Source organism: Nelumbo nucifera, chromosome 3 (assembly GCF_055504915.1).
Source record: "Nelumbo nucifera cultivar China Antique chromosome 3, China Antique-T2T, whole genome shotgun sequence".
Taxonomy (NCBI): domain Eukaryota; kingdom Viridiplantae; phylum Streptophyta; class Magnoliopsida; order Proteales; family Nelumbonaceae; genus Nelumbo; species Nelumbo nucifera.
Genome location: NC_142651.1, coordinates 21,669,193 through 21,734,605, shown reverse-complemented (window position 1 = coordinate 21,734,605; position 65,413 = coordinate 21,669,193). Strand labels below are relative to the sequence as shown.

Genomic DNA, 65,413 nt, shown 5'->3' with positions numbered 1-65,413 from the left:
GAAGTTCGTGTAAAAGCTTAACACCTGGGCGAGGAGACAGGTAATACACGCGCCTACGCCCGGGAAGGGGACCCGCTTGCTTCTTAAGCATTAAAATGGAAGAGAAGATCTCCAAGTCTAAAGGCAAGCCCTGTTCGCAAAATAGGGAGATTGTCCTCACCAAGTTACGAATGGAGTTCGGGTGAAGCTGGCCAATAGTAACGCCGAAGTGGTTCATAACCTCGACAAGGAGGGGGAGGAAAGGCAGGCGCAATCCCGCAGCAAGCAGCTCCCGAAATATCACGATCTCATCAGGACCATGTTCCCAAGGGAAACTGCCCAAAGGCATGAAGTTGGCATACCCCCCAGGCAAGTTGAACTGGGTAATAAGGGATTGAAGCCCCTTAGGCGTCATGGTCGAGGGCCCAAACTTGTCTAACGTCCGACCTCGACGAGAGGTGGATGCCAAACTACCTAAGGCAACTCGGCCTACAAGCTCAAACTCTTCCTTGAGCTCTACCTCCAGTTCGCTAGGACCGTCGGGGGATGCAACTTGGTTCGTAGAACCTACATCTGACCCCCTTGAAGAACTGTTTGAGCTATCCGAGCTAGACATCGGGAGGAGGTGTATTCTAGGAAAGTACTCACTTGGAAAAAGGCTTGGACGGACTATGGGAACTTGAACACGAGCTAAAAGCTTGAATGCGAACTAAAGGCTTTGACGCGAGCTGAAACTTGGACGTGAGCTCAAGAAGCAAAACGCAGAAGTGACAAAGCGACTAGGGTCCCCCACTATTTATACCCACAGTAACCAAGAATCAACGGCTCAGATCAAAGCCAATCCGATGGCTCGCAGTCGTGCTGACCGCACGTCTCCTGAGATCGAGACGTGACTGGCCACACGTCTCTCGAAACTGAAAGCGCACGTCCCATCACATTAAAGGCGGCAGCGGCACGTTTTCAAACTTGAAAAGACGCCTGTTGTCGCGTCTCCCAGTGGCGCGCTTTTTGAAGTTTGAGAGAATACTAACTTGAGCTTCGGAGCAATCTCACCGGGTTCCTCCCCGGAGACTCCCCACTTTCTTCTCCGTTTCAGGCCCCTTGTTGCTCCAGTCAACGAGAAGAAAGTGGGGAGTCTCTGGGGAGGAAACCGGTGAGATTGCTCCGAAGCTCAAGTTAGTATTCTCTCAAAGGCAAGATAAAACCAGATGGCGCAAAGTTCACATACCTTGATCTTGGGGGGTAGAGAGCCTTTTATAACCACCTCGCGCACTTACTCCTAAGCTTCTATCAAGTTGGGTATGATTACTTCCGTGCTTCTGCCAGTTCGGGTGTCATCACCTCTGCTGGGGCAGAACCGCCACTGCTCCTTTTGTCGGAGCCGTCTCTGTAACTGGAAATGGCGGTGGCAGGTGGCCGTTGAAGTGCGGCTGTCAAGCGTCAGATCCCAAGTCAATCAGGTGCGCCGCCCCTGGATACGGACTCCTTCGGTGTCAGGTACGGTGTGGTTTGTCTAGTTCGGCGTCCTGGAGGCGAAGTGCTGGAGTGGTGTGTGAGGTGAAGTCTTGAGTTCGGATAGAGGTGTGGCCCGAACTGCCATGGGGCAGGCCAGTTCGGGTTGTTACCCTTTGTGTTCGCAAGACTCGAGGCCTAAGGGAGAGCTCGGGCTCCTTTCGGGGAGTTCGGCTCTTTACAGGGAGTTCGGACCGCTGGTTTCTCCTTTCGGAGCTCGCGCCTTGGCGAGCTGTTGTGCCGAGCTGTTGCATTTGCCACGTGTTGGGTGGTTACGAGGTCGGGCCAAATCTTCCTTCATCATATAGTATAGTATAATAAAATTCAGTTTCATAATATGTATTATATGTTATAATATTCAATATTTTATCTATGTTAATGAAATTCGGTTTTAACTGAAATACTCGAAAACTGAATTGAAATTTTCAGTTTTCTTGTATTTCAGTTTATTCGGTTTGATTTTTAATCGAATAAACCGAATGCTCACCCCTAATGCATGTTAAGAGGTCTATGGAGGTGGATAGAGTCTAAAATTTACAAAACCCTCCTTGAACCCTTCCTATTGCCATCCCTAGACACAAAGATTTTTTTTTTTTTTTTTAATCTAAAGATTTTACATGGGGCCTCATCTAGAAAGCCTATAAACAAAGTTTGGCCAAAAGAATCTAATTACATGTACGTGGCCCTTAACGCAAGCCTCTTCCATTACGTTAGCCACACATTTTTTTTTTTTGTCTATTGCATATTACACATTATAGGTGATTGAAGGAAAGTGGAAGTGAGGTTAGCTGACCTTACTAGGAACAACCTGCAGTTACATGGATTTGATTATGCACCTTCATATTTAGGTTGCATTTGGCGTTTCTTATTTTATTTTAAGGACTTGACTCCTTTTTGCAGTTAAAAATTCAATATGTTTATAGACTATGGATCTCCTATCCACAGGAATTCTACCCACGACTATCCACAAAGCACTATATGCATGCATTAAGAATATGTAAGAGAATGAAATGCTCCCCATGTGCATAGAAAATTCGGATTCATTTTCGTAAGGGCATTTTAACAGTAAAAAGGAAATAAGTCATTGAAATAAGAAATGCCAAATGTTATAGGGATGCCAACGGTTCATTCAACTACTTGGTCGTCACCTCCATATTGGTTACACGGGAAAATCTATGATGCCAGAAAGATATTATACCGGAAAAACTTTGACCAATCAAACCCTGTTTACATATTCATTTTTTTAATATAAATTATTTTGCATAAAATCTATCGGAAAGTTAGTGGAGAATCCCTACAAATACAAATATGTACTTGTGTGTAAGCAAATTTAAAAAGAGAGATTATTGATAGTTTGCTTCATTTATAAGTTTAATATTGATGACCCAGCCTTGCTTAAGTTTTTTGGGAAGTAAATAAACAAATAAATAAAAGTGGGACTGGAGCTCAGGTTCGGGTTGAGTTAAGGTACTTTGGGTTGATTTCGGGTTGGGTTGTCAAATGCTAGACCTTAACCATAAATGTTCGGATTAGGGTTGACCCATGGATCAATTCGGATCATCCTAAAAAATATTTGAAATTTAAACAAATAAAGAAAAGTTACATGAAAAATGTCAAAATTAAAAGAATTAACCTTAAAATTCCAAATATAATATAAAAAACTTAAATATTTAACAATCTAAAGAATAAACAATTAAAAATAAAAACTAAATAGAAAAAATTAAAGATTTGAAACTTCTAACAAAGCATAAATATTTCAAATTAGATTTGACAGTCGAATCAGCGGTTTGACCCATAACCCAATCCAACCCAACCCAACCCATTTTTTTCGGGTTGGGTTGGGTCGAATCATTTTCACGTTAAGTAGCTAAATATGATACCTTAACCCTGTTTTTTTGAGTTGAATTGGATCGGAGTTGCGGGTTGAATCAACTTTTTTCCAGGTCTACGTGAGTATGAGGGCATTCCGATAATCGAACTCGGGACCTCTCGCACCCAAAGCGAGAATCATACCACTAGACCAAATGCCCACTGTTGCAAAGATATTACAATTTTTGATTAACAATGTCTCAGTTTGGAAGGGGATAAATACAAATACATACGGTGTAAATAAATGCAAAACTTTACATATTTATATTTGTATTCCTTCCAAACTGAGACTAATGTTTTATTATCCGGAGTGCAATCAATCAATTATCCACAATTCAACATGATGTGATAATGTGGTTCAGACATGGAAGAAAATGTTTGAAAAATCAAATTAATCATGTAAGAAAGGAGCTGGGATATCCTACCCATTTTCATGCACAACCTATTAGAGTGAGACACATCAACGGCATACAGATTGAAAGATTTGTATGTGCAAACAATTTAACCAGCATGAAATTACTTCCGTTTCCATTTTTTGCCAAAATTTAAAATACATTGAAACAAAAAAGAGGGAGCCATTGCTAAGCTATGGGTGATGCTTATGAAATGTGAGTGCCTAGAAAGCCATCATCGACAACATTGGCTGGTTGTAGCCTTTATCATGCATGGCTTGTTGAAGAAACAAAACTTTTGGGAGAAAGCTTCAAATTGGGAGGAAGCCATATGGAAAAAAAAAATGGAAGATGGGTTAGAAACAAAACCATGCACAATGACATCATTGTTTTGTACATATGGAGCCCACATAGGACCCACATTTTATGCATATGGAATGCGTGTTCATTCATGATAGGTTCTCTGTACTCGAATACTAGTAGTATGTTTACTCATGATAGGTTATCTGTATTGTTGCGCATGATCTTGTCTCCAGCCAATCTTGATTCGCACAACAGCTCTCCACAAATAATCGTATTTTAGTCACTCAAAGAATTAGGACCCATCATTCCGCTTACCCCACCGAGGTGGTTTATTGAGATGCAAAACAGCTTAAACATGAGCTGAATGTTATCTGTATGGAATTGGAAGGTCATAGAATGAGCCCTTGGATTGTGTTAAAGGCTGATCCACTCAATGTCAAGTTGGTTGTAAGTTATCACATGTATTATAGAGATTAGATTGAGCTATAAACCTGGCTCCCCTCTCTTTATGCGCCAATGGGCTTTATGAGTTCAGCTTCAGTCATTGCAAAGCCTGTTTGAACAATCTTTATTGTCTTGCATTGAGAATATTTCTATTTTATTTTATGCGAGATATTCTTAATGTAAGGTTGGAAAAGGCTGTTAGAACGATGTGAGTACAGGTTTGTCCTGATGGAAGCCGATCTTGGGCTTTAATGTGCCAATGGGTTTTATGTACACCTTGTCACTAATCCACCAATTAGGTTTAGCATATAATACCTTTTCGTTCCTACTAAAGACATCAATAACACCAAGGCCCCATTTGCTTTTTGGTAAGTTAATTACCCATGTAAATGCCCTGGATAAGTTTTTCCTAGGAAACAAATACCCGGGTAAGTGCATTTACCCATATTTTTTTATTTCTCATGTATATAAGGCAATGGCCATTTTAGCCATAAAATTCTATCATTAAAAGGGGCATTTTTGTCCCATTCAAGTGTTGGCAACTTTTCCCCTACATGGAAAAGTTATTTACCTACCTAGGAGATGGGTATCACTTACTCAGGTAAGTGGTACCCAGGAAAATAAACTTTCCCTGGTTCCCACAAAAATCTGAAAAAAGAATATGAGATTCTTGGGTCTATGAGAACCAAAATCCCATTGACCAACTTTCACCCTCTCAAAAAACGCCCCCTAGAAGAAAAGGTCAGATTAAGGTTATGGTTGAAAAATATAAGCCCGACCTTGGGTTAGGATTGTAAGCCTTAGACAATATGTTATGCCTTCACAATTGCAAATATAAATATTATAGAAAAAATATCAAAATGGTATGATGTTAACTTCCTACTAGCGGAGTAACCCATGCTGAGCATGGGGTTGTTTATTTATTTATTTTTTGTTCTGTACATTGTAGTTACATGGTGTGAATTTGGTTGAAGTTAATTATTAAATTTGTATATTTTTATCCAAATTCAAATGGGATTTTGATTTTTTCTAGGTTTTGGGTTTGTGTTTGTTTGTGGAGAGAACACAGTGAAGAGAGATTAATAGAAAGAAGGCATACGTACGTGTATAAAGATTGGGAAGGAAGAGAGAAAGGAATGGCTTTTGGAGTTGTAGAAAGTGGTTCTCTATTTCCTTCACTGATCTGCCTTGCTGCCTGACCCTCCATCTTCGATTTCCTCCAACCAAGGGAAAGGATGAGTGAAGAACGATGCAAAGCCTTTCTGTCGACGCATGGGAAAGGAAAAGAGGATAACATGTCGACAAGGTATTTCAGTAAAAATAGATGCAAACTAATTTGTAAATGGGTAAAATAGGTATTTTAAAAATCTGATACATTGGTTTAATATTTTCTGTCTTTCCCATTGACGGAAGAGATGTTTTTGTTGAATTCTTTAAAAATCTAAGAAAGGTTTTTGCTAAGATAAAACTTCAAGGGAGGTTTTTATGATTATCAGAAACTTCAGGGGAAGTTTTTGTATTTTACCTTAATATTTAATATGTAAAAAGACACCTGTAAAAGTGATGCACATCTGTTATAGACTAGTCACTTGTTAACCATCACCTCTGCTGAGCGTCCTCCTGATTTGGAATTCCAAAAAGGTCTATGAAACCGGTGCCGGCAATTCCTTCTAAAACAGAACCAAAACCAGACAAATGATGAGCTAACAGAACAGAGTTCTATGCTCAATCGTCATAGGAGATCTAGCAGTTGCAGAACCTTGGTGCCGGCAGAACGGAGATTCTTGATGATCAAGAGAAACACAATGGCGAAATTAAGAAAATGGACTTTGGACTAAACTCGATCTACTGCTTCTCACCCAGCCCAAAAGTAACGCCAACACAACTGAAGTTCAGATCACCACTGGATTCATGCTGTACAACGTGGTGGCTGTTGACGCCTTGGAGGCGGATGACTGGTGGTGGTGGAGGGCGGAGACGGGGTGATAAGCGTTGGCGTAGATGGGGTGATAGGAGTTGTAGAGGGAGGGGAACGAGATGATGGAGTACTTGTTGCAGAAACCGTGATTGATAGCTTCATCCCAGAGGCACAGTGTACCGACGTCCAATAAATGGTGGTGCTGTTAATAAAGTTCTGAAGGCTTGGCTCGGAAGGGGTACAAATACAAATACGAAGAATGCACAACGTTGTATTTTGTATGTACTTGTATTGTACATAGTTTATATTTCTACTTCTTCCAAACTGAGTCGAATGCTATTAGTGAAATTATGGTGATTCCTGGACTTTGGTGAAAGATCAACGATGACGATATACCTGACCAACGATGACGATATACCTTCACACGTGATTGAGATGATAAATGAAAGAGAAAAAAAAACAAACATGTAAATATGAAATTAGACTCTCATTGGTGATTTATTTGTATATTCGTATAATGCAAAGAAATTCACATGGGATACTATTTATTGGACGAACAAAGGGAACGTCACTAAAACAACGAACAAAGGGCAACATCACTAAAACAAACACCCATTCTGCCTTAATATATATAGATAGATACATACCATAAACGGACTGAAACCTAAATCGATCACAAACCTCATGTTTATTACTTGAATATTTATCAGCTAAGAATAAACATTCAATTAAAAAAAAAGTGTTTTGGTGGGATAGGAAATGACAGAATGATAACTGAGAGGACCTGAGAGGAAGAAGATGAAGGATTTTCAAGGGATTTGCCCGACGAGAATACTCCGAAGCTTAAGTTAGAATACTAGGAGAGAAAGTTAAAAGTGTAAAGAGGCTAAGAGTATAAGTCGCGCTAGATCACTGAGTTCTCAAGATTAGCTCAAGAACAAGTAAGTTTCATATATGTCCCTGATGTTCAAGAGAGCCCCTTCCCTTTTACTAGGGAGCTCTTATATAGACATTCTTGTCAAATCAGACATAACCGCCACTGGGCTTCTGTCGTAGTCGTTACTTGCCAGGGTTGCGCAGGTGACCGCTGCAGGGTACTACTCAATTGGATGGGTGACACATCCCGGAAGGATAGGCACGCCCCGATCTGTCAAGAGACGTGGGTACAGTCTACCAAATGGACAGGGACTGTGCTGTCAGTTGAGAGACGTGGCGCATTCTGATGGGTACGGTCTTGTCAGATAGAAGCTTCCTTGAGAGCGTCACATTGCTTAGTCGCAAGCTACCTTGTAGCGAGCTATCCAGTCACGCAGCGAGCTATCTTGTCACGAGCTACTTCGTAGCGAGCTCCCAGGGGTACTTCGAGGTGACCCTTCTCTAGGTTGTCTTTGAGGAGGTTTTTCTGCCTAAGTGTTGGAGCGAGCTGGTTACCCTAGCTCGTGGGTTGGGATAGTCTTGGAGTATTCCCTTTCGGTAGCTCGGGGTACCTCGAGCTCCCCCTACAGCGAGCTATGACGTAGCGACCTGTCCTGCAGGCTCGTTACTTAGTCGCAATCAGGCTGCGGTGCTGAGCTGTTGCTCGTGCTGAGTCAGGTCCACATGTCATTATTTCAAGGGGTCGGGTCAAATCATCCTCCATCAGTTCTATTCAAGGAAGTTGGGATCACATCTCAATGGGCATTTTGGTGACCTCAACTTTTTTGAATAGAAGAAACAAAGATTTGGAACTGCTCATTTGTTATTAATGTTTGGATTGTTGATAAAGAGAATTAGATGGCACTCGAAGGGCATTTGTGTCTTTTCAAATGCCACTTAACAGCTGGTTAACGACAGGTACTGGATTGACACATTTTGAAAGTTTGGGTATTGAATTGTCATATTTCAAAGTTTGGGGACCAAAAAGGCACTAAGCCCAAATTACAAGGTACTAATTGGGAATTTTCCAAAAAACTTTAATCATTTTAATTTTCTATCACCACTCACTCCACACACTCAACCAAGGTGAGTACATTTAAGATGGTACAATTAGGGAATATTATGAGATGGTACAATTAAGAAAGAAACATCGAAAAAATACGAACCGACCCAATGCAGATTTCTGAATTCTATTGCAGACCTATAAACATTCAAAATGTCAAAAACCCCACTCTATACACCAATGCCCACCCGTGAATTGGCATCAGTTCCGAGCTGGCACCTACCCCAATTGTACTTTGGGCCTAAAAATTCTGACCCTAGGCTGAACTGTCATTCTCCCAAGAAACATTAGGTATGTCCAAAATAAACTCTCTATGTAAAAATAGAAGGGAAAATTCCCGATTAACCCTATACTTTGGGTTTAGTGTCACTTTGGTCCTAGAACTTTAAAATGTGATAATTCAGTACCCAAACTTTCAAAGCATGACAATCCAATATCTGTCGTTAAGTGATATTTTAAAAAGACACAAATGCCCTTCAAGTGTTATCTAATTTTCTCTATCAACTATTTAAATGTTGACAAAAAAATCCTTGCCTTTTCTATTCAAGAAAGTTGGGGTCACTAGAATGCCCACTCAAACGTAACCCCAACTTTATTGAATGGAAGAAGCAAGCATTTGTATCCTTTTCAAATGTCACTTAACAACGGGTTAACTGTTGATTAATGACAAGTACTGGATTGTCACGTTTTGAAAGTTCAAATACTGAATTGTTGCATTTTAAAATTCAGGGATCAAAGTGGCACTAGGCACTTAAGTACATGGTACTAATCGAGAATTTTCCCAAAATAAAATTACATTGTCTTTTATCATGACTAAGTTTCTATTTAATCATTCATATGCAAAAAGCCATTGACTCAGTCAATGACTCGGTGATTTGTCTAATTTGTCCGGTTGAGTGAGCCATCAAACCTATTGACTTGGTTGGTGTTCATAGGTTGGATATTCATTCTTTTATTATTTATTATTTATATTCTATTTTAGCCATTTCATTAGTAATATTTATCAATAATTCACATCTATTGCATACAATTTTGTTTAATATAATGAATATATAGTATAAGAGAAATGGGTTGCATGGCCTTTTCTTGTATAGATTCATACTTTCTATTTATTTATTTATTTATTTATTTTTATATATGTTTTTATTATTCAATTTAGGGCATAATGTGAGTAGTATCATCACCACATAACTATAAAGATAATTTTCTAATAGTTTATTTATAAATAATCCTCTTACATTTTTTGAATAGGGTAATTAGATTAATTGCAAACCAGAAATGAAGTTTTCCCACATTATAAATTCAAAAGTTATTGTCTACATTTCCGAGCCAATCGAAGATTGACACGAAGGACTCACTCACACATTGTCAGACAACTCCCATTTGTTGGCCACTCCTATCCAAATTGTCATAAGTGACCACTTTTTTACGCCATCAAGTGCCTTCAGCATGCCCATGACATGCCATCAGAGCACCATCAAGTGTGTCTTGGGTAGGGTTACACGTGTATTTTGTATGGGAGGATTGCCCATGGCATTATTGTAATTATACAACATGATTTTTTTCAACATTTTGATGTAATCTTTTGTCAGAGCATCAAAAGCTTAACTTACTCTTTGAGGAGAGGTATGTAGTTGAGTGGTGCCAAGACCGTGTAAAGGTTAAGCACGAGGTCCCCTTGACACAAACTTGTTTGCTTGTGTTGCCATCTATTACAATACAAAAATGCATTTTTCCAATTCGTGTACCATTTTTGTTGCCTTTGTTGTGCTATTTCTTTGTTTTGTAGGCTTACTTAACACACACTGAGTGTTGCACACGGCCCCAACAGTTAGCCCCGAGACAATTGGTATCAGAGTAGGAGTTTCTCCATACACGTCAGACCCAATTGCCTGACCCACATTCAACACAGACAATGAAAAGCAACTGCAACATCGTTGATGATATACTACTCAGGCTGGCTCAAGCCCATGACACTGATGAGGCACCCATCGATGAACCTACCAAAAATCAAGCCCCAAAGGGCCGCACAACCAAAACAAGCAAGTGGGACAAATCCATTGATCAATTAGCCAGCATGGACATGCATATCCTACGTTGTGAGGCAATAGTAGGAGAGACAACTCGAGATTGGGTTGATGCACTCCACCTCAACATGAAGACAGTGGAGAATGCGGTGGTGGAATTAGAAGTGTAATTCAATGGTGCTTTTAAGGAGATCCATGGCACATTACAACGCTTGAAAGCAAGGCCTTCCCAAAGCAGCCTTCAAGGCTTGATGGACCGGTTCCAAGCATAACTGGATGAGATGATACTCATCAAAAGGGCAATGGCCAACTCCTCTTGTGCCTCATCTACTCCGATCCCAGAACACGTCAAGATACGGCAACTAACAACATACTCGGGTGCTCGAGATGCCTATGAACTTGAAAACTTCTTGTGGCAATTAGAACAATACTTCTCTGCTACTAGCATTCATGATGAACAAATTCAAGTACATATGACTTCAATGCATTTAAATGATATTGCAATGTTATGGTGGTGTAGGTGTTGTCAGGACATTGACCGTAGCACACACACCATCAATGCTTGGGCTGACTTCAAGCGAGAGATCAAGCACAAATTTTACCTTGAAAATGTCGTATACCTTGCACGAAGGAAGATGAAGAACTTGAAGCACAAGGACTCTTTGCATGACTATGTCCAAGAATTCTTAGCCTTGGCACTCGAGATCTCTGACATGTGGGACAAGGACCTCTTGTTCAACTTCATGGATGGTCTCAAGCCATGGGCCGAGCTTGAGTTACAATGTTGAGGGGTAAAAGACCTAGCAACTGCCATGGCCGTGGCTGAACAACTTGTTGATTTGAAGAAGCTTGAGGAAGCAGACCATCAACCACCTAGTCCACGTACCATAAGCTTGAGTGGGGGATACCCACGGTTAACTCCCACCAAAGAAAAACAGCCATTCCCCAACAGGCCAGCTTATCAATAAGGAAAGAAACCACAAGAAGGTAATAACTCTCAAGGCTACAAGTACACCAAGAGACCCACCACACCTCCTACACCTTGCTTCATTTGCAATGAAATGCATTGGACAAGTGATTGCCCCATGCGGAAGAAGGTCAATGCCTTCATTGCCAAACTTGCCCTTATTGCCAAACTTAGTGACACTGAAGAGAGTGATGAGGAGAAGCCAATAGAAGTGCCAAGAGTAGGTGCTCTCCAACTCATAAATGCCATGGTCATGAAAGAGGCTACATCTAAATGGCCTAGCAAAGCCCACAAGGGGCTAAAATTTGTAGACATCACTCTCAACGGGAGGCTTGACTCAAGTCTTAGTGGACATTGGAGCCACCTACAACTTTATTTCACACATTGAAGCTCAATGACTTAGCCTAACCACTACCAAACAAATAGGTTGGATCAAGGCCGTCAACTCAGGGGCCAAAACAGTAGAAGGCTTGGCCCATGGTGTCGAACTACAACTGGGACCATGGAAGGGCAACATCAACCTGTCCGTGGCTCCATTGGATGATTTGCATGTTGTCCTCAAAATGAAGTTTCTCATGTAGGCAGAAACAACACTCATGCCACACATCGATAGTCTACTTATCTTGGACGAGCATTCCCCTTGCATGATTCAAGTGACTACTGCACTCAAGGTACACGGAAAGCAGCTTTTAGCCCTATAATGGTACCAAGAAGCAAACACCTACAAAGCCAGTGCCATACTAGCAACATGGAAGAACCCCATTTCAGCATCTCACATCAGCACAAGAACGGGTTGGGAAGTCATCTCCACCATAGGCATTCCAACGCCAATGCCAACCTTGATGTCAGCATCAACACCAGCATCATCACTACAAGCGTCCAACACAGAAGAGGCCCAGAAGGCCAGAAGTCGTCTCCAACCACAACCATTTCCACTATAATCACTATTGGGGAGAGCGAGTGCCACCCTATCCACATAGGTATCCTTTCCACAACATTCCTCAGGCCAACCCTCATAGGAACCTTGTGAGCAAACACCTTTTGGGGAAAAATCAAGGGAACCAATGCCCCAACAATCCAAAGATCCTTTTACCATAAACTTGGCCCCAACTTTCCCTTCAACAAGCCTAACCATCAATTGTCCTACCTTGAAGTGGCCAGGAAGGGACTTAAAACAAAACATTCGCCATAGGATTCCCCAACCCCAAGAGCACCATCAAGCCTACCAACCAAGCTCATGACAAACTTGTGTACAAGGTCCCTTTACACAAACTTGTGTACTTGCCATCTATTGCAATACGAGAGTGTCTTTTTCTGATTTGTGTGCCTTGTTATTTTTTTGTTTCACAAGCTTACTCGACACACATCGAGTGCTGAATTGCCATTGGCATGATGGCATTCCAGTCGGCAAGGGTTGTTGGGAATGGGCCTGGCTCGTGCGCTTGTACTTTCGATTCAATCCGGTCCAGAGCAAGCTGTGCACTATGCAAGCAGACAGACGTGGACACAAAACACGGTTACACACTCTAGTCTCAGCTCTCAGACAGAGACTGAGGATTGTTTCGGGCTTTGAAAAGTTTCAGCTACGTGTAAACTTGTGGTTCATATCGCGAATAAATCCAACCAATTTACCTCCACATAAAATGATAAAACCCAAAAACATCTCTCTTCAAAATCAAACCCGGAAAACAGAAGAAAGACTCTAGTCGTCAGTGTCTCACTGTCGTAGTCTCTCAGACAGACTGACGATTGTTTCAGGCTCTGAAAAGTTTCAACTGGTAACTTCATAACTTGTGGTTCGTATCACCCATCAATCCAGACAAACTCCTCACCTCCACATAAAACCCAAAAACATCTCGATTCAAAATCGAACCCGGGAAACAGTAGAACAAACACATGAATAAAATCTTATATTTTATTCACCAAAAGATATCAGTAAAATCCATAATCCATTTGAGGTGAGTTTGGTAGAGCCGTTTACGGAAATGGCTACCATTGCAGGAGTTGGGGTGTCAGTTGGTCTTCGTTCCTGTTTGAAGTCCAGAATCCCAACTGTTTTACCATCACCATTTATCGGAAGAAAGCTCGAAAGCAGAACCTCTTCTCAACCCAAAGAAGGAAAGAAGATCCTCTCGCTGGTACGTGCGGGAGTTGATGTGGTGGATCTCGTTCAACACCTCTTTATCGGCGTCGGGGTGGGGCTTCCCTGCACGGTTATGGAGTGCGGAGACATTATCTATCGGAGCACTCTTCCCAGGTCCGACGGTCTCACCATCACAGCCCCTGGTGTTGTTCTTGCTCTGGGTGCTTTATCTTACCTCTGGGCTACCCCTGGTGTGGCTCCTGGTTTCTGGGACATGTTCGTTCTTGCCTTTGTAGAGCGACTCTTCAGGCCTACTTATAGAAAGGTTTCTTTATACTTAATCATCTCTGCGTCTTGATTGGTTTCTACTGTGTTTTGTTATTATGTATTATTGGTTTTGATTTCTGGACTAGTGGGTTTTGGTAGGATGATTTTGTTTTGGGAAAGAAGTTGGGTGAAGGCGCTTTTGGTGCGGTCTATAGAGTTTCATTGGCAAAGAAACCTGGTTCCAAGGTACTAATTTTACCACCCTTGTTCTTGTGGGTCGATCTGTTTCAGTTGTTATATAGTTGCCTTCTGTACTGTAGTCTGAATCCGTGAATTGATCCTGATCAGTGAAAAATAATTGAGTCCAAGTTAATTTAATATGAATTAGATCATGAAATTCGTCTCTCTCAGATTGGTTTAGGAATTGAGGCTATGTTATTCTAAATATCTGGATTTTGTTGATTGTCACATGAAGGAAGGTGATCTAGTCTTAAAGAAGGCTACTGAATATGGTGCAGTGGAGATTTGGATGAACGAAAGGGTCCGAAGAGCTTGTGCAAGTAGCTGTGCAGATTTTGTGTACGGCTTTCTTGAGGTGTTTATCTTTCATGGTTTCTAATACTATTAGTACTATCAAATGAACAGGAATGTTCACATATCAAAATCCATATATTTGGGTTGGCATTCTGATTAATTTTAGTTTCTTGGGTTTGGGCCCAGAGATCTTCCAAAAAAGGAGGTGAATACTGGCTCATTTGGCGGTTTGAAGGGGAGGCAACTCTTGCTGACCTGATGCTGAATAAAGACTTTCCTTACAATGTTGGTACTTTTACATTTATCTCTTTTTGAACCATAGCATTGTTTGGAGTAGTAGTAGTTGTAATTCCACCACAGAATTGATTCTTTTTTCTAAGCTTGAGAGTTCGTTTCCCAATAAACAATAACATGTTCAACACAATTTGGGGGGTTTTCTTACTTAGGAATGGGAAATTAGTGGAAATAAAAAGAACTGCAGGGATACTCTTTGGAAATGGTATTACCACCAAATTAATGAAAGGTGCCGTTTACCATAAAAAATGGTATTGCCACCAATTTATAGGTTTTAATTTGGTAAAATTATTTGGCCAGCAATGCTCATAGTTGGTTATTTGATTCCCATTTCTTGCACTTATTTATTTTTCTTTTTGTTGAAATTCATCCTTTCCATGGCAACCTTAGTACTTTACTTCTGGATTAGTTTAGATGGCCCCACATGATGTGATCCTCACTGTGCAAACCACTAGGATCCTAGTGCATTCAAGAATAGGGAAATAGAATCAATGGATTCAGAGAGGTGATTTGCAGGAAGCACTTTTTTGTGCTCTTATTGCTTCTTGAAGATTTTATTACCTAGGTTCCTAGACTGAAGTAAGAATGCAAGATCTGGGATAATCCTTATTAGATATATTAAACAAAACAAACCATGGAAATGCAGAGTCTAATATATCCTCATTCTATGGATTGATTCCATATAGTATCTTTAATTGCAACTTACAGAATTGGAATTCCACCATTAACAAACCTCAAAGAGATATTTGATGTTCTTCCCCAGAAAATAGCCATGTGAATCACAATTTGGTACATGCATGTATTATAGTCACTTGTACCATTCAAAGAATTCTGTTAAAGGTCTAGCGTAAATGCACATGTCCTAAACATGATTAAAGATGAATATGAATGGAGTACTCTGTGAATTTGATGCAAGAAATACCAAATATTGTTTTATTGATAAAAAAAATACCAAATATTGAATAGTGAAGTTAGCTTATGCCTTTAAACAGTGTGCAGTGGATCATTTTCTTTACATGTGCTGTTCTGTTTGGTATTTAAAGTCCTGATTACAGAAACATATAAGTTAAGGGCTAATAATGCGTAGCCATTTCCAAGGATTAGTCAATGATCACTTTAGAGATAAACTTTTGATCTTGTAATTTTTCAACATATATCTTATTTTCTTTGCATTTTTAATGTTCTCCATGATGCAATGTTCTTGTTATTTTATCTTCATTGCAAGAATATGGGCATTTTTTTGGAACTTACAGTATGATTAGTAATTTCGGAATGCTTGTGTTATATATATATATATATATATTATGTATGTATATCTTTTGTTATCACTGTATCCACCAAGGTACCAATTTTGATTTCAGCAAGGGTTAATTGGTTATTAGGCATAAACCGTTACAGGTTGAAACAATGATTCTTGGTGAGGTCCAGGATTTACCAAAGGGATTGGATAGGGAAAATAGAATCATCCAAACAATCATGAGACAGCTTTTATTTGCTTTGGATGGACTCCATTCAACAGGGATTGTTCATAGAGACATCAAGCCCCAGAATATTATTTTCTCCGAAGGTAAGAATAATATGCAATTTGTTAGTTATATAAGCTTTGCAACTCTATGCTTTCTTCAGATCAACTAATTTCCTAAATCCTATTCCATTGAAACTTGAACAGGGTCTCGGGCATTTAAGATCATTGACCTTGGGGCTGCAGCTGACTTGCGAGTGGGAATAAACTATATACCAAAAGAGTTTCTGTTGGACCCAAGGTAGATTCTTTTCCATTATAGAGTATTTGAACAATGTAAAGTACAGTAATAGTTCGTTTCTAATGAACTGAAAAAGACTACGATTAGTACCATAATCATCACCTTCATCCAAGCCTTATCCCAACTGTATGGGGTTGCCTACATGAACCATGTTTTGCTATTCCATTCTGTTTAATGCCATATCCATTGTTAAATTGTGAGTGGTTAAATCATTTCTGTAACACATCATTTCCGAAGAGGAAAAAAAACTATCATAGTACCATAAGGTGAAATTCATTCTAGTATTGATTTCACCACAACAGAACATTCTTAGTTGTGGTTTATTGATGTATTGTTTTTCTTTGAAATTCTTCACGTCAGCATTAATCTCTCCTGTGTGGCTGTTGATCTTTTTATACTGCTTTGTCAATGGCCCGTTCAATATTCCCATCTCTCCTACCTGAACTCTGGGTCTTCAATGTTGTTGTACCTAGGCTTGTCAATGTTCCCAAATCTCCCCCCCCCCCTCCCCTCTCTCTCTCTCTCACATATACACACACATGTGCAAGATGTTGGCACATGAAGAAGAAATTAACATGGAAACAAGAACAGATGCATACCATGCCCATGTCAAATGGGAAGTTTGGTGGGATGGATGTATGGAGATTCTTGAAGTGTTGGTCTCTAGTTAAAGAGGTGCAAATGAGGTAGTAAGCTTCTACTATGGAATTGGAGGTGGATTGTTTTTGAATTTTGAAGGAGGGATGGAATATTGGTCTGTTCTTTCTCTGGTAATTAAGAAATTTATGGATACAAGGGATAGCCGATAGTTGAGTTAAAAGAGCACAGAAGATGAAATTACTTGTTTTGTTTCCTGTTGAAGTTACCAAGAGGGGCAGTTAAATGATGGAGTTATTGGACAATCAATTTTTTATATAGATACAGAGGGATCATAATTGGATTGGGTATGATAATTGGGACTCCAAAGTTGGTTAAATGGCTGATGCAAGTGCAATGGTTTTAGAGGAGCAACATATCTGTCAGGTGAAGGGCTGAGGTTATCTGATTTGTATATTCTCTAGCCAAGTCAAATAAGGGTGCTTTTGGGTTTCTAAAAATTTTCCAACTTCATGCATGCTCATATTATTACAGAAATTCACGAAAGACTAATAGAAGGGCGGTATATGTCTTGCCATGCCAGCTAACAAGGGACGTCAAAGTTATTTTAGAAAAGTCAGGATGGTTTTAGTATTTGTCAGAAAACTGAGGAGAGGATTAAATATTTATGCCATGTATTTTTTATTCACTCAGTTCAGGTTGTGCACAACTTTGTTGTGAGCTGATAAAATGTTGCTATCCTCTTCTCTATAATAAAGTTGTGTTGCTATTTTTATTATACTTTATTCTTCATTTTCTATGGTCCTTTTTGTATTCAGGTATGCAGCACCCGAGCAATACATCATGAGCACACAAACTCCATCAGCGCCCTCAGCTCCTGTTGCGACTGCTTTGTCCCCAGTCCTGTGGCAGGTTTGTATCCATGGACTACTTGATTACTTTTTCTTTGAATCAAGTTTCAGAGGATGAAGTTCATTTTCTGTGGTTTGATGATATTATTCTTTGCCAGATGAATCTACCTGATAGATTTGATATATACAGCGTTGGACTCATATTCTTGCAAATGGTGAGTGACTGATATATACCTGATAGATTGGATGTTTCCTCTATTTATTTCCATGTATCACAATAATTATCACTTGATTTGTTTCTGAAACTTGGAAGTTTGGTCATCTCTTTTGTTAGTTTTCCATCCCATGGTTCCTCTAAGCTCATAAAGTTACTAGAATACTTAAAGTAGGGCCAACAATTTGGCCAGGTCATGACCCAACTATGCTGATTTCCCTCTGGTTTTCGGAGAAGAATGCGCTTTCGTGGGGCAGAGGTATAAGTTAAAGTTGTATCCAAATTCTAATAAATGTGGCAGCAACCATGCTGATTGAGATTGATTTGGCTAATTGGTTACCTGTGCCTATTCATTTTGTTGTTGGAAGACTTAAGTCTTTAATCCTCACTGCAAGTAACAAAGAAAACTATTATATTATATTTATTGATTGGAAAAAAAGGAAAAATAGACTATAATATCACATTTTCCTAGTTGTGTTGTCAGTTCTCACATGCCACATCAGTTCAATGATTATTTGTTTTTACTACTGCAATCTTAAGTCATTATGGGATTTCATATTGTTTAATTTTGGCTCAGCATATATGGTTCTTATTCTAGGCATTCCCATCATTACGCACAGACAGTAGCCTCATACAATTCAACCGCCAGCTGAAAAGATGTGGATACGATTTGGCTGAATGGAGGAAAACTGTAGAGCATCGTGCCAGCCCAGAACTCAGGAGAGGATTTGAGTTACTGGATTTAGATGGTGGGATAGGGTGGGAACTTCTCACATCTATGGTTCGGTACAAAGCACGGCAAAGGACCAGTGCTAAGGCTGCTTTAGCTCATCCATATTTTGATAGGGAAGGTCTACTGGCTCTTTCTTTCATGCAGAACTTGCGGCTGCAGCTGTTTCGTGCTACTCAGCAGGATTATAGTGAAGCAGCCAAGTGGGTAATCAAACTTCTGGCAAAATCTGGGACGAAGAAGGATGGTGGATTGACTGAAGCTCAACTTGAGGAGCTCAGGGTCTGTCTGAACAATAATTTAAATTAATACCCATCAAAAGAATTTTTGTTCACTTTTATGTTTTATTTTCATCCAGGAAATGGGACCAAAGAATAAGACAAGTGTTCAATGGAATGCTCTTGCATCCGTGCTTAGACTCCAGAGGAAGATTATAAGAACACTAAATGAGAGCATTGATGAACTCAACCGACGTAGAAACAGCCTATGGTGGAGCAGGTGGATCCCCAGAGAGGAATAAAGAAGGTATACCTACTGTAAATTTTGTGTAAGCATTCTAATTGCCCAATTTAGTTGAGTGAGGTGGCTATGTTAAGTTGTTGATTGAGCAACCGGTGTATATAGCTAGAATAAACTCTTTAGTCAAGAATGTACAAACCATAATAATCTTCCACAAGTATAAATGTTTAGTAAGGATTAATAAAAGCATATAAAGTATCCATGGTGCTATTTCGACAAGACCCCCCCCCTCTTTTAACAAATGTTATGCATTTTTATTTATTTTTAATATAAAAGATTTTTATTAAAGATAAAGAAAAAAAATGAAATCCCCCCTTCTTCCTTCCTCTCCTCTTAAGGAAGCTTACGCCTCTTGCGTTCTGAACTATGCTTCATGCCTCTAGGTAGTGGAACACCTCTCTGTTTTAAAACATTGAATCATTGATATTTATTTATTTTTTTAAAATTTAGTTTACTTTTAGAAATGAAAAGTAATTATTTCATCTATTATGTTTATAAATCCATTGAGTTTTTTGTTACATATTTACTTTTCTTAATTTTAATTTAATTTTTAGAATAAAACATGCAAAATAATTATTTCGTTTTTAGAAAATTAGAATAAAACATGCAAAATAATTACTTGATCTATTATGTCCATAATTAGATAGTATGTTTCTGTTCCCAACTTCCCGTTTATTGATTATAATATGTTTTTTTCATAAAACCCGCTAAAACGTGCTATTTTTATGCATAAATAGCTCATTTATGTCCTATATTTAGTGATATTGATGTTTATTTATGATTTATTAGAATATTTATAGCATTTCCATGCGTTTTCATGCGTATCTTAATTTTTCGTCCATATCCATGCGTATCCAAGGTGTATCTTGATCGTCTCTTAAATTTGCCTTTCCAATATGCATAGTGTTTCCGATACTTTGAACCTTGATGGGGACAGAGAAAAAATTGCCAAAGTCACCCGTTCTATGGCAATTGCAACTAAAAACTTCAGATTTGAAAAGTGAAAAGAGAGCCAACCATTGTCTCACCCAGGCTTAGACGTAATAGTTATCTTGCAAAATAAAACTCCTTCCAAGGCAAACTGTCCCTAGGCATGAGGCAAGAAAAGGCCACACCCCCATTAAAAGAGAACATGGTTTGACAAAAGTACCAAAAAATGGTTCCTCCAATAACTGAAAGGTTGGACAGTGCAGGAGACTGAATGAAAATGATTGGGCTGCACCGAAAAGATATGCTAGAATCCTAGAACAAAGAATAATCCACTTCATTGAAGAACAACTCACTGGAATACACCACACTAGAAAGCATCCCAAGAAAGATGATACTCCCAAACAAAGTCGTCATTAAAGCATCCACATATTTCTTTCTAGAACAGATGTCACCATTCAGAGCGATTTTAGAAACAACCACATCTTCAGCTTTCATGAAAATAAAGCCCATGAAGAACAAGTCGTAGAGGATGAACCACTTCTCAAAACAAAGATCAAGCCATTGTATGTAAAACCTACAGGGAGAAACCAGAGGAACAAGACAACAATCGACCAACAAAAGAAAACACAAAAAAAAGCAAATAAAACAACAAAAATTCACCCTATCTATCAAAAATCTATGGTAATAGAGGAAAACTTGCATCAAGCGATGCAAGAGGGATACTCGCATCGCTGATGAGAGAGGGAGACCCCTCCCAGACAGTGAGGGGTTTTGAATCGACTGGAAAACTCTCTATCGTACGCAAACTCTATGTTCTCACGCAAACTCTTTGTTCTCACACAAACCAATAAAAGACTATTGGTTTAAAAAAGTTATGTTATTTAAGCAGTGGAAATGTCAGATGTAAATATTCCAGAAAAGTTCTGTTTTCACTTTGATGTTCGTTTTTCTTTGTGTTTTTATTCATAAAAAAAAAAGAATTGATTAAAGATTGATTTGGATACTGCTAAGTTGTAGGTCGTGCTGGCCCGGCCTGCGGGCCGTTATGGGCTGTGCCACCCTTCTCGATGAAAAATTTGGGGTCAACCCAATACGGTCCATGGCCTAGGCCCGTGTGGGCCCGTGTCGTGCTGTGGGTCGGGCTGGACTGTGGGTTGAGCCTTGGGCTAGGTCTGGCCGTGCATCAAGTCAAAGTTATTTATTTAAAAAAATTGGCAAAAAACTTAAAATTTTAATTTTATATGAATTTTATGTATATAATTGCTTATATATACAATAATTAAATAAAATTATTTATTATATTAATATATTATGTACTATATACTATATATTATTATTTAATTAATATTATATAAATATATAAATATATATAAAAAATATATATGAGTCGTGTCGGCCTGCGGGCTGCACAGCCTGCTCAGTCATGTTGGCCCATGGATTTAAAACCCTAGGCCCAACACGGCCCGCATGATCATGCCGGGCCTGACACGGCGGCACAACTCGATTTACACCTTTAGTCTCTATCTATTACACAAAATGGCAAAAATTAGATTGAAAAAAATGAAAATGTAGGGGATCGAACCCTGTAGCTCTCACATGCAAAGCAAGTGCTCTATCATTTAAACTATATCCCCGAGTTGAACGACTTAGAAATCATTCATATAAAATTTGTATATTTGAGAAGATTGGGCCATCTATATCTCGAATATTATATTCATCCACGGAATTCAACCTTAATGATTTGGATAGGCAACGAAACAACACAAGGAAAATCTCCCATGCGAAGAAGTGTTGTGGGTGATGCACTAGTCTAGTCTGGATTTTTATGCCTTGTGATTATATCACATGGGAATTGCATGTTGCTGGTCAGGTGTGCCAAACAGTAAGATTTAAGGTTCAGTTTTGGAAGAGTACAAATGTAAATATATACAAAATAATACAGACATAAAGTTTTCACTACAAATTTGCATTTGTACTCCCTCCTCAGAACTTTTTGATTTGAATCAATAATGGCCGGATATAAGTACAAATCTAACTATGTCATATGAAACTCTTTGGAACATGGAGCCCATGAAAACAGACATGTTGGATGCTAGTAAACAACGCCATATGCAATTCCTCTAAAATAATGCCCTTCCCCAACAGGAATATGGTGGAACCAGTGGAAATTGAAAAAGGCAAGCTAAGGTCAATGTTTTCAAACCAAACCTGTTATTTTGTTTTACTTCTGTTTTTTTTTTTTTTTCATTGTTGATTTGGTCAAAACCCATTTGACTTGAGAGGTTTGACCTTTAACCTGTTTGATCTGATTGTTGAGTCGTGGGTTATAATATATAATGTATTAAAAACTTTCAAAGGCCATAATTCTGTCCTTGGTTGTTTGACTGGAGTTGCGCTTTTTTTTTTTGCTAATTTAGAAAATATTTTGTGATTTATGACCTATCCAACCCGAATTGTTGAACCATTTACCCACGACCCTGAGGCTAAAATAATTCAGCCTTCGGATCGGTTTTTAATACATTGGTTGAAACCATGCAGAAGTCATTCATAAAATCCACTCCCACTAGGATGGGTCATTTGTCTACAAGGAGCTGGAATCCTCCTATATGAGAGATGAACAAAGAATGTTGGACCATGGATAGAAAAGGAATGCGACTAATATGGAGGGTTTAGATGGGGTAAGGCAGACAAAGGAGAAGATTATGATTGATAGTTCCATTATCCATATCATCAACCCATATCTTTGCAAACGGGATTTCCTACTCACTTGTCCCACCCACCCACCCTCTACCGGCCGTGAATTGCAGTCACACATCTCTATTATAAATTGAGAGATGTGTGGCTGCAATTCAAGGTGGGTGGGAAAAGTGAGTAGGAAATCTGGGTTCATATCTTTGTGTTATTGCTGGATTAACACCGCTGCTAAAGTGGAAGATGTGCTTAAAGCAAATACCACAGTGCTAATTAGTCAATAAGTGACTCTCTCTCTCTCTCTCTCTCTCTCTTTTCACAATATTTTTAATAAAAATTCTTGATTACTTGTATGGTAGACATGAAGCCCATCTGAATTAGGGGTATCAATCGGATTGGATTTGGTCCAATTTGATCCAGTCCAATGTGGGTCCATTACAAATGGACCAGGTCCAGTCCAATCCAATCCAATGAATATTTTGGACCATTTTGGATCGGTTCAATTCAATGTTCCGACTGCCCAATCTGTTCAAATTTGTTTTAATTTAGATTAATTCTAGTCCAAACCTGGTCCATTGACATTTATGTTCTTATCTTCTATCAATGAATCAGATATTGGTTCAATCCAACCTAATTCAATATAAATTCATTATGGATGGACCAGGTCCAATCCAATCCAATAAATAATTTGGACCATTGACACCCCTAATCTGAATGATGCAATATTGTACCAGATATGTGGTGTATGATGCCATTTTAAGGGCCATAATAAAAGAAACAAGATATTGGCTCCAGTCATCCGGATTAATACCTTTTCTTTTATTGTGTTTTATGTAGTAAAACTATTTTATTATCCCATAAGAAAACAATGAACTGAAAACCTACATCTTTGGGCCCTAAATCTATGTTGTCACTTGGAAGGTGGAATGCCATACGGTTTGAATGTACAATGACAAATCTGTTCACTTTTCTGTTGGTATATTTGGATTTTGGAGTTTTCATGTTTCCTGACCTTTGATACATATCCTAGTTTAACTCTCAACTAGATTAGTTAATGCTGATAAACTTCATTAACGTCTTTGATTGAGAACTTTAGCTATTATCTAAGGGGACATTTAATAATAGCTGAAAGTAGGTGGAGTGAATGACTTCTTGCTTTGTGTTTTAGAGAATAAGTCATTCAGTGGTTCAACCTGTGATGTCATCAATCACCTGAATCAATGGGTTGTTGACCAAGTCAATGGGTTTTTAAAAGAATAACAGGTTGGAATTTGGCCTGATTTGGTACTAATACTATGACCCCTTCATCGGCCCAACTGGCCCAGTCACCAACAGGTTGAAAATACTGGGTTTTAAAAACTTATCACTGATCAGCCCTGTTCTTACTCTCCAGATGATGGAGCTCATTTGAGAATGACAGTTAGTTTTCTGTTAGGTTCTGTTTGGTTTGTGGGAAGATTTGGGTGGAATGAGATGGAAAAGTATAAAAATTTAACTTTCTGTTATTTGTTTTCATATATGGGAAAATAATAGGAAAACACAATACTGTTATAAGGGAGAAGAGAGAAGAGGAAGATAGAGGGAGAGACAGAGAACTCCATGACTGAAGCTCCGAAGATGTCCTCCGGCACTGAAAGTCCAAAATGGAGATTGAACTACCAATAAAAACAAACTGGAGTTGAATTAAAAGTAGGAATTCGAAAAAAATAACTAAAAATCCAAAATTTAATTGATAAGCAGCAACATTGCACCAGAACCACTCTTGCCATAACAATTCCCCGGGTACCCAGTTTTAACGATGATCTCACTTGAGAGGAAGGAACCTTGACGAATGGGTAGCGCCAATAGCCGGCCTACCATGTTTAACTGGGCTTGTAAGTGATAGAGAACTCGGAAAGGTAATGACCAATCATTTCGGGCTTGATTTCGACTTGGTTGAAGGTATTTCCATCATAAACCCCAATGATGCTTCCAATCATTTACGGTACTATGATCATGTTACGAAGGTGAGTTCTAACTGGCTCTGGCTTCTCACCAGGTGGAGCCTCCCGTTTTGCCTTATGCAGTTTCTTGATCAAAGCCATCGGCTTCCTCTTCAGACCTCGTTGAAACCTTCTGCGAGCCCTGGCTTGGAAGAGCTTCACAAGTTCATCAGTAGACATGTCGAGCAAAGCATCCAAATCGACCCCTCGGAAGCTGAACTTCTTAAAATTTCTCTTCTTCGGCTGCCCTGGAGAAACATCTATTTCGAGATCCGCCATGACTGAAGATGAAGAACCAAAAAAACCCTAAAACCCTAAGCAGCAAATTCTCTCCCTCTGTCACAGTTATTATTTTCTGTGTTCGTCGTTGAGAAGATGATGAACAGTGCTTTTTTTTGGGCGAAAAACAAATTACGGAAGAAGAAGAAAAAGAAGAAGAGAGGAGAGAAGGAGGGAGTGGCTGAGAGGGGTGCTGCCATTGCTGCTCTGCTTCTGTGTTCGAACGGGAAAGGAAAAGCAACAGTGGTTTTTCAGTTTTTCTACCAAGGTCCCACTGTTTTGGTGCAACCCCATTTCTCTATTTCCGTTAAAACAAATAAGAGAAAGGAATATTTTATCCTCATGGAGCCTTAGAAAGAACACAGTCATTAATTCATCAAAAAAAGAAAAAAAAAAAAGAAATCATCATAGAAAATGAATGATTCTGTTTGTGGTACAGGCCGGTTTGTAGTTGTGGGCTGGCGGTGTGGGATCAACCACAGAAAGGCAGAAACTGCTGTGGTTCAGCCCTCCCAACTCATTAGCGTTTCCATATCGATCGAGAAGATAAGATACACACCGCTTACTATAGAGCAAATTTGTCTAAGTAGTTGACAGAAAGAAAGATGGCTAAGCTTTTCTGCAGTTTCTTCTTTGTCCTTCTACTCCTTTCAGGTTTCTTAAGCTTTCCTCATTCTCATTTATTTGTTTGTCTCTGTTTATTCATCTATATATGATCACTTGCATAATTTTCTTATTAATTGTATGAACGATAAACAATGGTTGTTGCAGTTGCATCAATGGTGCCCAGTTCGGATGCTGCCTTATGTCGAGCTGTTGGGAATGGCAATGATTGTGATCTGGCCTCATGCCGGCAGTGGTGCACCCAGGAGTACAATGGCAATGGTCTTTGCAGTGGCAGTGGATTTAATCCCTTACGCTGTGTCTGTATCTACAATTGTAATTAAGTAGTTTAATTAATAATCTCTTGCCTGTTTGTTGGTGATGCATGGATTATTAATTCGGCTTCATCTAATTAATTAAATAAACGAGAATTGCACTACCATCTCTTCTTCTAAGTAAATGCATATTAAATAAATTGGCATTGTTCTTGTACTAATTGAAGACAAAAGAGTTTCTTTATTTGTTTTCTGCTTTAATTTGTATGTTCTTAATTAGAACGTGAACAATTTAAAGGAGGCAACTCTGTACACTAACCAGGAAGGTCAAAGTCAAACCAGTAATAATTAATAATTAAGCTTATAGCGTTTCTCAATTCATGGTAGGGATGGCAATTTCATCCTTACGCACCCCTATCCGCTTCAATAGGGTGTTTTTTTACTTGGAAAACTGACTATGGGGGCAGGACGATTTTTGAGGTTTCACAAACTTGTACAAGTACAGGTAGGTTATGGATTGATCAAATTAACCTGATCCAATCCAGTGTGAGTTCATTACAAATGGATCAGGTCCATCTTATCCAATGAGTATTTTGGAACAGTCCAGTTAAATGTTTGGACAGTTCAATCTATTCAAATTTATTTTAATTTAGATTAGTTCTAATCCAAACCTGGTCCAGTGACACTTATATTCTTATCTTTTATCAATGGACCAGATATTGGCTCAATCCAACCTAACCCAATGTAAATTCATTATGGATGGACCAGGTCCAATCCAATCCAATAAATACTTTGGACCATTAAGTCTGGACTAGTCCAATTCAATATGTCTTGTTGGTCTGTCCAATCCTCCAATTTGATTTTGGTTTGGACGAGGTCCAATCCAAAATCGGTCCATTGTCACCCCTAGTTGGAAGTCACATGAACGTACTAGTTATTAAATTTAATGATATTTTAAATTTCATATGAAGGATAATTGATGGTTTATCTATTTTATATGCTTTCTAATCAAACATTTGGAAATTTTGATGATTTTTCATATTATTTTATTTGTTTATTGCTTATATATAATTAAAAATTAGATGTGGGTTTTGGACCCAACCCATCAATTCAACCCATCCACCCTCAAATGCAGGACAGTAGGGTCAAGAAGGGTTTGCATTTTCATATATGGGAGTGTTTGGATTTTGAAAGTCCAACCCGTTAGAGGTTTTTGGGAGGGTAATGGTTGGGAGGTTTAGGGAGGCGGGTAGGATTTGGAATTTAGAATACCCTCCCCAAACCTGCCCCAGGCATGTCTAAAAAGTGTTGCATTTTCATCAACTAGCAAATAAGCATGTGTTTTGCACAAGCATATCTTGTTGAAAGTATTTTTAAAAGTGTTTTGCATTTTTTTTATTGTTGCTGTCAACGGTGCAATGACACATGGCATCAATGTGACATCATCTTGGGCATAGGATAATGCAGGCCAATGCTGAAAATGGTTATACAGCACTGGTGCCAAACAAAAATAGTGTTGTTTTCCTAGAAAACAAACTATGTGGCAGCATCCATGCCAAAAAGGAGCTGTTTTCTGAGAAAATGGTGTAACAGACCCTCATGCATAAAGCACTATTTTCTTAGAAAACATGTCTAAGGCAACGACATTGATGCCAAACACCTACTTAGATTGCATGAACACCTGTAAACATGTGACTCAATTTGGACAACTCAATAGTAGTTTTTAACTAATATTATCTTATCTATTGTCTTTCAAAATTGTACTTTAAGATGTAAAATATAATAAAAATTATAGAGGTGTAAATCCAGCTGTGTTGCCCGTGGCCCAGCATGGCCCGACACGAATTTGGATTGGCTCAGCACAACGGTCTATGGGCCATGCTAGGCTCGACAGGATTGTTGGGCTGTGCTGGACTTGGGGTTTTAGGTCCGCAGGCCAGGCCAACATGGCACGACTGAGACCGAGCGGGCCATGCCGCCCACGGCCTGCATGCCAGCATGGCTTAGCCCGCGGCCCAACCTGACATAACCCATATATATTATTTATATATTATATAATAACATATACTATATAATATATTAACAAAAAAATAATTGTTTTCAATTTTATTATATTAATTTATTTAATTATTTTATATATAAGCAATTATATACATCAAAATTCATATAAAATTAAAATTTTATTTTTTTATTTTTTTTTTAAATAAATAGCTTTTGCTTGATCCACGGCTTGACAAGGCCCAAGACTTAGCCCACGGACCAACCCAGCTCGTGGCATAGAACGGCATAGCACAGGCACGCATGGGCTTGGGCCGTGGGCCATACCGAAGTGACCCCCTAAGTTATCCCTAAGGAGAACGACATGGCCTAGAACAACCCACGGGCCGGTATAGCCCATTTTACACTTGTAAAAAATCATAATAAAAACGAGAAACCTATATATATTATTAATTCTAAATCAGTTAGAAACAACAAGAACCAGTCTATACCCAATTATTAATTGGGAAAAGATAACAATACCAGAATCAATATGATCAGTTCGGTCAATTGACCCTATCCATTGGAAACCCTAAAATAAAAAGGGCATGAAATAATCGTCATAAGTAGTATATAAAACAAAAAGTAGGGGCATTATTGAAATAGTCAAAAAGGTGGTTGAAACAAAACCATACACTTTTTGTGTTTTGACCTAACAAACGAAAACACGAATACAAGTTGGGTGGATCAAACAAAAATTGGCAGTTTAAGACAAAAAAGAAGGGGAAATATTGGAATCTTAAATTTACAAAAAGATGAAATGAGGGAAAGTGAAACGGTCAAATAGTAGATGAAAATGAAACACTTTTAGATGAGTTAATGCAACATTGGGATTGCTCTAAACGTACGATTTGAACCATTGTTTCAAAATCGGATCGAACCGGATGGTCCAACTGGAAAAGCCCAGATCGGTTCCATTTCAGCTTAAAACAGTTTTTTGGCAAAAAACTGTTGATTTATCGGTGAATCGCTAGCTTAGATGTGGTCGAAATGTCAATCTGTATAATGGTTTTTGACCATTTTTTTTTATTTTATTAAAATAGGCCATCTGTTTGATTCAAATGATCAGACCATTCGAACCGGACCTAGAATGGGTCCCTATCCAATTTGGTTTAAAAACCTTGATTTGAATATAAAAAAAAAAAAATCTATTCACTTTTCTGTTGGTATATTTGGAGCTTTCACTTTTCTAGACCATTGATACTTGTCCAAGTTTAACTCTCAATTAGATTAGTTAGGTATCTATGGGGCCATATTTGATAATAGCGCTGAAAGCAGGCGATCTGAATGACTTCTTGTGTTTTAGGGAATAAATCATTCAGTGGTCCAATTATCTCGATTAATGAAATAATTGATGTCATCAATCATTTGAATTAGTAGATTGTTGACCGAGTCAATGGCTTTTTGGAAAAAGAAATAAGTTGTAGGGTATGACTGGCAAATAAGTACGTACGTTTGAGTAATAAGTATTTATTTGAATAAATACTTTTAAATGTTTGGGTTATAGTGTTTAGTGAACCACTTAACCAAGTGTTTATTTTGTGAAAATGACAATATAACCTTTACAAATGCATACATATTTTATTTTATAAATATTATATTAAACTATTTCAATGAAAATGATAATTATAACCCTCACCACACACACGAAGCTACGTGTCACACATGTGGTATTATCAAATAATTTATTTTATAATCTACAATAGAAAACTGGAATAATAATAATAATAATAATAATAATAATAATAATAATAATAATAATTTTTCTTCCTTAAAATAATAATATTAGAGGGCAATAATTCAGATATCATATAATAATACTTTTTCTTCCTTAGAATATATATGGTCCAGGATCATCCATTGAATCCAGTCTACATTGGGCTTAACAGGTCTCCACCATCTCTGTTTCTTTTGGTTTACAAACCATATTGAATTTCTCAATCCTTACGGGACAGGGAAAGGATGAAAAAATTTAAATTGTTGGGTAAATTACAAAATCCCCTTGTATATGGGTTAGTGATAAAGACTCTTAGGCTCCCTATATTTAAATTTGTCATAAAAAGACTCCTCTAAACTTTATCCATGAGACAAATGACCCCTTAACTGTTAAGTTAGATGACAGAATGCGTTAAACTAACAAAATACCCGTCTAAGCTTTCTTTATTTTCTTTTTATTGTCCTCTTCTCTTAAACCCTAATCTAACCTACCTTCATGCGTTAAATTACTTAAATCGGTCACAACGATGATTGGTTTCCACTAAAAGAAATTAAACCCACATTTTAGTCCTTTTTTTTTTCGTTCTTTCTTTATTTTCTTTTCTCCTCCGTACAGTCCCTTGCTTCTCTTGCCGGAAAATGATAATATTTCTTAAACGCAAAACGAAGAACTTCATCCTTTCTTGGTTGGGAGTTTCTTCAAGATTCAGTTTTTTTTTTTTCTTTCTTTTCCAGCACTCAATTATCATTGCGGTTACCAGAATCCATGGGGATTTGGGTGGTGATGTCTTCTCACGATTCAAATATATAAGAAAAAGGGTAGTTTGGGTTTCTAAAAACATTTAAACAATTGAATGAAAATTTTTTTCGAAGTTAATTGATGGAATGTTAACATAGGAGAATCTTTGTCTCACTGCTAATGTTCAAGGGGATTTCTGTGACAAATTAAAGTATAGGAAGGGTCTTTGTCATTGATCTGATAGCAAAGTGGGGTCTTTGCAATTTTACTTAAAGGGAAAATTCCCGATTAGTGCCTGTACTTTGGGTCTAATGCCACTTTGGTCCCTAAACTTTAAAATTTGACAATTCAGTACCTAAACTTTCAAAACGTGCCAATCCAATACTCATCGTTAATTAGCCTATTAACTATTTGTTAAGTGGCATTTGAAAAGACACAAATGCCCTTCGAGTGTTATTTAATTCTCTTTATCAACCTTCCAAACATTGATAAAAAATTAACACTCCCAAATCCTTGCCTCTTCTATTCAAGAAAGGTTGGGTTACATCTTAGTGACCCCAATTTTTTTGAATAGAAGAGGCGAGGATTTGGAACTATTCATTTTTGTCAATGTTTAGATGGTTGATAAAGAGAATTAGATGACACTCAAAGGATATTTATGTTTTTTCAAATGTCACTTAATGGCTGATTAACGATAAGTACTAGATTGGTACATTTTAAGAATTTGGTCACTAAATTATAACGTTTTAAAGTTTGGGAACCAAAATAGCACTAGGCCCAAAATATAGGTTACTAATGGAGAAATTTTCCCTTTTCTTAACATGGCCTTAGCTTCCGCTCAAACCTAGGTCCTTCCTAAGAACGATGGAGAGTTGTTCCCTCGGTTGCCAGCTGAGTGAAAGAAGTTGGTTCAAGGGTTTTTCATTTGTCATTCCAAAATTCAAAATTCTCTCTGGTCTTTCGGAGATTCTGCTGCAAAGTATAACATAATTTGATGATTATTCAGCCATCCTGGACCAAACGAGCTAGCTGTAAATCTCGTTGCTTCTTTCTTTCTTTAGGTTCAATTTGGAAAGAGTACAAATGTAAATATATAGAATGCAAAACCTTATATTTTGTATTATTTTGTATGTATTTACATTATACATATTAACATCAAACCTGAAAATCTAAGTTCACTCATTGTCACATTTGTCCATCGTCATTCCATCTCTCTAAATTTCACTTCGCTCCAGATCTCCGCCTGGGTTGCACATCGTTGCCGTGGCCACAGCTGTTCGCGCAAAAAGGAGAAGACAACAGGGTTCTATTGTCTTCTCAACAAGGAGGGGCAATTGATGGAAATATTGAAAAACTGTGGGGACAGTTTTGTCCCACGAAAAAATCACTTATCAATAGGGTAAATTAATGTAACATCCTCTAAAGTTTCTAACCCTTATTGAAACCTCCACTAAAGTTTGGTATTATAATTATTTCCCCTAAACTTTTTGACACAGTTACTAGTAAACCCCTTATGCTAGAATCCTCTAACAAGAGGCATAAATTTTATGCCCAAAATACCATTGTAGTTACTATTGAGTTTAGTTTCTAAAAAAAGAAAAAAAAACAAATTCAAACTTTATGAAAGAAAAATAAGAGAGTTTAAAGTTGCACCTTACCATTGGGGGATGGATATGAAGGAAAAATTTGGAGAAAACAAATATTTTGGTCAAAAGTAACTCCATGTGTATTTTTGGACATTTTTCATGCCTCTATCAGAAATTTCTAATAGAGGGATCTATTTACAACCGTGCTCCAAAGTTCAGGGGAAGTGATTGCAATTTTTAAAGGGAAGGTTTCAGCAGTGGTCAGAAACTTTAGGGGGGGTTTGAGCAATTTCCCCTATTCAATAAGTGCTTAACAAAAGTAGGCCTAGAGTTGCTTACTTTTTTAATCACTTATTTTCAAAAGAAGTACATATTGGGTTTTTTTTCGTCAAATATGAACGAATACTTATTTTTCCACTTATTGTGTCATTGTGTGGTCCCATCACCTATTTTAAGTACTTACTAGTAGGGACCCGTGTGATGCATGGGAAAATCTGAAAGATTTAATAATTTTATTTTTCATTTAATGTTGATTTATAAAAAAATAATCTTTGTTAATTGAATATGTACAAATATTTTTTAATAAATTTAGTTTTATTAATAATTTATAGTAATTTTAATAAATTTATTTTTTATTATTTTTAAATAAAATTTTGTTTAACTTTAAATAAATAAAAATAATTATAAAAGCAAACATTTTTATTAATTCCCCTAATAATTAATAATTATATAGGAATGACAACTGGGTGGGTTAAGGCCAGGGCACCCCATCCCTTTCCCTACCCCATAGTCAAGACATTCTACCCCATCCCCGCCCCGTCCCTAGTGTCATGCGGGTCCAGGGCAAGGTAACCACTCAATGCCGGGCGAGTTCAAGGGCAAGGCACCCCACTCCTCATCAAGGATGGAGAATTTTCGAATTCCCATGCCCCGTCCCCAGTTTGGGCGGGTTCAAGTAGAGGTGTAAATTGGGTCGTGCTGGGTCAGCAAGACACGACCCACATGTGGCCTGCACAAAGTGCGAGTTGTATCATGCTGGCCTACGAGGCGTCCCGGGCCGTGCCTCCCTCCTCTAGGATAATTTGCGGGGTCAGTTCGGCACGGCCCACGGCCCGAGCCTGCACAGATCGGTGTTGTACCGTGGGTCGGGCTGGTTCATGGGTCAGGCCTTGGGCCAGGCCATGCCGCACACCAAGCCAAGCTCAAGGCACGACACCCACTCCCCGTCCACGGTTTTTAAAATTGGATCGGATAGGGAACCATTCTGGGGTCGACCGGTCTGACTGTTTGGTCCAAACGGATGACCTGCTCTCACAAAAAAATAATAATAATAAATTAGAAAAACAAAAAAGGCCAAAAACTATTTTCAGACGATCGTCCAGGTCATATGTTCGCTAACTAAACAAATAGGTTTTGGACAAAAAAATGGTTTTGAGGTGAAACGGTGTCCGATTCCCAATTTTTACAGTCTAACCATCTGGTTTGATCCAGTTTTGAAAATACTGTTCCCGTCAACCCAATATTCAATTTGATGATAGAAATGATCGAAAGGATATATTGAGTATCAACCACTTGGTAAATTTCTAAAAGTACACTAAATTGTCTTTAATATTCAAAAATGTAATTTTATGAAAATTTTGGAAAATTTATTGTACTTGTGTAATTTTGAAAATTTCTTCAAATTTATTTAATTTATTTTAAATAATTTATTTTCTTTTTAACTGGTTTACTTATAGAATTATACTAATTTATCTTATAATTTCTAATATAAACTAACCAATAATTTTTTTTCCAATATTATACTAATTTATCTTAATAATTTGTCTAATTATTTGTTCAAATTATATTTTCCCATTTCCTATAGTCATTTATCTTTAATAATTTTCCTAAAATCTATCAAATGTAAAAAATTTTCCTAAAATTTCCAAGATATTCTAATAATTTTCAATAATTATTTAATGCATTTTAAATAAACTTTCAAATACTTTATATCTTTTAATTTCAAAAATGTTATTTTAGGAAAATGTAGTTTTATGAAAATTGTTGAAAATTTTATTATATTTGTGTAACTATGGGGATTTATTGAAAATTTTTTAAATTGTTATTAAATATGTTTTTTATCTGGTAGTTTACTAACAAAATTACACTAATTTATCTTTTATTTTTCAATATATATTAATTAATAATTTCATTTCTAACATTATTATATTTTGTTCCCCCTTTGTATTTGGTTATTAATTATAATAATAACAATAACTAAAATTTTATACTTTTTGATAATTGTTAAATATAATTCTCAATTTTATAGAAATTAGTTAAAGTGTTTTCAAATTCTATAAAATGATGTTAATGAGTTAATTAATAACAATATTTATTAATTTTTGGTAATTTACTAACCATATTTATTAACTTTTGGTAATAATACTATTTAATACTCATTGAATATGGGTGAAATTAAATATTAACCGTATTTAACTATTTATTGATTAATATGAATATTCTAAATGAGGGAGAGTGGATATAGATTGGGGGGATGCATTTTAGGAATTGATTAAGGAGTGGGGCAATATGATACTTTACTATTGGTTTAAATGAGATACCTTAGGAGAGAGATTATAGGAATATTTTTAGGTAGTTGGTGACATGGCTTAATGGGAGTGGTGGGAAGGGGAAAGGAGAGAAAGTCAAAGAGAATGAAGGGTGGGGATAATGGAGCAAGGAGAGGCATGGTGACGGGAACTCGTGCTTTGTTAAGCGAAAGTTAAACAATAGAAATGCATAAGAGTATATAATTGTTTTATATTTTAACTTTTTAATAAACAATCTGATCAAACTCAACCCGAGTTGGTTGGTTTTCTAGTATTTCAGATTGGCTTTGGTTTAATAAATATATATTAATATTTTATATTTTAAATTTAATTTTTTTAATATGGGAAAGTAGGAAAATTCCCATATTTGTTAGGCTAAAATATTTTATATCATAGATTTAAATTTTGTAATTTATTTTTTAATAATATCATTGTAATTTATGAGATTTTAAAGTATAAATCTTTTGAACAAACAAAATAAACCGAAAATAAACCCAAATCGATACAACCCAAGTTGGTGGGTTTTCGGTAGGGGTGGCAATTTTCCCCGTCCCCGACGGGTATTCGAGCTCCCTGACCCAACGGGTTGGGTATGGGGGGCACTTTGGCGGGGTCGGGGTCAAAGATGGGAACTGCAATCCCTGCCTCGACCCGCCCCTGATTAATATTATAATTATAAATTATATAATTATAATAATTATTAATTTATTTGTTTAATAGACGAATAGTAAAACTAAAACCCTTCGACTAAAGTTCTAAAAATCGACCGAGTCTTCGACACATAGAGAGAAAAGACTAGAGAGGTGATTGAACACCGAACCCTAGCATCGTCTTCGTCGCCGATTTGCCGATTGCCGACTATTGTTGCTGCTGTTGCCACTACCCACTTGCCCATCGGACATCGGACAAAGGAGAGGATAGAGATATTTGAGTCTCGAGTCTCGACATAGGACAGAGAACAAAGGGAAGAGATATTCAAAGAACAAAGATCTTCCTTCAACGTTCGTCATCGTCGCCGACCGCCGTTATGGTCACCCTTCGGACTCTCTCTCATCGTCGACCTAAACTCTCGCAATGGTCCTCTCTCTCTCTCTCTCTCTCTCTCTCTCTCTTTCTCTTTCTCAGTTTCAGTCTTTCATACTCCCAGTCTTGGTATTTGGTGAAACAAAAACACTAATACACTCCAGTTCGTCGGGGATTTGGTCTCCGACGGGGAATTCATCCCTATTGGAGTCGGGGATAGAGGGGGGATTCCTTTCCCCGCCGGGGATTGGGGACGGGGATAGGGAGTGATTTGGGGGTCGGGGTCGGGGATGGGGAATGTAATCCCCGCCCCGTTGCCATTCTTGGTTTTCGCTAATGATTAATCGATTTTGAGTGACAAATTGCGACTTGATCAAATCGATTTGGTTGGCGAGGTCTAATCTCTAATAAATAACAATAGTTTAATGTCCAATAATTGTTGAAAATTTATAGAAAATGTACACAATAATTGAAAATAAGTTTATAATGAAAGTATAATAGATATATAATAAAAATACAATAATTACAAAAATATAATAAAGTCTGAAAATATATTAAATTAGTCAATAAATAGTGTAATCTTAAATAATAGTTTAATCTCTAATAAGTATTAATCTATAAATTTTAACAAGTATATAATTACTAAAAATAAATTTATAACAAAAATACAATAAATACAATATATTAAATTTCAAAATTTAAATAATAGTTGTTTAATCTCCAATAATTATTGATTATTTTCTATTAAATAACAAAAGTAAAAATACTTTTATAAATAATTATTGAAAGCATATTTATAAATAAAAAAATGAATAATTACTGAAAATAAAATAAATATTAATTTTAGTATATATAAATATATAATGAATATACACTATTATTGTAAAATTATTACTAATAATTATAATTTTGTTTATAGTTATTTCCTATAATTATTAATTGATATAAGGGAAATTAGTTATTTACAATATTATATAGTTATTGAAATAATATTGTTATTTAAATTCCTAAAATATTAATTTTAAATTTAATAATCCATAAAATTATAATTGTACTATTATTACATAATTCATTATTAATTTTGTAAAATATTAAATTATTATTATTATGAATATTATGAATTCTATTATATTTATTTTTCTACTTTTAAGATATTTTGTATATTTATTACATAATTTCGTTATTTTAACTATTTAAAATTTTGTCATGTTAAATATTTGAATAATATGTAAAATATTTAAAAATTTTCATTATTTGAATTTTATTTGTTTAATGTTATTACGTAATATTAAATATGTTGTTATATTATTTAGCTATTTTTAATGTTTTTATTTTACATTTTTAGTTATTTAAATATTGAAATAATGTTTTATTTTTTAATGTCAATTTTTTATTATTTGAATAACATTTAAATTGAATAATTTGTAAAATTATAATTTATATCGTTACTACATAATTTCATGATGAATTTTGTAAAAATATTGAATTATTAATAATATGAATATTATTATATCTATTAATTTTTTTTGTTTTGAGTAAATATTTTAAATTTAGTATATAATTTAGTTATAACATTTAAATAGTTCTGAATTTTTTTAATTGAAACTTTCTTTAGATAGATATAGATAAAAAGCGGTGTAGAGGATAAATAGGAATTAGAGATATTTTAGGAGAGAATCTCTCTACTAAACTAGAGATAATTTAAGAGATAAATAAGAGTTAGAGATAATTAGGAATTATAGACAATTTAGGAGGAAGTGGGGGAAAGTGGTGCCACTTGGCTAAACATTAGAAAAGCAAATCCCTATTTATTTATCGTTGTTGAAATAGTTAAGCATATGTGATTTTCTTATTGGTTTAATGGCTAATTATGTGGAATTAAAAAATAAAAAAATAAAAAAAAACAGAAAATTAGGAAGGGGGATTTGAAGCAAGGAGAGGTATGGTGACATGGATCGACAAAATTTACCTTAAGTTTATTCTCCCTCCCCCCTCCTCTCAATCTACCTTATGTTTTAGCCCCCCTCATGAAAATTTCCTAGCCCCGCCTCTGGGTTTATTGGCCTAACCAGTCGAGCCATCAATAGGTTAAAAACACTTGTTTTAACAACTTATCACTAATCGACCATGTTTGTACTCTCTAGATAGGAATGGTAATGAGTAGGTTTGGGACGGGGATCATATTCCCCATCATCGACCCTGATTTTTAAATAAATCCCTATCTCGGTCCCAGTCTTGATCCCCATTGGGGATAAAAATTGTTCTCTATCCCCGATCCCCAATAAGGATAGATTCCTCATACGGGCTCAAATCCCCAAAAATTTTTAATTAATAGTATTTTTTGAAAAATAAATAAAAAATTTTAAAGTATAAATAATATTTTAAATATATTTTGATAATTTAAATACTATCAATATATAATAATATATATTTAATATGAATAATATTTAATATATATAATCAGGGACAAGGCAGGACCTCATTTCCCATCATTGACCCAGACCTCGGTCAAGGATCCCTATTAATCCCCATCCCTATCAATGGGGACAAGGCTATCCTCATCCCCATCCCTACAAGGATCCCTACTTCCTGTGATTTTTCATAATGTCAATCATTTTATTTTTGTAATTTTATTTTATTTAAAGATTAAAAATAAAATAATTAAAATTTATAATTCTATTAAAAAGGATTCAAATATATTTAACCATATTTTAAAAAACGGGGTGGATCCGTGTAGGGATCAAGAAAATGGGGAAAATTGTCATCCCAAATTCAACTGCCAGCTGAAAAGATGTGGATACAACTTGATTGAATGGAGGAAAACTGTAGAGCCTCGTGCCAGCCCAGAACTCAGGAGAGGATTTGAATTACTGGATTTAGATGGTGGGAACTTCTCACATCTATGGTTCGGAACAAAGCACGGCGAAGAACCAGTGCTAAGGCTTCTTTAGCTCATCCATATATTTTGATAGGGAAGGTCTACTAGCTCTTTCTTTCATGCAGAACTTGCGGTTGCAGCTGTTTTGTGCTACTCAGCAAGATTATAGTGAAGCAGCCAAGTGGGTAATCAAACTTATGGCAAAATCTGGGACGAAGGATGGTAGATTGACAGAAGCTCAACTTGAGGAGCTCAGGGCCTGCCTGTGAACAATAATTTAAATTAACATCCATCAAAAGAATTTTTGAGAGGATTATTCTTCACTTTTATGTTTTATTTTCATCTAGGAAATGGGACCAAAGAATAAGGCCAATGCTCAACGGAATGCTCTTGCTGTCTTGCATCTGCATTTAGACTCTAGAGGAAGATTATAAGAACACTAAATGAGAGCATTGGTGAACTCAACCGACATAGAAACAGCCTATGGTGGAGCAGGTGGATCCCCTGAGAGGAATAAAGAAAATATACCTACTGTAAATTTTGTATAAGCATTCTAATTGTCCAATTAAATTGAGTGAGGTGGTTATGTTAAGTTGTTAATTGAGCAACCGGTGTATATAAATGGAATAAACTCCTTAATCAAGAATGTTCAAACTATAATAATCCTCCACAAGTATAAATGTTTAGATCAAGCATTGAATTGTTTATACAAGAATATAAAGTACCCATGGTGCTATTAGTAATGACTTCCAAGTTCCAACAAAAAAAAAAGTTGTGATTTAAGCAGTGGGAATGTCAGATGTAAATATTCCAGAGAAGTTCTGTTATTCGTAGAAAAAAGAATTGATTAAAGATAGATTTGGATACTGGTAAGTTATAGACTCTATCTATTACAGAGAATGACAGAAATGAGATTGAAAAAAGTTGGAGATGCAGGGGATCGAACCCTGTACCTCTCGCATGCAAAGCGAGCGCTCTACCATTTGAGCTACATCCCCAAGTTAAATAATTTGGAAATCATTCATATAAGATTTGTATATTAATCACGTGGGAATTGCATAATACTGGTCAGGTTTGCCAAACAGTAAGATTTAAGAACTTTTTTTATTTGAATCAATAATGGCCGGATATATGTACAAATCTAACTATGTCATATGAAACTCTTTGGAACACAACGCGCTATGTACCGGTAGAGCCCATGAAAACAGACATGTTGGATGCTAGCAAACAACGCCATATGCAATTCCTCTAAAATAATGCCCTTCCCCAACAGGGATATGGTAGAACCAGTGAAATTTATAAAAGGCAAGCTGAGGTCAATGTTTTCAAACTGTCATTGATCATGGACTCTTTGAATCAAGGTTCAAAATATTGATGCATTTGATACACTGGTAGAGTCATGTTGGGTGAATCGATACTGATTTTTTATGCTTCTTTTTTAATTCTTTTTTTTTTTTTTGCAACCAGTTCAGGGGAACTGGTTTAAGGCTCCTTCACCCTTTGAACTGGACAGACCCCCTATACACCCACTGTAGGAGCATATCGGAGGGGTTCCGGAATGATATATATCGATTGATACGTATTAATACTTTGAACCTTGATTCGAACCGTTATTTGGTTTTACTTCTAGTTTTATTTTATTTTTTTTAACCTTTTATTTTATAAAATATCGTTGATTTGGTCAAAACCCATTTGACTTGAGAGGTTGGACCTTTAAGTTGTTTGATCTGCGTTGAATCGTAGGTTATAATATATAATGTATTAAAAACTCCCAAAGTCCATAACTCTGCGCTTGGTTGTTTGATTGGAGTTGCTCTTTTTTTTGTGTAAATTTAGACAATATTTTGTGATCTATGACCTATCCAACCTGAATTATTAAACCATTGACTTATGACCTGATGCTAAAATATAGTTAACCTTCGGATCGGTTTTTAATACATTGGTTAAGACCATCAGAGAAGTCATTCATAAGACCCACTCCTACCAGGGTGGGTTATTTGCCCACAAGGAGCTGCAATCCTCTTAGATTAGACCTGTTCATGGGCCGGGTAGCCCGACGGCCCGGCCCGGCCCGGCCCGGCCCGCACCCCGGCCGGGCTTGGTCATATAATTAGGCCCGCGGGCCTGACTTCAAGCTTAACACAGTAAGTCCGACTATGTTTCGGGTTGGGCTCGGGATTTGTCAAAAAAGCCCGGCCCGACTCAGTATTATATATTTTATAAAATATATAATATGTATTTTATATATTATATAAAATATATAAATAATATAATATTTATTAAAATATATATATATATATATATTATTTTTTTCTTTATAATTTCAATCTCTCTCTCTCTTTATTCAGCTACTTCAACATTAATAATAATAATAATATAGGCTAAATTTCGGGCCCAGGCCTAGGCTCGGGCTCGGGCCTTAAAAAAATTTGTTAATACACAGTAAAAGCCTGGCCCGGCCCGAACCGACCCATGAACAGGTCTATCTTAGATGAGAGATAAACAGTGAACGTTGGACCTTGGATAGAAAAGGAATGCGACTAATATGGAGGGTTTAGATGGGGTAAGGCAGACAAAGGAGATTATGATTGATAGTTCCACTATCCATATCATCAACCCATATCTTTGTGGTATATCTGGATTAACACCGCTGCTAAAGTGGAACATGTGCTTAAAGCATGACCACAGTGTTAATGGTCAATTGGTGAAATTCCTCTTTTTCTCTCTCTTTTTTTTTCATAATATTGTAGAAAAATTTCTTGATTACTTACTTGTATGGTAGACATGAAACCCATCTGAATTAGGTGTGTCAATTGGACTGGATTTGGTCCAATTCGATCCAGTCCAATGTGGGTCCATTACAAATGGATCAGGTCCAATCCAATTCAATGAATAATTTGGTCCATTTTGAACCAGTTCAATTCAAATGTCTGGACTGTTCAATCCGTTCAAATTTGTTTTAATTTAGATTAATTCTAGTCCAAATCTAGTCCATTGACATTTATTTTCTTATCTTCTATCAATGGACCGGATATTGGCTCAATCCAACCCATTCCAATATAAATTCACTATGAATGGACCAGATCCAACCCAATCCAATTAATACTTTGGACCATTAAGTCTGAACTGGTCCAATTCAATATGTCTTGTTAGTCTATCTAATCCGTCTAAATTGATTCTGGTTTGGATGGGTCCAATCCAAAACCGATCCATTGACACCCCTAATCACCCCTAATCTGAATGATGCAATATTGTACCAGATATGTGTTGTATGATGCCATTCTAAGGGCCATAATAAAAGAAACAAGATATTGTCTCCAGTCATCCGGATTAATACTTTTTCTTTGGTTGTGTTTTATGTAGTAAAACTATTTTATTATCCCATAAGAAAACGATGAACTGAAAACCTACATCTTTGGGCCCTAAATCTATGTTGTCACTTGGAAGGTGGAATGCCATACGGTTTGAATATACAATGACAAATCTGTTCACTTTTCTGTTGGTATATTTATATTTGGATTTTGGAGTTTTCACTTCCTGACCTCTGATATATCCCAGTTTAACTCTCAATTAGATTAGTTAATGCTGATAAACTCCATTAACCTCTTTGATTGAGAACTTTAGCTATATCTAAGGGGCCATTTGATAATAGCTGAAAGTAGGTGAACTGAATGATTTCTTGCTTTGTGTTCTAGAGAATTAAGTCATTCAGTGGTTCAACCTGTGATGTCATCAACCACTTGAATCAATGGGTTATTGACCAAGTCAATAGGGTTTTGGAAGAACAACAGGTTGGAATTTGGGCTGATTTGGTATTGTGACCGGTTCATTGGCCCGACCGGCCCGGTCACCAATAGGTTGAAAACACTGTTTTAAAAACTTATCACTAATCAGCCCTGTCCATACTCTCTAAACCCCAAAAGATATACAATCTATTGTACTTTGATGGGTTGCTGATGGAGCCCATTTGAGAATGACAGCCAGGTTTCTGTTAGTATGAACCAATTCTGTTTGTGATACAGGTTTCTAGTTATGGGCTGGCGGTGTAGGGCCCACTTCAGAAAAGCAGAAGCTTCTGCGGTTCAGCCCTCCCAAACAGGCGCTGATTCTGGAAATGTCAGAGATGGCACTGATTCTGAGAATGTTAGGTATGGTATGAATGTTTAATTTGCTGCTTGAACATTTATATGTTGGCTGGAAATACTTAAATGGAAAAAGGGAGAAAAATAATAATAGAGCACGAATTCATTTGAAGCTGAGTTAAGCATAAATACTCCCTCTTGGTTGGCTTGATACGTGTTGCTACCAAATTCTATAATGGATGGGCATGAATATTTAGTTTACTTGTAATTTGCAGCAATAACCTATGTCAGAGAAATGGCATTGTTTGGATTTCGAAAATGGATACAAGATAGTCCAGAATCCTTAGTTGTTCCAGTACTCATGATTGGTGGGCCTTTCAAGGAACATGGTGTTTGTTACTGGCAGCTGCTGCTACCATGTATGTAGTAGAGAAATGGGTCATATCTTTGTATAGCCATCGTCAGACCCTTTGCACAGAGACAACCAAAAACAGCGAAAGATTATTGGGATAAATGATAGGTCTCAGTCAAAGCTAGAGAGAGATTGAGTATTCTACTTAGGGTGAGAATAGGCACAAGAGGTTTATTAACTTTCAACTACTCCATCCATGTGGTGGGGTGGTGTTTAAATATATAAATTTCTTAACTTTCTACCACTGAAATAGTCTTAAAATAAGGGATTAGCCTTCTAACTATATAGTCTATCCCTATGCCTTATCATGCTAACAACTTAACAGAAATAACAAATAACTTATTTGACTCAATCTTACTTAAGACCAACTAACAACATGCTTAAGACTAGCTAACAATCAACAACTAATTGCTTGACCAATTCTTGTGGCTTGACCGAATCCTTCTCTATTGGGTACTGCTCTACTGGGCCGTTGCATGGGCCATGCATGATGGACTGGCTTTACATGGGCCATGCATGCGCATTATCAGTCCACGTACCTTGGGTTATGCGTGGGTACCCTATTCGATCTTCTCGGCCCATCACAATCCACCTCAGAAATCTTTGATTAATATACAGCACTAAATGCAAGACACAGTAATTATTTGAAGATAATAAATAGAGAAACCATGTTTAACATACAATACATAGCTTTACTATCACTAACACAAAATTTATTAGCTTTACTTTGTTAGCAGCAAGTAAATAATTTAACTTAATAGGCTATAATTTGATGGTTTGTAGGCTAAAATTTCTTCTTGTTAAGCTGTATCGATGGTCCATGTTAACCTAAGCTAGCTCCAAGAATCTTAATAATATGTACAGGACCCTTTTAATTTCAAAATTAAAGTTGATGCTATCCACTATATATATTGTTTCCCAATTTGGCATCAGCACATGATTTGTGGGGTGGATCATGGATGGTAATTAATTAGAGGCACTGTCTGCTCCACTCCATCCCATCTCGTTCTTCAGCTCATGTAGAGAACAAACTCAGCCTTCTGCCCATGCCACAGGTAAAACTGGCTTCCTACACCAAATTTTATACACAATCTGGGCTTTTTATTGATCAGCCAATGTCTTGGTTTGGTTGAGGATATATTAATTAATTAGATACACATTCTATAGGTTAGAGATGGGCACATGGCATCATCAAGGTTTTTACAACCATTGAAGTTACATTTGTCTTTGATATGTGTGCCACTCAAACAACTATTCTACTCAAAACTGATCCAGTTAGCAATCCAAAATACTTCCAAAACTAAGAATAACGTAGATTAAGGCCTTAACTATTCTACAGTTTTTTTTTTTTTTTTAATTTATTCCGGTGAATTCATGCATCTTAGAATTGAATGGTATTTAGGAATAATAAATCTACAGACCCACCACAACTCTATAAATACCCCTACAACTCATTAGCGTTTTCATATCGATCGAGAAGATAGGATACACAGCTTTCTTGCACGCACAATACAAAAAGAGCAAATTTGTCAAAGTAGTTGACAGAAAGAAAGATGGCTAAGCTTTTCTGCAGTTTCTTCTTTGTCCTCCTCCCTTTCAGGTTTCTTAAGCTTTCCTCATTCTCATTTGTTTGTCTCTGTTTATTCATCTATATATGATCACTTGCATAATTTTCTTATTAATTGTATGAACGATAAACAATGGTTGTTGCAGTTGCATCAATGGTGCCCAGTTCGGATGCTGCCTTATGTCGAGCTGTTGGGAATGGCAATGATTGTGATCTGGCCTCATGCCGGCAGTGGTGCACCCAGGAGTACAATGGCAATGGTCTTTGCAGTGGCAGTGGATTTAATCCCTTACGCTGTGTCTGTATCTACAATTGTAATTAAAAAATTAATTAAACTAATTAATTAAACCACTTATATATAATTGAAAATTAGATGTGGGTTTTGGACCCAATCCGTCAATTCGACTCATTCACCCTCAAATTTGCATTTTCATGTGTGGGAGTGTTTGGAATTTAGAATACCCTCCCCAAACCTGCCCCATTGCCATGTCTAAAAAGTGTTGCATTTTCATCAACTAGCAAAGAAGCATGTGTTTTGCACGAGCATATATTGTTAAAAGTATTTCTAAAAGTGTTTTGCATTTTCTAATTGTTGTTGCCAGCGGTGCAATGACGTGGCATCAATGTGACATCATCTTGGGCATTGGATAATGTAGGACAATGCTGAAAATGGTTATATAGCACCAGTACCAAACAAAAATAGTGTTGTTTTCCCAGCAAACAGACTATGTGGCAGCATCGATGTCAAACACAATAAAAGGAGCCATTTTCTGAGAAAATGGTGCAATAGATCCTCATGCATAAAGCACTGTTTTCTTAAAAAACATCTCTCAAGCAACGTCATCGATGCCAAACACCTACTTAGATTGCATGAACACCCATAAACAAATGACTCTATTTGGACACCTCAATAGTAGTTTTTAACTAATATTATCTAATATATTGTCTTTCAAAATTGTACTTTAAGATGTAAAATATAATAATAATTATAATAAAAGCGAGAAACCTATATATATTATTAACTCTAAATCAGTTCGAAACTACAAGAACCTGTATATATTATTAACTTTATTGTCTTTCGGAGATTCCGCTGCAAAGTATAGCATAAGTTGATGATCGTTCAGCCATCCCGGACCAAACGAGCTAGCTGTAAATCCCATTTGCTTCTTTCTTTCTTTTACATCAAACCCAAAAGTCTAAGTTCACTCATTGTCACCATTGTCCATCATCATTCCATCTCTCTAAGGCCCCGTTCGTTTTTTGGTAAGTTACTTTCCCATGTTCTTTTATTTCTCATGTAAATAAGGCAATGGCCATTTTAGCTATAAAAATCCATTATTAAAAAGGGAATTTTTGTCCCATTCAAGTGTTGGCGACTTTCCCCTAGGTGGGAAAATTATTTACCCCCTGATCCTCACAAAAATATGAGAAAAGAACATGGGATTCTTGGTCAATGGGAACCAAAATCCCATTGACCAATTTTCCCCCCTCTCACAATCGGAAAAAAGAATGCCCCTAAATTTCACTCCGCCCCATATTTCTGCCTGGGTTGCACATCGTTTCCATGGCCGCAGCTGTTCGCACAAAAAGGAGAAGACGACAGGGTTCTACTGTGTTCTCAACAAGGAGGAGCAATTGATGGAAATTTTGAAATACCGTGGGGACAGTTTTGTCCAACAAAAAAATTACTTATTCAATAGGGTAAATTACTGTAACCTCCTCTAAAGTTTTTGACCCTTGTTGAAACCTCCACTAACTAAAGTTTGGTATTATAATCACCTCCCCTAAACTTTTTGACACAGTTGCTAATAGACCCCCTATGCTAGAATCCTCTAACAAGAGGCATAAATTTCATGCCCAAAATACCATTGTAGTTAAACTTGCACCCTACCATTGGGAGATGGATATGAAGGGAAAATTTGGACAAAACAAATATTTTGGTCAAAAGTAACTGTATGTGTATTTTGGACATTTTTCATGCCTCTTATTAGAAATTTCTAATAGAGGGATCTATTTATAACGGTGTCACAAAGTTCAGGGGAGGTGATTGTAATTATAAAACGAAAGTTTAGGGGAGGCTTGAGCAATTTACCATATTCAATAATTGCTTAACAAAAGTAGGCCTAGGGTTTCTTACTTTTTTAATCATTTATTTTCAAAATAAGTATATATTGGGGTTTTTTGTCAAATATGAATGAATACTTATTTTTCCACTTATTGTGTCATTGTGTAGTCCCATCACCTATTTTAAATACTTATATGAATAAGTGCTTAAAATGATTAATATTGTGATGGGTTCATTGGCCCGATTAGCCCGGCCACCAATAGGTTAAAAACACTGGTTTTAACAACTTATCATTGATCAACCATGTCCCTAATCTCTAGATAGGAATGGCAACGAGCAGGTTTCGGGCGGGGATCATATTCCTTGTTCCCAACCCAAATTTTGGAATAAATTCCCGTCCTAGCATTGATCCCTATCGGGGATAAAAGTTGTTTTCTATCCCCCGAACTCCGATGGGGATAGATTCCTCATGGGGACCCAAATCCCCGAAATTTTTTAGTTAATAGTATTTCTTGAAAAATAAATTTATTTAAAATAAATAAAAATTTTAAAATATAAATAATATTTTAAATATATTTAGATACATTTAAATTATATCATATATATAAAAGCATATATATTATATGAATATTATTTAATTTTTATAATTGGGGATAGGGCGGGGTGGGGACCTCATTCCCCATCCCTGATCCCAACATCAATCAGGGATCCCTATCCTCGTCCCCATCCCTATCAACGGGGACAAGGCTATCCTCATCCCTATCCCCATGGGGATCCCCACTTCTCGTGATTTTTTATAATGTCAATCATTTTGTTTTTATTTTTTATTTTATTTAAAAATTAAAAATAAAATAATTAAAATTTATGATTCTATTAAACAAGATTCAAACATATTTAACCATATTTTAAAAAATGGGATGGGTCCTGTAGGATCAACGAAATGGGAAAAATTGTCATCCGTAATCCCACCAAAACACTCTCCATCCCCAGGATGGGGAAAATTGCCATCCCTATCTCTAGACCCCAAAATATATATAGACCCTTCTACTTTGATGGATTGGTGGAGCCCATTTGAGGATGGCAATGTCATTAATTCATCATAGAAAATGCTGACAAAAACAAAAGAGAGAAAAAAATCATCATTTAAAATGAAACAATTCTGTTAGTGGTAGAGGTTCCTATCGAGTCCAGACTACTCCTCACACAGCGCACCTTAAACCAATCTCATAGCATGTCTTGGCCACACATCGGGAACATCTCCCATACTTTTATTTATCAATGTTTTTGAACCATCATTGACCTGGATGGTTGGACCGTTCGACCCGGAAACTGTCTAAGAAACCAGTTCCGTTTCACCTCTAACCCATTCTTTGGTAAAAAAACATTGACTCCGTCAGAAAACCGTTGACCCAGGAGGTCGAACCATCGACTCATTTGACCCGGACCGGTTAACAGTTTTAAAAAGTTGCAGAGAAGAAAAACACAGGATCTCAGATCTGAGATCCAGTCTGAGACACGATCTTGATTTCAGATCTAAGATCCGAGAACTTAGATCTCAGATCTCAAATCTCTGTTACTACCGCCTTGCTGTTGTCGTCGCCATTATCATCGCCGGTGAGCGTCGAACCATCCTCCTCCTCTTCCTTCTTCTTCCCTCCTTCCCTCCTTCCTTTCCTTTTTCTTCTTTTCTTTTTTTCTTCTCCTTCTTTCTTTCTTTTCTTCTTTCTTTTTTTCTTTCTCAACCAACATCAGTCTATCAGTCTTTTCTCCATTCTTCTTTCTCATATCAATATAATTATTTGCCCCAATGCAAAGTCACAAGCCGTCCGAACCATTTGACCTGGACGGTTGAATCGCTGACCTAGAAACCAGTAGGTAGAACGGTTCCATTTCCGGGTCGGTTTTTAAAACCTTGGTATTTATTATTCATGGGGAGATGTTCTCAATATAGGGTGAGATATGGCTGTAAGATCGGTGTGAGGCGCGCTATGTGAGGAGCAGATCCCAATTAATTTAGAGATCAGATCTGCTCCTCACACAGGGTGCCTCACACCTACTGTTTTCAAAACCAGACCGGACCGGGCGGTTGGACCAGAAAAATCGGGAACCGGTCACCTGACCGGTTCCGTTTTCCTCCAAAACCGCTTTTTCCCCCGTTAAAAAATCGTTGAACCGGTCGGTTAATCGTTCGAACAGTTTTGACCGTTTTCCAAATTTTTAAATTTTTAATTCTTTTCATCAGCCGTTTGAATCGGTAACCAGACCTCTGACTGGTTCAGTTGCCGGTTCATTTTTAAAAACCATGCTCACACCGACCTCACACGCACATCCTACCATGCATTGGGAATTCCTCCTGTACTTATAAGTTATAATTCATGGGAGTTGTTTCCAATGCATGCATGGTGATGTGCCTGTGAGGTGCCCATGTGTGAGGAGCAGATCCCATAGGAGACCGGATCCCGTTCCAACAGCAGATCCCTACAAACAGGCGTTGATTCTGAAAATGTTAGAGATGGCACTGATTCTGAGAATGTTAGGTATGGTATGAATGGTTAATTTACTTGAACATTGGCTAGAAGTAAAATGCATAAAGAGACAAAAAAATAATAATAAAGGAATATAAATTCATTTAAAAGTGAATTTTTATCAAGTAATTCTTGAATTTGGTAAGAATCAAGAGGCTGGTTGAGCAGATAAGCATAAATACTCCCTAAAGGATGGGCATAAATTTAGCTCATATTCATTGTTCACTTTCAATTTTCAGGGGAATGCCATTTTTTTTAATTTCCAAAATGGCCATAAGATAGTCCAAAATCCATGAAGGACAATAGCTAGCTCCTCCAGTAGGTTTGATTGGTGGACCTTGTTAGCATGGTATGGCCTTTCTCCAAGGTTTACAAGCTTCCAAGTAACATGGTTTTTACCATATGTAGCAGAGAAATGGATCACCATCCTTGGGTGTTGTTTTTTCCAGTCTGAACCGAACACAACCATCCTTTGACCTCTTACACAGACAACCACCAACAGTGAAATACTCTTTAACTACTTTCCATCCTATATTAGGTCTTGAATACCAACCAAGCTTGTATTCCAAGCAAGCAAATTCCTCACCTTCAAGTAGAGATAAGTCAAGATTTGAACTGATTGTAGGGCTCAGTTCAGTTCAGTTCATTAAACTCAATCCTTTGATATTAGGACACAATTGTATTAGAAATATACAGCACCAAATGCAAGACACAGTAATTATTTGAAGATGGTAAGTAAATTAAGAAACCATGTTTAACAATACACAGCTTTACTATCTCTAAATAGATAGTATTTATTGTACGTGTAGTTGTACTCTTGATCCAAACAAAAGCTTGTAGTCTTCAAAGTAACATGGCTGCTGTTTCTATTGTACTCAAAGCTATTCTGTTAACAATCTAAAATCCTTCCAAAACTAAGAACCTGGGTTAAGGCCTTAATTAGAATGCCGTTTATGAATAAATCTGCAGACCCACAACTCTATAAATACCGCTGCAACTCAAATTTGAGTTGCATATTCAGAAGATACATGGTTTTCTTGCACAATATAACACAGTTCCACAAATTTGCCTAAGTTGACATAAAAGATGGCTAAGCTTTTGTGCAGTTTCTTCTTTGTCCTCTTAGTCCTTTCAGGTTTCTTAAACTTTTCTCAGTTTCATTTGCTTTTCTCTGTTCATCCATCCGTTTATGGTCATTTCTATAATACATGAATACATGTTTCTGTATCAACATCAAAAACTAACTTGCTATATTATGCATAGTTGCAAGCTACATTTCTTCCACACTGTGTTGAATTAATCCATGGTCATAGAGCACCACATAACATCACATGGTGCAACCTGATTGCTATTCTTTCTTTTGTTTATCTTGATATATAAATTTGTGCCTCCATATTCCTAGAATTTATAGAGAGTGCCTTCTCTGCTATACCGTGCAATAGATACAGACTTAATTGGTCTGATTCCCCCAAACCCTTTTCTTTAATGTTCTCTAATTTGCTTATTGTATAAATGATGGTTGTTGCAGTTGCACCAATGGTGCCTAGTTCAGATGCAAAAATATGCCGAGCTGTTATGAGCGGCCAAGGTTGTGAGTTTACCTTATGCCGCCTATGGTGCACCCAGGTGTACAAAGGCAAACCTAGTTGCAGTCGTATCGATGGATTTAATCCCTATGAACTTCGCTGTGTCTGTACCTACAATTGTAATTAAGTTGAATAATCTATTCCCTTTCTGTTGCCATAAATAATTAAAGAGGAATTGCACCACTAGTTTGCTTTCCCTCTACCATCTCTTCCTCTAAATAAATGTTGATCGAATGCATGTTAAATTTGCAAATGTGTCATTGCTCTACTTGTACTAATTGAAAACAAAAAGAGTTTCTTTATTTGTTTTCTGCTTTGTATGTTGCTTAGAGCGTGAACAATTTAAGGGTGGAAATTCTGGACCAACCAAGAAGGTTAAACCACGACTCTAAGGAAGGTTACAATGTCACTCAGTTCATGGTTTGAATGGCAATTTTCACCTTACAAGGTAGGTACCTGTCCCTATATATCCACCTTAATGCATGTTTTTTTTTTTTTTTCGCTTGGAAAAACGGATTTTGAGGTAGGGACAATTTTTGAGATTTTATAATTCGTACAGTTATGATATTAGGCTAAACTCAACCCTCCTTGACTTGGATATTGTTGGAAGGTACATGAACTTCTGCATATTGATGTTTTAGTAAGGCTGAGTTTGGAAGGAGTACAAAACCTTATATTTTGTATTATTTTGTATATATTTACGTCTGTACATATTTGCATTTGTACTGCTTCCAAATTGAGCTTATTATTTTGTATATATTTACGTCTGTACATATTTGCAGTTGTACTGCTTCCAAATTGAGCTTAAGGAATGAATGCTATTATGTGTGCTTAACCCTTGCCTTGGGTTTACAAGGAAGAGGTACTGTTGTATTTGGAATTGGAATCTTCTCCTCACACCGGCCTCAGCCACATATATCCCATCATGTATTGTAAATATTTCTATAAAAATAATAAATACAAGTACAAAAGATATCCTTGATGTGCGACCAGGACATGCTGTGAAGGTTGGTGTGAGAAGTTGTGCCTTGAATTCTTTGCCTGTGACCCGTTCCAAATCAAAGACACAATTTTATAGTGACTTATCATGGGATCATTTGGTAATTAAAGAAGAACCGCATATTTCCCCGCTTATTCAGTGATCATTTGTTTCTATTACTACTACTACTTTGCAATCTTGAGTTTATCATGGGATTTCATATTGTTTATTTTAACTCAACTTATGTGGTTCTTCTTCTAGCCATTCCCATCATTACGCATAGATAGTAGTCTCATACAATTCAATCGCCAGCTGAAAAGATGTGGATATGACTTGGCTGAATGGAGGAAAACTGTAGAGCCTAGTCAGTGGCCTTGTGAAGCCTGATTGAGGCAAAAGGAAATAGATTTAAATGAGTTTCTAGATGGTTCACTTGGATGGACAACTGAATTCATGTAGTTGGAACTTGGAAGGTGGAGAGAGAATTAAAAAAAGGATCATTTACTTGGACAATTAGACATCGCCCTCCAGCCATTTTACTTATCACAATTTCTTTAGTAGTAAATGACATTTTTTTACCACAATGTCTGTCCCACCAAATTAATTAAAAGAAAATGAAAATGAAAACGTTGATTTTATCCTAAGTTTTGTCTTTAAAAGGTTGTTATAAGAGAGCATCTAGGGATAATTTCAAAATAAAAAAAAAAATCCTATGCCCATGTCCTTTCACATTTTCCACTTGTTCCAAGTGGTCACATGACCTATAGAGGGTGTGTTAAATTACTAAGTAATTTAATTAAGGTGTCGTTTGATAAATCTGAAATTTCAGATTTAAAAAGTTAAAAAGATGTTTTTTGTGTTTAAAATCTGAAAAGAAGTATAAGTGCTTTTTTACTTTTTAGAAGCTCTAAATCCATAAATTTGTTTGTGTTGGATCAACCCTTTACCATATGAAATTCACTGATTTTACTATTTTACCCCTACGACTTGCAGTGGCGAAAAGACAGGGGGAGAGAGCTAGAGAGAGAGAGAGAGCCACCACCCTTGCAAGTTGCAGCAGCGGTGGCAGGAAGACAGGAGAGAGAGAGAGAGAGTTGTAGCGGCGTTGGCGGGAAGACAAGGAGAGAGAGAGAGAACCACCCCTGCTGGGAGTTGTAGCGGCGGTGGTATGGAGACGAGAGAGAGTTGTAGCGGCGTTGGCGGGAAGCAAGGAGAGAGAGAGAGAGAGAACCACCCCTACTAGGAGTTGTAGCAGTGGTGGTATGAAGACGAGAGAGAGAGAGAGAGAGAACTGCTACTACAAGTTGTAGTAGCGTTGGTGGGAAGATAGGGGGAGAGAAAGAGAGAACCACCCTTGTCGGGAGTTGTAGCGGTGGTGGTATGAAGATGAGAGAGAGAGGGAGAGAGAGAGGGGGTCGAATGGGGTAGGGGTATTTTTGACTTTTCAAATAATATTTCAGATGCAACACCAAACAAAGGTGGCATCTAAAAAGCAACATTTTCAGATTCAAATGTATGAAAAGTGCTATCAAATACCACCTAAGTTAATTAAATGTATTAAGTTAAAAAAATTAGTAAATTTATTTAAATGGTCAATTAAGTAAAATGGTTGCAAACTATGGGAGTGTTTTGAATAATAAACAAACTATAGGGGATGTTTTAGTAATGATCTAAAACTATAAGGGTGTCTAAGTGTTATTGAATCAGCTTAAATAAGTTAAATTAAGTTAATATTAATTTATTAAGGTTAGTCATTTTTAATAAGTAGTACGATTAATTAATTATGTTATAATTACATTAATTAATCTATGTTAAATAAATTAATTACATTAAGTTATTGGGTAAATTTAATTAATTAATTGTGTTAATTAACATATTAATTTTTAAATTAATTTAATTAAGTAAAGAAAATTAATTACTTTAATTATTATTAGAGAGCAATAATTCAGATATCATTATAAAAGTACATTCTCTTCCCTATAATATATATGGTCCAAAAATCCGGATTGCACTGGTTGCACATCAGGAACATCTCCCATAATTGTATGTTGTTATTTATGGAAGATGTTCCCAAAGGAATGTGGCTGTGAGTTCAGTGTGAGGAACAAGCAAATCCCAATTCATGATTCAGGCTCATCCATTGAATCCAATCCAATCCAGATTGATTGGGCTTAACAGGTCCCACCACCATCTCTATTTCTTTTTCTTTACATGTGTATGGAATACTGAATTCCTTATTTCTAATGGGGTGGTCAAAAAAGGATGAAAAATAGTTACATTGTTTTTCTTAACGATCACGTTAGTTTTCACACTCTAAGCCCAACAACTGAAAACCATTAACCAGCATTCAATGTTGGATCTTTTGAGCAATACATAGGCAATGTAGACATCAGTTTTGTCATCAAATAACCTAGTGATAGGCACCCAAGGGTCAATTTTCAAAGCCGTTGATAGCTATGATGCAGAGCTCTGTGCAATCATCCTATAGAGTTGCAATGACAATCGGTGCGAGTTTTCTTGGATGATGAACTAATGGTAAAGAAGTTAGACTTTTTAGTAATGGACCGTACATGGATCGATCAAGTGCATTTTGGGTGGATTTTACATCTCTAAAATTAGTTTAGAGACTTAAAATTAACTAGTAAAAGTGTACGTGCGTTGCATGTGGCAATATCAAATGATGGTGATGATAATAGTTAGCAATCAAATGACCTTACTGGTTGAACCATTAACCCATTTTACCAAGAAAATGGACTATGATTAAGACATTAGTTCAATTTTTTTCTTTGTATTTTAGTCATTTCTATTTTTACTAACAATAATTCTTATTTCTCAAATATATTTTTGTTTAATATGAATAATATATATATATATAATAATAATAATAATGCATGTTTAAAATTTTCTATAAAATTTATAAAAAATTCTATATTTTTATTTTTATTATTTAATTTATGAGATAATAAAAATTACTTATTTACCAAGAAGAAATGCAACTCCAATATATTGTTTGAATATTGGTTTTTAATATTGTGGTCAAATCAATTATTTATTTATTTATATATATATCATTTATATATAACATATATTTTATTTATTATTTATTTATAAATATGTCATTTATATTGCAATTTTTGGAAACTTCGTATATGATAAAAATAGTTGAAAAAATACTTATATTTTTTGTTTTTTCTTTATTTCAACTATTATATTTTCTTTTCCTTTTAATAATTTATTATTTTTTAAAATTAAATCAGATCATATTAGATTCAAATATCCAACATCTTGATCGGATTTAGATTCGAAACAATATTTATGAGATCCGATCAGATATTTGGATAAAATCGAATTCAAATAACCCTGATTCAAATCCGACCCGATCTGTTTGGTTCCCTATCAAACCACTTGCCAATAATGACCTAGCTAATTAAATCATTGAACCATTTGGCATTGTCAGTGGAGTCATGTGTTAGACATGTATGCTCTTTATTTTTAACATAATTTTTATCCCATTTATATCTTTAATGAAACTAATTCTCATTAATCACACTTTTTTTATATGATGAATATATAATATTATATAATGTACCCAAAATTATCTACAAATTTCATTTCTAGATTTATGTTAGAAATATAAAATTTCATTCTATTAGTAATTATTATGTGTGGATTTATTAGTGGAATTTAATGATGATAAACAAAAGTACTTTTTATATTTCTAAATTTTTATTATTTATTTATGACATCATGAAATTATCCATTTAACCCAATTGGTTGAATTACTTACCCACCACCTAGATGAAAAATATGATTTTATTTCTATGTTTATTTTAAAAATATAAAATTTCATTCTATTAAAAATTATTGTGCATGAATTTATTGGTGGAATTTAATGATGATAAAAACAAGTATAAATGTTGGATTCAATGAGAGAGAATGTGATTTATTTGATGACTTAAATGTGAGGTTAATGAGAGATAATTGAATGTATTTAATGGTATTCTTTTAATTACATTTTCTACCCTTTCAATGGAGATGAACTAAATTCAAGATGAGAGGTATTTCAGTAAAGAAAAATTCCATAAGCCAATATTTCCTCATTCGTACTTTTATAAGTAATATAGATATACATATCCAGAACTAAGAACACACTAGCTCATCTTTAAGCTTATTGTGTTGGTAAGAATCAAAGGCACTCTACTATGGACATGCTACCTTGTACAACTTTATCTACAATATAATTTAATACCCTCTCTTTTGCCAAAAAAAGGGATGCCTAAGGTTTGTTTCCGCTCAAAGCTTAGGTCCTTCCTACGAATGTCACTTAGTCACCAACAAAGTCGATGCTATTATGGAATGGAGCGTTTCTGCGGCGGTAGCTGTTTGCGCAAAACGGAAAGACCATAGGGTTCTATTGTCTTCTCAACAAGGAGGGGCAATTGATGTAAATTTTGAAATGTTGTGGTGACACAATTGCAAGTAGACCCTATCTGTTAGAATCCTCTAACAAGAGGCATGGAAATATCCAAAATATCCATGTAATTACTAATGAGTCTTATTTCTATAAAAAAAAAATAATTCAAACTTTATGAAAGAAAAATAAGAGAGTTTAAAATTGCATCTTACCTTTGGGAGATGGATATGAAGGGAAAATTTTGAAAGTAAGTTAATTTAAAAAAAGAAATTGGAAAGGTTTAGGATAGAGATTGATATGAAGAGAAAATTTGGAAAACAAATATTTTGGTCAAAAGTAACTTGTGTATTTTGGACATTTTTCATGTCTCTTATTATAAGTTTCTAATAGTGGGGATCTATGGCAACTGTGTCACAAAGTTCAGGGGGGAGTGGTTGCAATTATTAAACTTTAGGGAAGTTTCAGCAGCAATCAGAAACTTTAGGAGAGTTTTGAGCAATTTACCTTATTCAATAAGCACTTAAAATAAGTAGGCCTAGGGTTACTTATTTTTTAATCACTTATTTTCAAAATAAGTACATATTAAGGCTTTTTTGTCAAATATGAATGAGTACTTATTTTCCACTTATTGTATCATTGTGTAGTCCTATCACCTATTTTAAATACTTATATGAATAAGTGCTTAAATCAATTGATATTGATGGGGTTCATTGGCGAGTTCAAATCTGCCCCACCCCCACACAGAGCGTGCCCCAAAAACGGCCCATAACACATCCCGCGTGTATTAGGAACATCTCCCAATAACAAATTCCGGAGATGTTGTCAATGCCTGCTGAGATGTGCATGTGGGGTGTTTTTGAGGCGCATTCTGTAGGGGTAGATGTGAACTTTTCATTGGCCCGACCAGCTGGGCCACCAATAGGTTAAAAACACTGATTTTAACAATTTATCACTGATCATCAGCCATGTCTCTACTCTCCAGACCCCAAAAGTTATATAGACCCTTCCACTTTGATGGATTGGTGATGGAGTCCATTAATTTGAGGATGACAACCAGGTTTCTGCTTGCAAGCACAAAGTCATTAATTCATCATAGAAAATGCTAAAAAAAAATCATCATATAGAAAGAACCAATTCTGCTGCGCTTCATCCTTCCAAACAGGCGCTGATTCTGAAAATGTTTGAGATGGCACTGATTCTGAGAATGCTAGGTATGATATGAATGGTTAATTTGTTTGAACATATGTTGGCTGGAAATACTTTATATGAAAAAACATAAAAATTAGGTCATATTCATTGTTGACTTGCAATTTTCAGAAATAAACTATGCCAGAGGAATGCCATTGTTTTAATTTCCAAAATGGCTATAAGATAGTCCAAAATGCATGAAGGACAATAGCTAGCTCCTCCAGTAGGTTTGATAGGTGGGCCTTTGTTAACATGCTATGGCCTTTCTCTAAGGTTTACAAGCTTCCAAGTAACATGGTTTTTACCATATGTAGCAGAGAAATGGGTCACCATCCTTGTGTAGCTGTTTTTTCAGGCGACCATCTTGATCAGACCCCTTGCACAGAGACAATTCCACAAACAGCGAAAGACTTTTTAACTATCTACCAGCTTATTTTCAAACCTTGAATCCCAGTCGAGCTTGTATTCCAAACATGCAAATTCCTCACCTACAGGTAGAGATGAGTCAAGATTTGCACTGATAATAGGGCTCGTCAACTCAATCCTTGGATTGCGAATGTACAGCACCAAATGCAGGAGACACAGTAAATATTGGAAGATGACAAGTAAAACACCATGAGTTTAACAACAGCAGCTTTACTATCTCTAAATAGATAGTATTTACTTGTACTCTTCAAAGTAACATGGTTGTTTCTATTGTACTCAGCTATTCTGTTAACAATCTAAAATCCTTCCAAAGCTAACAACTTAGGTTAAGGCCTTAACTATTCTACACCTGCTTTTTTAGTTGATTCATGCACCTTAATTAGAATGTCATGTGTGAATAATTCTACAGACCCACAACTGTATAAATACCGCTGCAACTCAAAATCATTTCCATATCCAGAAGATACAAAGTTTTCTTGCACAACAGAACACTTTCTGCAAATTTGTCTACGTTGACATAAAGATGGCTAGGCTTTTCTGCGGTTTCTTCTTTGTCCTCCTAGCCCTTTCAGGTTTCTTAGTCTTTTCTCATTTTCATTTCTTTGTCTCTGTTTATCCATCCATTTATGATCATTTCAATTATATATGAATACATCTTTCTGTATCAACACAAAAAACCAACTTTCTATTTGCACAATTGCAAACTACATTTCTTTCATACTGTGTTGAAGCCATGGTCACAGTTAGGGCTGGAAACGAATTGAGCTCTTCACGAGTTATTCAAATTTGTTTTAAATTGAGCTTCAAGTTGAACTTGAACCCAATAAAGCTAGGCTTATAAGGTTTGTGAGCCTAATCGAGATTATATATATGTGTGTATATATATATATAATAAAAATATTATGTATATATATAATCTTTTTAGTTTTTTATAAATAATAATAACTAATTTTTATAATTTTCAAATTTTTATATGTGGAATAAAAAATAATTTTTATGTATAGTTTTTTAATTTTATGGGAAATTCGGCTCACAGTCGAACTTGAGCAGTGTTGAACTTGAACTTATGAGCTTTCGAGTGGAACCGAACTCAAACTCAACTCTCTAACTTAAACCGAGCTTGAACCTCATAATTTTCTGGTGAACTGAACTCGAATAACGAAATATCAAGCTCGACTCAGCTCGAATACACCTCTAATCACACTGCACCACATGACATCATCACACGATCATGCAACCTTCAACAGTCTTGAGATTGTTATTCTTTCTTTCGTTTATATTAATATATAAATTTGTGTTTATTATTTGTGTCTCTATATTCCTAGAATTTATAGTACTGGGTGCCTTCTCTTCTATACATGCAGCCATTTATGGGTGACAATGGGAATCCTGGTGCCTTCTCTCCTATAAATTTGTATTGTTTATATATTCCCCTGTCTCCCCCCATTTTTTTAATATTCATTTGCTCATTTGTATAAACGACGGTTTGTTGCAGTTTCATCAATGGTGCCCAGTTCAGATGCAAAAATATGCCAAGTTGTTCAGAGCGGCTATGGTTGTGATTTCGCCAAATGCCGCCTGTGGTGCTTTCAGGTGTACAATGGCAAAGCTACTTGCAGTGCCGGCAGTGGATTTAATCCCTATGGCCTTCACTGTGTCTGTACCTACAATTGTAATTAATTAAGTTGAATAATCTCTTCCCCTTTAATTTGTTGGTGATGGAATTCAGCTTCCTCTAAATAAACAGGAATTGCACCACTAGTTTGCTTTCGCTCTACCATCTCTTCCTCTATGTAAGTGCTAGCTGAATGCATAGGAGGCAATTCTAGACCAACCAATGAAGGTCAAACCCATAGTAATTATTCACTCTAAAGAAGTTTATTATAGATGGTAGGGATGGCAACTTTTTAATGGGGTGTTTTTTTTTTCCGCTTGAAAAACGGATTTTATAGTAGGAATAGTTTTTGAGATTTTACCACTCCTACAGTTACAAGTAGATTATGATATTAGGCTAAACCTAACTCTCTCTAACATGTACAATATTGGAAGACACATGAACTTCTCTATTAGATATTGAATTTAATAATATTTTATATTTTATTAAATGATAATTGATAATTGATCTATTTTCTATTTTTATAATAAATTTTTTAATTGGGACCAGTCCGGGTCCAATTTTTAATTGGAACAAGATCACAAAACCTGAACTGATATAATCAGTTTGGCCAAGTGACCCAACTCATTGACAGCCCTAGTATAGAGTAAAAAAGCAAGGACATTATTGGAATAATCCGTGTAGATAGTATATAAAACCAAAGACATGGGCATTATTGGAGTCTTTACATCATGACTAAATGAATGGAAAATGAACTCTTTTTATATGGTAGATTTATAAAAATATAGGGGTATTATTGAAATCTAAAAATAATGAAACTAGTCGCCTCATTCAATTTTCCAAAAAAAAAAAAGTGAAACTCTCTTTCTATAGTAGATAAATAAAACTTAAAAGAGTTTTGAACATCATAAGCCATTCTCTCACAAACATCGGCTCTTTTTTTTTTTTTTTTTTTACACCCACAAACATTGTTTCTAAGGCTGCGTATTTGGAGTTTTACTTTATTCTGGTTCATGTCTTAATTCACTTAATTTGTATTGCAATCAAACAAAATAAGTTAAAATTTGAAACAAAAATAAGTCAAAATTTACACTCAAATCATTTGCACTGCCATGATTTTGCATCAATACAAGTTTAATTACATTGCAACCAAACACAGCCTAAATTACATGCATAGATGCTAGATGGAGTAAATTCTATTTTTAGGATTTGTTTAATTGATGGTTAGATTAGGTTAGGTATACAGTTTCAATATTTTGGTTGATCAACAAGCTTCACTAGTTCCATTTAATTAAAAATTAAGAAAAACAAAAAGATAAAATTTCATAATAATTTAATTTATGGTCGAAGTGTAACTTAGTGGTTTTCATTTGGGGTCTATCCACATTTAGCTTTTGAGTCCGACTTGAATACGATATATCATATATAGTTTGGGGGTTTTCTCTTATCTACTTTTAGCTTGAAAAAGAAAGAAGTCGGAGAGGTTGTGTTTCGTTCATAGTGAATTTTCTTTGATGAGAAAATTTATTGCTGAGTTTTCTTATCTACTTTTAGCATTTGGGTTTAGGGTTTCTTTGATGAGAAAGGTTGTATGCAATTCAGTATTATTTATTGCTGAGTTCATAGTGAATTTTCTACTATCCCTTTGCCCATGGATGTAGGCTCTAAGCTGAACGGCATGAGTTTCGTTCTCTTGCTTCTCTTTAGTCTGTCTTATTTCATTTTTCTCGTGTCATTCGAATCTGTGTTCTGGGTTTTGCACAACATATAGTGTCATAGGGCAAGAGAAAGTAATCACAATTTTATATGAACTAACAAACTGGTGACAAGGTTGAGAAAAAAAGCCATGTGAAATTTCAAATTTCTATGGGGACAAGTTAATATGAGAGCTATGTTTGGATCTGAATATGCCTTTTTTGCTACTCAATTTTACCATTCGCTGAATATAAGATATTGGGAAATGGAAACACCAAACATGAATTGTTAAACTATATATAAAGTTAGCATATGATCTCATACATGCCATTATAATTTTTTTTTGAAAACCCATAACTATCCCTATTTAAATTTTTTATTAGCTTTTTTTTTTGTTTTATTTTGCTTTTTTGTTTTTGAAGAAGATAAAAAGCGGGAAGATGTGAAGGCTTCCCATGATGTACATGACACCCAAAAAGCATTTATCTGTAATTCAACTTGTTAATATTGCATGCGTTTATTTATTTATTTATTTATTTTTTGTTTTTACTTACGAATTCAAATGTGAGACCTATTCATTTTTCTACACCTGCAGGTGTGGATAAAGATTACAACAGGCCCCTCTAGATCAAGATTCATTTGCTTGATAATTCCATTTTTTAAACCATAAAAATCAATCTCAACACTATCTTCTCTTCTTCTTAATATCTTACATTAAAACCCGTCTAATATTAAATATCCTTAGATATGTAATCTGCTTTCATTCGATCCTAAAAGATTAGGGGAATATCGATTCATAATGTCACAAATCTGGTAGACATACTTCCAATCTGCAAGTTCTCTGCAATTTAATTAGGACCCATATATGTACAATCACATATCCAGGTTTCTTTTGGACTTATGTTTTTCTTGTTTTTGGGAATTTGCATGATTTATTATTATCAAGGTTCAAAAGGACATTGCTGGTTGTTGTTAATTCCAAAGTTTTCGAACTGCCGTTGGCCTAGACGGTTGGACTGTTCGGCCCAGGATCCGTTCAGGCAACTGGTTCTGTTTTACCTTAAATCTGGTTTTTGGCAAAAAATTGTTGAAAAAATCAACAATCCATTGACCTAGGCAGTTGAACTGTCGACCCGTTCAATGGTTTTGACCATTTTTTATTTTTAATTAATTATTTATTTATTTATCAGAATGGGCTATCCATTCGAATCGGGCAGTCAAACCGTCGACCCGAAAACCAGTGGTCAGAACGGTTCCGTTTCTGGGTCATTTTTTAAAACGTTGGTTAATTCACATACATAGCTAATTATCTATTTCCTCTGCAAATTAAGTGAATCTATTTCCTATGAATCATATATTATTTGCTAATAAGCAGTAGGCATGTAATCTACTTTGCCTAGTTGTGTTCTCAGTTCTCACATGTCACATCTATTCAGTGATTATTTGTTTTTACTACAGGGGGTGTTTTAGTAAAATGTAAATTATAGGGCAGGTTTAGATAAATCAATGAAACTATTGGGATGTTCTAGTAAATGGCCCTTATTATTATTAGGGGTGAGTATTCGGTTTATTTGATTTAAAATCGAATTGAATAAATCAAAATTTTCACTTCACTTTTCAGCTATTTCTGTTAAAATCGACTTTCAATAATATATAGATATTATAAATATAATAACATATAATATATATCATAAAACCAAATTTCATTAGAAAATATTATGTATAATACATCAATATATAAATATTATGTACTACACATTATATAACAAAATTCGGTTAATTTCGTTTTTTTTGATTAACCAATTTTAACCGAAATATTTTCTAATCATTATTATTTTTTTGGGGTAAGAAACTGGAATAAACATGAAGTAATGAATTCATGATAGAAAATAGAAGTGCAAGTTGGGCCTAAAGCACAAACCTGAGGTGAAGCCCGAACTATCCATCCCAAGCGCAGCCCGCACAAGAATTTGATACTCCCAGATTGGGGCTCAAGTTGGTCAATCTACCCATAATAATAATTGGTTATATATATATATATATATATATATGAATGCAGCATGCAAAACAGCAAATGTGTCGATATATATGTATATAATTAGACTGGGGTTTGTGTTACTTAAATGCTCCAAACTGTTGGGCCCAAGCCCATCCCAAGGACCAAAAATATAAGTCTAGCCCATATGAAATTGCGTACTGGATTGATCTGGGGTCAGGTTCGGCACGCCCAATAAGCTGCATGGCTAATAGAAAATGAACCAATTCTATTCATTGTACAGGTTTCACATTCTGAGAAGCAGCTGTTCTTCAGCCTTCCCAAATGGTCGCTGATTCTGAGAATGATAGAGATGACACTGATTCTGAGAATGTTAGAGATGAATGGTTTACTTACTACTTCAACATTGGCTGAAGTTAAAAGGAAAAGGAGAAGAAAAAAAAAATGAATATGAATTCATTTAAAAATTAATTATCAACTTTGCATCAACAATTCAAATTCTTGAATTTGGCAAACAACCCCTTATTGGATGGGCATGAATATATAGCTATAAGAAAACAGAAAAGTAGGTCATATTCATTGTTGACTTTGCAGCAATACCCTATGCTAGCTAGAGAGATGACATTGTTTGAATTTCCAAAACGAATCTAAGAATATATATATAGTAGTCCAAAATCCATAAAGGACAATAGTTCAGCCCGTGTGATTGGTGGTTCTTGTTAACATTGTATGGCCTTTCCCAGAATTAAATTTACAAACTTCAAGTAACATGGTGTTGTGTTGCATCTATGTAGCAGAGAAATGGGTCACCATCGATCCTTGTGTAAGCTGTTTTTCCAGTATGACATTAGGCACAACCATCCCTAGGCTCGTCCTTTCACAGAAAACCACAAACAGTGAAAAGACTCACTAACTACCTCCCACCTTATTTTAGGCCTTGAATTCCAACCAAGTAGAGATGCATGAGAGTCAAGATTATTTGCTCAGCTCAGTTTCGCTCATAATTCAACCGATCAAATCTTTAGATTTTAGGTCAAAATTTGATTAGAAATATACAGCCCTAAATGCAAGACCCACACTAATTATTTGAAGATGCATGATAAATAAATAAACCATGTTTAGCAGAAATTTGCAGCTTTGACTTATTATCTCTAAACAGAGGGCATTTGTTGCCCTAAAGAAAAACTTTTCCATGTTCACCTAACTTGTAAGCTTCTTAATAAGATGTACTGACTGGACCCATCTGATACTTCAAAATTAAATTAAAGTTGAAGTATTTTTTAACCTGCCAATGCGACCAACCCCAAATCTTACATATATAAACTGGATTATTCTTGATGACCAGCCAACTTTATGGTTTTTGTTCATTAATTGATAATATAATTGACCCTTATCATCAATTCTTGTGTTACCCTTCAATTCAATCCGGTTCAAGTTGTGGATTTCATAGTGTATGACTATGGGTTAGAGAATCTTTAAGAGACGAGCAAATTAATGACCCATTCATCAAGGCTTTGCCACACATTGAAGTTAATTACATTGTCTTTGATTTGTGTGCCACTCAACCCAATCTATTTGAAAATTTTCCTCCCAAGTTCTAATATCTCATGGCTTAGAAAACTGAGATGCATATTTGAGCTGACCTTGTGCCCAACTAAATTAAAACATACTATTGTAGCAATCCGAAATACTTCCAAAATTAAGAACTTGGATTAAGGCCTCTACTATTTCACATTGTTTTTTTTGGTTGATTAATGCACCTTAGAATGCTATTTATAAATAAATCTCCAGACCCACAACTCTATAAATACCCCCTGCAACTTATTATGGTTTCATATCGAGAAAATACACAGTTTTCTTGAACAAAAGAGCACGCTCTGCAAATTTGTCCAAGTAGTTGACAGAAAGAAAGATGGCTAAGCTTTTCAGCAGTTTCTTCTTTGTCCTCCTACTCCTTTCTGGTTTCTTAAACTTTCCTCATTTTCATTTGTTTGTCCCTGCTGTTTAATTACCCACCCATTCATGATCACTTCTATAATAAACGAACACATCTTTCTGTATCAACATTGAAAACCAACTTGCTATATTTGGACAATTGCAAGATACAGTAACCATGGTTACATCACATGGTGCAACCTTCAACAGTCCAAGATTGTTATTCTTCCTCTCAGTTATATTTTTATATAAATTAATTTGTGTTTATTATTTATGGCTCTATATTCCTAGAATTAATAGAGGTTGCCTTCTTTGTTATATGGGTGACAATGGGAATTCTTAAAGGCGGAGCCAAGAATT

General features: G+C 36.1%; 1 protein-coding gene, 3 long non-coding RNA genes, 2 other non-coding genes and 1 pseudogene across 7 annotated transcripts in view; 4 read left to right on the top strand and 3 right to left on the bottom strand.

Annotated features, from left to right (window-relative positions):
- Positions 1-3,449: 3,449 nt before the first annotated feature.
- TRNAP-UGG (transfer RNA proline (anticodon UGG)) lies at positions 3,450-3,521 on the bottom strand. The gene has a single exon. It is a non-coding gene; the product is annotated as a tRNA-Pro (tRNA).
- Positions 3,522-13,037: 9,516 nt separating this feature from the next.
- LOC104601311 (serine/threonine-protein kinase STN7, chloroplastic-like) lies at positions 13,038-19,430 on the top strand. 2 transcript variants are annotated; one of them, XM_010264601.3, is made up of 10 exons: positions 13,038-13,797; positions 13,899-13,985; positions 14,215-14,334; positions 14,460-14,558; positions 15,966-16,134; positions 16,237-16,330; positions 17,746-17,839; positions 17,937-17,993; positions 18,591-19,004; positions 19,081-19,430. In XM_010264601.3, the coding sequence occupies exons 1-10, from the start codon at positions 13,375-13,377 to the stop codon at positions 19,240-19,242; spliced, it is 1,719 nt and encodes a 572-aa protein (XP_010262903.1). In that variant the 5' UTR covers positions 13,038-13,374; the 3' UTR covers positions 19,243-19,430. The 2 variants fall into 2 exon arrangements, with proteins under 2 accessions (XP_010262903.1, XP_010262909.1); XM_010264607.3 differs by lacking the exon at positions 14,460-14,558 and having other exon boundaries at positions 13,077-13,797.
- Positions 19,431-24,480: 5,050 nt separating this feature from the next.
- LOC104601324 (small ribosomal subunit protein uS19 pseudogene) lies at positions 24,481-25,447 on the bottom strand (annotated as a pseudogene).
- Positions 25,448-39,493: 14,046 nt separating this feature from the next.
- Positions 39,494-39,566, bottom strand: TRNAA-UGC (transfer RNA alanine (anticodon UGC)). The gene has a single exon. It is a non-coding gene; the product is annotated as a tRNA-Ala (tRNA).
- A 4,986-nt stretch (positions 39,567-44,552) lies between these two features.
- LOC148801010 (uncharacterized) lies at positions 44,553-52,405 on the top strand. The gene is made up of 2 exons (XR_016084547.1): positions 44,553-50,354; positions 51,136-52,405. It is a non-coding gene; the product is annotated as an uncharacterized LOC148801010 (long non-coding RNA).
- A 5,338-nt stretch (positions 52,406-57,743) lies between these two features.
- LOC148801009 (uncharacterized) lies at positions 57,744-59,589 on the top strand. Its single transcript, XR_016084546.1, has 2 exons — positions 57,744-58,384; positions 59,308-59,589. It is a non-coding gene; the product is annotated as an uncharacterized LOC148801009 (long non-coding RNA).
- Positions 59,590-63,334: 3,745 nt separating this feature from the next.
- Positions 63,335-65,413, top strand: part of LOC148801008 (uncharacterized) — a 3,486-nt gene continuing 1,407 nt past the window's right edge. The window contains exon 1 of the long non-coding RNA XR_016084364.1: positions 63,335-65,413. This exon is cut by the window's right edge and continues 336 nt beyond it. This is a non-coding gene — a long non-coding RNA (uncharacterized LOC148801008).

Bases quoted from the DNA above. Each gene is read 5' to 3' on its own strand.
- LOC104601311 (XM_010264601.3), top strand. From the start codon at position 13,375: ATGGCTACCATTGCAGGAGTTGGGGTGTCAGTTGGTCTTCGTTCCTGT. The intron at 13,986-14,214 runs GTACTAATTTTA...TGTCACATGAAG, and splicing joins CAAAGAAACCTGGTTCCAAG to GAAGGTGATCTAGTCTTAAA. The intron at 17,994-18,590 runs GTGAGTGACTGA...TTCTTATTCTAG, and splicing joins GACTCATATTCTTGCAAATG to GCATTCCCATCATTACGCAC.